A 53,299-nucleotide genomic window follows, 5' to 3' on the forward strand; every position below is an offset into this window, starting at 1 on the left:
TATTTTAAATTTTAATTCTAAAATTGTTAAATTTGAAAAATAATTCCAATCCTTATATTTTTTACTTAGGTCAAATTTAACGTTACTCCAGTGTTTCCTAATATACAACGAAATAAAACTGCATAAATATTTTTTTTGTAACAATCTAACAGGATGTCTGTCAATAAGTTTTATTGGTGTGTCATCACACTTAACCCAAGTAAAACTAACAAATTTAGTATACTAAATTACTTTCTGATATGTTACGTTAGATTTAGATATAAAGTATACACGAGAGGCTCTCTTAACAAACTAATATACATTTCTTGTTTCGATATTCTGCCTATATTAGAGCGCATCATTGTTTTCGAGGACATTAAAAATGATCGACTTCACATCACATCACTTAATTTTCTCTTTCTTTCTCTTTATTTTTTAATAATTATTTTTTTTTTGCAATACAACACTAGCAATTAGCAAAACGAAATCTGGCTTCTGAACATTTCAACGGCGTCACGTAAGCATGGCAACGGGTCGAGAACGGATATACATACGTACGAAAAACCAATCGCGAACAACGATTATTGTCGAGGAAGAAGCTCGGAAATTATTGTCGAACAGCGGATTTACGTAACGACGTCGAGATCTTCGTGAATCAATTGCAATTACGCTGCAACGTGGAAACGATCGTTCGCTCTTCCCGCCAGATACAAAAAAAAATACACTCACACACGAGAATTGTAAGGGACGACAGCAAAACAATGGACGAATCATGGACACGAAACACATGTATATCAGAAAAAAAATAATAACATACACGCAACCAATCACATAACATCATTTCAGATCATCAAAAACAAAAGTTTATACACGCGATGATACGTAGATGGTTCGAAAGCTCTGTCACAAAATAAACAATGTACATATTTATATATATAATCATATGTCATAATAACATAAACATCGACAATAGTAAATGCCTTTACAAATAAAAACAGTATTTACACTAGGAGTTTAGTATTTTACACAGACGAAAATTTTTCTTTGGCTTCTTCTTTCTTGAAGGAAAAACTAAAATTTATATTTTAAAAAAAAATGCGCAATCGTTTATAAAAACAAAAGATAAATAAGTCGCGCAGGGCCTCGAATGTATCTACTCAACAACATCCGACGACGATGATGATTCAGCAACCGGCTTTAAACATATATAAAATCATAATCGTAAGACGTTGACTGACTAACTACCTCTTAATATTCGAGCAGCAGTTTGTGCAGTCGAAACAACATTGCTATCTCTTACTAGACCACTGCCTGCTCTTATCACTCAATAACCGATCCTGCAAATTCTTAATCTCATCCAGTAAATTTCGCTTCTCGTCCAGAAGCCTGCTGACCTCCTCCTGCGACGAAGTAAGGCACGACCTCAGCACGTCCGTCTCTTCTTTTGATTTACGCAACAATCTGTTCTCCTCAGAAACACGTTCAAACGCCAACAGTCTTCTCCTCAGCTCGTCGTTATCCAATTTCAGCTGTTTGCTGACTTGCTGATTCAAACTATCGTTTTCTTGAACTGAAAAAGATAAGTGTAAAGTATAATGAATCGATAAATTATAAAGTGACCCACCTGATAAACTGGAGAACGAATTGGAAACCGACGTTTCCTTATTGGGGTATATCTGAAAAACGCCGTCATCTCCTCTGCAAATAAACAACTTTGACAGCTTCAGATCTAAAGGTATAGGGCCCGGAGATGTTATGTTAACGGGAGGTCTATCCTCGTTTAAGTGCAGCTGAATATTGATCAAATTAATCTGTAATTATTTAAAGACTTGTTAATATTAACAGCTAGAATCAAATTATTGATGTTCACCTCCATCGGCAACGGAATCGGTATAATCTCATCCTCGGCCAAATCCGCCAAACCGATCACAGAACTCATCGACATGGTCATATCCAGATCGCTAACTTGCATATCCACGAAATTCCTGAATATCTTCTTCAAGTTGTCTTTATCGCTGAAGTCCATTTCCATTAAGGATTTCGACGAAGGAAGAACTAAATCGTGGTCCATCCTGAGCTTAACTCGAGTCGTCGTGCAACTGGTGCTGGGATTCTCTGACCAGGCCCTCGATCTCGAACTGAACTTGCTCTAAACAGACAACACGCTCGTTAAGAAAAAACCCCATTCAGTCATAACTACTCGTTTCACACATACTAAAAAACCATTATCGAAACAATAACGAACAACAGTAAGTAAGACGTATCATCCCCTTACCTCAATATCTACCTAAATATGTAATAAAACATGCAAACCTAACTAAAAAATAAAAACTAGAAATTTCGCTAAGCTTCTACGCTTTTCCTATCTCTTGAAGAGGCAAACAAGATGCAAACTAAACTTGATAACCTTTATATTATTCAATACCTTGATTTTGGCCTGTACCACAAAAACACATTCAGAGGCATGCACAAAGAAAAATAAAATACAAGAAAATCGCCCTTCTTTTATAAATAATAAATATCGTAGTTTGAGTCGCCTCTCGAACACCAAAAAACGACAAAAAAACCAAAGACTCAAAAGAAAAAACAAAATTAAAAACAAAATGAAATATTCATAGTACAAATCATTCTGCTTAATAACAAAAATTACAACCAAAATAAATTAAAAAAAAAAAGTATATTGAGATTCTTCAAAAATTTTCTGTGCGTATTTCTCGTTTGGCATGTTCATGTTAAGTGCAATAATAAATATGTCGTTTAAAGAGAGTAAAGAATCGTTGTAGTTGCGACTTGGCACTAACCTGGAACTCATCCCAAGGGATGGAATTGCAGTCGTCGTTGACTATGTTGCAGACTTGCAACTTTATCGATGAAGAATATCCCACTGATTGCTGAAGAAATTCGACCTTGTTCAATTTGAACGTAGTAATGGACACCTGAAGATGATTCACATTGATTTTAATACCTTCTTCCAATCAAATTCAATTAAACGTACGATATCTTTTCTTCTGCAGCTGCTTGTGAGCGAATGATTGCTGGAAGATGTAACGGTGCAATCGTCTTCCAAAGCTTCATTGGCTGTTTCCACTGACCGCTTGGTGTTGGCTTCAAAATCCATCACGTTGAACATGCTATCTAAGAAGTTCTCTCTTTCATTAGAATCCTTCGAGATAATCACGTACTTTTCCGATTCGCTGGATGCGTCGCTCTGTATCGAAATGCTATCGCTGATGTCGTCTACGTTGGTCTTCAATGCGCTGTCTATTGAAGTCATCAGCGAATTGAAACCCTTCTTCATGGAAAATAATCCTGCAAAGCAATAGTTCTTAGATATCGTTGAAAACGTAATGCGAATTGTCAATCTCACCTGCGTTAAAATTATTGGGTATATTAGAGAAGGTTTGATTGTTCATTTTCGCTACGGCTTTGTTTTCTACAGTTTGCGGAACGAAGTTCATCGAACAACTGGAAGACATTTCGGGCATCGCATTTCTAGATCCGTTCGGCAGGATCTTTCTGCTCCCATCTCCGACAGACTGAATCGAATGCGACATCGAGAAAGTACTATGCTGCCATACCGTTGCAGTGGAACCTACAAATTATAAAAAAAAATACTTAACTTGTACTTATAACTTCATTTTTTAATTTACCTCCTATGAGTATATCATCTCCAATGCTAGAAGAATCTGGTACAAAAGACTCGACGTCTCCGCCGGAAGATTCTTTACCGGGGTATTGAGATGGCATAACAAAAGTAGCTTCCAATTGTGGAATCAACGCCCCGAAGATCAATGATCCATTGTTATCAACCTGAAGAAGAACATTTCAGTTTATTACTAAGTAATTTACGAAGCGAAATTGAACCTTCATGATCCTGTTGGCATCCATTGAGAGGAAACTGGCCAATTCTCCAGCGTCCTCCGCAAGTCTGAGCAAGAACAGATACTGGTAATGATTGAGTTGAACACTAACGAGGTTGGAGATGTGCGCGAGGGCGTGTATATCCGCATTCCTGTTCTCCTCCTTTTTGATTGTCGAATTGGGATCCATGTTCATGTGCACCCACACCGTAATCGGAACGGCATCCAGGAACGGTATAGGCTTAGTGGAAGCCCTTGCTCCATGGAAATCACCCCACACCGGATCCAAACTAATGCACCACACGTCCTTGGCTTCGGTCCAAAGCAGTTCTCGGCTTATCTGACAAAGCTAAAGCCAAAGACCGTCAGATTCTCAATATATACATAATAATTGAAAATCTCTTACGAAGTTGTTCATGTTATTCGCGTCGAGTTCCGTCGGAGTATCTCTGATATTATCTTTGGCCGCGATATGATCCAAGAATTTCTGCGTGACGATATTGAAATCGTTGGGTCTGGATGGAAAGTCCGAACCGAAAAACAGCGAACCCATGTGGAAGGAATCCACGCACTTGGCCAAATCAGCTCTAGAAGACTGCTCCAAACTGCGTACGTTTGTGATGGTAGCTCGTGTTACTTGGAAAGTTAAAGATTTCGGACGATCCCGTTGCGCGTGATACTCCTTACTGCTCTCGAAAACAACCTAATAAACATATCAAGTTAAATTATTCAATTATTTTTTAAAAAACTTTAATAAATCAATCACCCACCCTAGGTAGGATAGCTTCGATTTTAACATCGATGTAGGTCAAATCTGAATTGGGCATATCCTGCTTGGAATCTAGCAGAGATTGATGTAAGTTCAGCACGAAGGAGTTGAACCACAAGCAACTATCGACGTCGAAGTAAATCTGTATAGGATTCACTTGCACGTAGAACTTTGGAGGTGGAACTATGAAAAACTACTTTCAGATACGACAAATCAAAATTATAGAAAAAATACTTACGTGGAAACGGTGTATCATCAGGATAATAGAAGTACGAAAATTCCGCGTGGATAATTTTCGCGTCCTCTGGCAGTTGCATATGCTCTCTGTCTCCTATAAAATTAAACAATTAGATTTTCATTTTAAAGCAACAAATATTACATCAACGTCATTATGTAATTAACTAATTTCAAATAAACTAAATAATGATTTCTACTTATTTAACCAACTCCAATAAATACCCGCACTTACAACCTCATTGAACAAAATCAAATATTAGGTCTTAAAAGTGGATGTCTAAGTAAATATTTTTTGAGCTAACGATAAAAGTGTAATCTTTTGTGATGATACCAAAAATACGAGCAAATCAACAAATCGGCAAACGTTCTCTACTCTACCAACTCTTATTAAAAATCTCAGTAGAGGTACCTTTGAAATCTTTCCTTTTCGTTTGTGCTAATTGATCAATTAAAATTTGTTTGTTAGTAAGCGTTAAGTTGGCGTTCGGTGTGTCTCGTTTTACCTGAAATGAACTCCTTCAGCATCAGTTTCCTCTTGGATGTTGTCACTCGGTAAATCGTAAAGTCTTCGATACGCATGATGACGCACGTCGTCATCAGCTTAGCGAATTGATTCACGGCGAACGACTTTACATTGGCCTGATGCGCGTTCGACATCCGCCTGTTCTCTGCACCAGGTGAGGTAACGTCGTTCTCCATTTTGGCACCCTGCACAAATGTATAAACCTTAATCACAACTTCAACAAAAGTAATTTATATGAATTAATGTATTACCTTATTGGCTCGGCTCAAAGGCGCGTGATGTGTTATATTCTTGTCCAGCAAATCCAAAAACTTTGTCTTAAACGAATTCAGCGCTTGGTCTTGCCAAAGAACGATCGGTATATCGGCCTCCGTATACTTGGGCCAATGTTTCCTATCTAGCTTCGCCAAATGGTAAGGATAGTAATCCACTTGGAACTTTTCCAGGCAGATCTGCAGAGCGCCGCCATCCTTCAAATTTGGATGCGTCGATCGTCCAGCTGAAGAAATCAATTGTTACATGCATTCAATATTCAATCAATTTCTACGTACGTCCACAATCGTCGCTGAGATGCAGCACGATTTTATGCGATAGGAAATGGTAAGATGTTTCAACCACATCGCACATGGCGAATATCTTGGATATCTCCGATTCCCGATCTTTGACACGAGCCTGCTGCGCTAATTGCGCTCTATACTCTGGCAGTTCTTCTAATTTCCTAGCAGCCTTAGCTTTCCTTGTTACTTCAGTCGCCTTCTCCACTAATCCAGAGAGTGAATCCAGAAAATGCAAGGCCGCCTTCAGCTGCGAATCCGTCAACACCCAAAGCAAATCGTCCAAGATGATAGTGATTCTTGAACCCATCACAAAGCAATCTGAAAATTAATTAACAATATTAATTCACGCCTCAAGTAATCCGTGTTTAATTCTTAGTTTTATTAGAAATCACTCTTGCATACACGTCGAATTTATTTCTGAATGATTTTTTTGAATCTGTTGGTTTAATTAAATGTTTATCTCATTCTACTTTTATTGATGCTCTTTCTAAGTATAGACTTACCCGACAGTCGTTTTTTGATGACTATCCGACATCTCGCCTGATTAGTCAATAACTTCAGTGGCGTAAGATTCTTGTCCACCGTAGATTTCGCCTCGATCCTCACCGTCTGCCATTCCAGCTCCTTGAAAATTAATATCTGACCCTTTTCGGGTTCCTTCAATCGCGTCATCGGCAATTCGGCCTTCTTCCATCGCGGATTCTTCGAATCTACCAAAATCCTTGATATCTGTAAAACAAATAAAAATACAATTCCCAGACAAGTTACAGCACTACATTCCAATCGATCGTAACCTAATACCTGAAAACTTAGAAAAGCTTGTGTGTCCACGAATTAGTAATAATACTAGATGCATGTTAAATGTCGCTTCTTCAGCGTATTTTCATCTATTTATATTACAATGAATTAAATAATTTGAATTCTATTCATTGACAAACTACAGTCGAAAAAAGAAAAGCAAGAGTAGACAAAATGAATGTTTGTTTTCAATACAATGAATGTTGCAATAAAGTTACGAAACAAATGTTTGAAGCAATTACGTCGAAGCAAGAGCACCTTTAAGGAATGACGTGCATTTATCAATCGATACGACAACATTCCGCATCACGCAATTATGTGCATACGCACATACTAGAACAAGAAAAAAAAAGGAGGGTTAATCGATTCTTTCCAAGCGCATCCACCATAAACACCGAACTCCTCCAGAATATAAACTTCTTACAATTTACTTTAAAAAAAATCAACTTCTTAAGATATTTCACCTTGAAACTAGTTACATCTCGTTCGTGCATGCAGCTAAAGCTCATCGCAAGGAGTTGTGAAAAGTAATTTTCAAAAGTTACAATCACGCAATCGATCGAGAATTTCCGCTTGGGAATTGAAAACTTATTTATTATGTTACACAAGATGTATGATTTTTTCACGAAACACGATGCTAAAAGAAATATGAACATATTGATAAACTAAGAACACTTCCGATAATCTGACGGTTCGCAAAAAGTTGTAATTGAATTGTGTAACAATCAAGGTTTCGATTATATAAAAATATCCTAAATTTGATGAAGATAAAACGTGCATTCTTACCTCGATGTTGGCTGTGAACGCTGGACTCTTGAATATAACTATCACTTTGTTAACGTTAATCGTTATTCCATCTATGATTTTATGGATAAAACTATATTTTCCAGGAACTGGGGCTGCAGCGGCACTCGGTGTATTAGTTCGTAATTCTTCGCAAGTTTCAACAATTATTTTAACTTCGTCCAAACTCTGAAAATAAAAATAAAATATATACAATGTAGTAAAGTACATTAAAAAATGAAATATGAACTGACGTAGTTTCTATATACTCTACACAATAGATAAACAAGGCGATTATGTCAAAATACTGCAAATTACACTTCAATATTAGCACTTAATTAACCAGTAAATTGTATTTGAAAATTTAATGAAATAAACTGAATTTTCAAGAACTGTTATGAAAAATACTATCAATAATCACTACAGTCCGATTTGAAAAATTCTAAAATTCTAGTATACAAATACGGCTTTAAAATCTTCGATCAGTCCGGTTTCCAAACAGTTATCCGGCCTATGCGAGGTAAAGTTGTACTCTCAATTTGTTGCTCTCAATGTTATAAACATTGCATATAAATTCTTTATCCACTGATACATTTAAAATCACTGAATTTTAAGTTCAAATTAATGTTTTTTTTTAAATTTTAATCACATAAAAATTACAAAATTTATTACTTCTTTTAAAGGGTCGAAAGAAGTAATAAAATACACAAAATATTAATTCTGGTTTGATACAAATTTTAATTTCGTTAAACATTAATTTCATGAATAAATTTAATTAATCCCTGAACTCGCCGTACGCTTCCCACCATAAATTGTACTTCATAATTCACACCTAATCTACACTCAACAAGCATCGTCCTGCGATAATCCAATTAATATTTCATTATTATCAAAAATGTGTATGTTAAAAAAAAGATAATAAAATAACATAATTATTTATATAATTTGAAATGTTAAACAGTAATTAAAAAAAAAATGAAGGTATATTAAATATTTTGGTAGAATTATTGCGAATTGAGCTTTCCTTAAGACAATATACATTAAATATAATATTTCAAGTCGTCCTGTATTCAAGTTATTATGATAACTGGGCTAATTTAGTTATCAGAACGTGTCTATTTTAAGCGAACGATAAAACAAACATTTATTACTACTGTATGTTTTCTTATGTTCTTATTTCACTCTTTCTTTATTTCTATTATTCTCAATATCACAAAGAAAAAGTAAACAATTTCAACAATCTACAAACGTTATCAATATTGCGGTTTATTTTAATATTATTTACAAAAATAAATTCATGTTTGAAATTCCAATTATTAAGAAAACATTCCTTAGGTCAGTGTTTCCCAACGTGGGGTCAACGCAATTCGAAAATGGACATATCTAGAGTTTAACCGTATCGAGTATTATGTATATGTTACATAAGGAACATGAGAATTTTCGAAAGGCTTTGATGGGGCATGGCACAAAAAAAATGGTTAAAAACCACTGACTTGGGTCGATTGCCCATGTGTAAATAAATAAAATAAAAAATTATTGACAATAGATTCTTAATATTTATTTCAAAATATTCTTAGAATTCAGAAGCTTGAGTAAATTATTTCGCCGGAATTCTCAACCAAAATATATCTATTTATATTTCAAAGTTTCCGCAATCTGTTTGTTTTGAGTGGAGTATCTAAAGATAAGTTCGTTTTAGCTGCAAATGCTTAATTTCAATTCAATTGAATTGAATACCTTTTTTATGTACAGTAAAAGCAGCTGCTGATATGCAAATAAACAGTAACGGAAATTTAAATTTATAATACAAGCAAAAACAATGATAAGTGATAAAACTAATTTAATTAATTGGATAATAATTAATGAATTCCGAATTTTAATTAATGTTATTATTTTTTACATATAAATTTTGTTTGAACATAATGAAAATATTCTTCTTGTTTATAATTGGTGTAATTATATATTTAAATACAATTTAATTCTGATTTCTCTAGTTCATTCAGGAAAAGAAAAACTGAACATTACTAGTTTCTCCATTTGTTTCTTTGAATGGTTTTAGCAGTATTACATTCATGAATAAATCTATTCAATGATAATGTTAATTGCATAACAGAAAATATTCAATTTGATGCATTGGAATTCACATTTGTTGGAAAAAAAAACCTTCTGACATTTAGCAATGCATGAAGGTCAAATAAACAGAATTTAAAGGAATGTTCAATGGCAATAGTCTTGTCTTACCAGGACTATAGGAACCTTCTTCAGCTGTGTCCACTGTATGCGAAAGGACACTCTGTTGCACCATGCATTTGTGAGCCTAAGCCAAGTGGGCAGCTCTAGCAATTCCGTAAGCACAATCTCATTCAATTCCAGATCTGACAGTTCCCCTTCACCCTTGAAGGTGCTCAAGTTTATCTTCTCTGCAGATAAGTTCTTAGTAAACCTGCAAAAAAAAAAAAAGATATGGAATGCAATAATTGGGTGTGTTTCTGTTTTGATATTTTGGATGAGTGATGACTGCACACCAACAAAAATAAGTAAACAATTTAATTGCAGAAGCAACAACTCAGAAGCTATAATTAGTAACTTCAGTTTTGTTGTTTACCAATGGGAACGGTGTGTTGTTTTGGAGGCATAAGCGTCAATTGGCGATGATTGTTAGAAACTAATTGGGAGTTGTAAATACCTGGATAGGTGTTTCAACAGTTGGTTTTTTATTATTGAAACCATTGCGGTGCGTTCACTAAACTACTGGTGATGAATTACACTTCCGAATTGATTTTTCACATGCTTTGTTGTGGAAGACGTGACGGAAGGAAGGATGAATGAATCGCAATGTAAAGATTTCTGACCGGACCCACAGATGATTCCACTCGCCCGCTGCTTGTATTTATTCCACTACTACTAGATTCCTATTTGAACAGGGCGCAAGCGTCAGCTGATATCTTTCAAAAACGTCATCAATATGGATTCACCAAGGATTTTATACAGGGCCATACAGGGCTCCCCAGACAGATACATTCAACGGATTCAACGCTCATCGCATTGTCATCCCTTTGAAATTCAAGACAATAAGAATCGTTACTTTGTTATCCACACACGAATCATCTCTACATTTGTTAAACGCATATAAAGAACAGCATTTGTAAAATGTATACAACATATTTTCAATCATATACACATATCAGAGCTTCCCAACATGTTCTAATCCTCAATTAAGTTATTGGTATCAAATTGGTAATATATGGTCGCCTGTATCACAAAAATCTGATACGAAAGGTCGTTGGTTCAATTCCGAAAATCAACAAAAATTTGTGGTGGCTGTTAAACCCGAAAGGGGTAGAAATAGGGCCGGAGAGATTTATATCAATAAATAAATTGATATAAATCTCTTTAAAAAAAAAAAAAAAAAAAAAAATTGGTAATAGCATAGCGTATTCAAAATAAGCTTTAGTATGTTTACAAAAACATACCCGAATAATACAAACCATTTAACATTTTCATCCTGAACTATTTCTACAACTTTATTTATGATAATGCCTAAAGACAAAAGATCCTTTCGTAATTAGATGCCTTTATATAAGAGGTTTCCAACATTTTCTCATATACCTTAAAATATTGAAAATACATGATAAGAACAACTCGATTCTGGACAACTTACAAAACTTTGTGTATAAAGGTACATTGGCTTTAAAGGTGTATGCAGTCTTCTGATATGGAATAAATAAAAACCCTGTTGGTTGTATTGTAGTTACTAGCAACAATAATATCGTAACATTAATTATAACTTTACTACCTCAATTAATGTTGCTTTTTATATAGATCAGAGCATTTTGCAACTAGAATTTGAAAATACTGTTTGTTAATTTAGAATTTTTATTTAAATATTTAGCGCCAACTTCATGTCACAAGGTTGACATTTAAATGGCTTTCTGACAGCGTTTGACAGTTTCCTATTGCAGTTCCATGCGTTTTGTATATTTAGTAGTATTTTATGGTTACTGTTACAAGAAATTTAATTTTAATTTAGATTTATATAAAACATGACTAAGTAAGTTTCGTGCGTCGATCTACGTGAGAAACGTGCGGCGCGAATACATCGCATTGAACGTTTTACCACAATTTATCCAATTTTCTCTTCCACAGGGCAAACATTGAATTAGGGAATGTTACACCACACAACATTAAGCAACTGAAGAGGTTAAACAGTGTGGTTTTCCCGGTATCATATAATGATAAATTTTACAAAGATGTTCTGGAGGCAGGGGAACTGGCCAAGCTAGCATACTACAATGACATAGTTGTTGGGGCTGTGTGTTGCAGGATCGACACTTCAGAGAAGAGTCGAAGATTGTACATTATGACCTTAGGCTGTTTGTACCCCTACCGCAGACTTGGCATCGGCACACTGATGGTTGAGCATGTCCTGAACTTTGTGGAACAAGATGGAAACTTTGACAGTATATTTTTGTAAGTTTCCTGCTTGGCGTTTTTCTGCTATAAATAATTAACTCTCTTTTTTTTTGTTGTTGTTGATACAGGCATGTTCAAGTGAGTAATGAAGGTGCAATTGACTTTTACAAGAAGTTTGGTTTCGAGGTTGTGGAAACTAAGCAGCATTACTACAAACGGATTGAACCTGCTGATGCTCATGTTCTGCAAAAGAGCTTAAGGAAACCTCAAACCAATGGGATGCACGAATAATTTCTTACAGATTTCGGAGCGGACTCCTCTCGTCCATTGGAGACAGATACCAAAATTTCACCATCATTTATTATTATAACGTTCCTTTTATTTTTTTAATTTTGTTTCGGCGAGAGAGGGCCGACTTTTCAAATTATCTTCGTTTTTTTTTCCTTTCTCTCTCTCTCTCTTCTTAATACATCTCATTATCAACTGTGTGCTGTAACATGTGAATTTATTATTTTATGTTTCGGTCATTGTATATAATTACCTAAATAAATGTTTGTCACTTTTAGTACAATTCTTTCTTCATTTCAAATTATATTTGTACTCTGTATGATTCAAATAAAAAACATAAATTAAGCAGTTCTTTCTTCATTTCTTTCAAAATTAATTAATTTTTCAGATTTTCCATTAGAGAATTTGTTTTAACCAATCGGATTCGACTATCACGAGTTATTCCACATTTTAATTGGTTAAAACAATATGATATAACGTTTCAATTAAATTCATGACTAAATTTTCTAATTCAAGTAATGAAACCAAAGCATAAAACTTAAATTTTCTATTAATCTATGCAAGAATATAAATTATAGCAACGTTGCTTTTATATACTATAAAATGATTTAAGAAACAAAGCACACTTTTAGAGTTCTTTCAATTTTTATTTAAAATAAATATAAATACAAAAAATGAAAATTAAACTAAATTTAATAGATCAATCTCTAAAAAAAAATATATCTTTGATTCAACAAATTAATTAAATAAATTTGCACGATTTCCGTGTTCCCAAAAATCGTATTCTATCAAGATCATTATTAACACAGTTCTCCGCACAATTTAAAAAATATGTAGTAAATAGGTTATCATAATATACGTATATATATTTATATATAGATTCAAGATGTCTAGTCTATAGACACGTGTCCGTGTAAATTTATTTGGAGGAAAGGAAAACAAAACGATTATCCTTAAGAAAAAAAACAAAATCTTAGCATCGGAAATATTAGTCTAATGGCCTTCTCTAATACTGTCATAATTTATTCTATGAACAAGTATATACAGATATTGATATAATATTATTAAATATAGTCTATTATTTTTAAGTCTGTCGTTAAAAAGTATTATTATTTAACATGCATCATTGAATGAAATACAGAAAAAAGCGTACTTTTATGATTTTTTTTTGTTGTTGGGTGAGTGTAGATTTTAAACGAAACGAAAGGCCATCAGAAGACGAACAGTTGTAACAAAAATAAGCTTAACCATAAAGTGAGATTCAAATAATCAACAAACAGTATAGATAACAAATATATCTCATTATGTTTTGGTATTAAGTTGGACTAGAAAAATCGTGATGCTCTTCTTGATACAGTTAAACGGAATCGTTTATCTTGGACAGATTATTGATGTTACTATTATTGTCGAACATTACTGCTTTTTTTTTAAATATATAAATTATAATTTCTCCTATAAAACAAAACAAAATTAATTAATAACGCGTCTGTTGTTTCCAGTTTGTATAGGCACTAAAATTTCTTAATAAATGTACAAATAAATTAAATAAAATTAATTTAAATAAAAACAACTGATATAGATATATATGATTTCTAGAAATTGAAATTAATAATTGACTACAATCATTGTTTTTTTTTCGCTTGAATTGTATAAAAATATATGTGTGATACATCCATTCATCAATCTCTCTTTTTCTTTACTTTCACGATCGATATTATTTAATTGAAATAAGAAACGAACGCCCTTTTTGTACACAAGTAAGTGATCGCGGTTTCCAACAAAAGCCGCATTAAAGGTAGGTAAATACGAGAAAATGAGCAAACTTTGCTGCATTCAGTGGGAACGTTTATGTCTGAGGTGATAGACTATCCAAGTCGAAGAGGTCGGAGATTTGGTGGGCGCATTGTTTGGCCGCGTCGTACGCTTCTTTGCAAACCTGAATAGGAAAAACAAACAATGTATTAAACATTTCAAGTGGAATTGGAAAAGGATTTACCAATGAAAAGTTCAGAAATCCGTGCGGAAGTCCATCCAGAATGGTCAAATTAACGTCGTTACCCAAATTTTTCACTCGCTTCGCGAAACTTACGCAATCGTCCAAGCATGGGTCTAAATGTACAGTCTGTAAATAATCAATACAGAGATTAGTTTCATACAAAATCTATATACATTTTTAGCTACAACAAACATATGATAAAGTAACAAAATATGAATAAATCATAGTAAATGAACTATTGAACATCGGTAATATTTTTCTTTGTTCTCAGTTTTAATAATAGAAAGTTCAATTTACCCCACATGGGGTAAAAGTATAAATTAAAATTTTATATCCATGAATAAATATTGGAATTATTGGGTAATCTCGGCGTACACCGACTAATTATTATATTAGGTACAATAAAATGATAAAGCCAAAAACTAAAGTAAAAATAAATTGAACTTATATCATTCAACTTCGCATCTATTTCTCTATAAAGATACAACTCATCAATAATGCAAAGGCCGTTCATTATTGTCAATAAGAATCAACATTGAAGGCGTCAAATTGGTAATTACAAAATTTTCCGAGCTATCTAATTGAATCCACATCAACAATTCAATTATATCCACAATTCTCGGAATCGCGTTAATTATGAAATTTTAATTAGTTGAATTTATCAAAATAAGAAGCGAACAAATCATCGATCGTAATTAGTGAACGTATCATAAACACCATCTGTTAATGATACAATATTAGACTTAAAGACTAGACATAAATGATTGAATATCTAGACTTTGGATGCACTGCATGACCCGAGGCTATTTTTTTCTCGTAAAGGTTAAGGCATGATTCACATTTGCACACATTATAATTGCGTTTCTAGGAAATACAGTAATGAACGAATCACATCTTATTTTATTAACTACCATTATTTTCTGCTACCATTATATACTGCTAGCTCAGTAAATAATATTTTTTGGTGTGCAGAGTTTTAAAATTTAAAGTTTTATATTAATTGAATTATTTAATTATATAGAATAAAAAAATAATTATACATACGAATATTTTCATAGGAGGCAACTGCTTCAGGAGCTCATCTGAAGCGCAATAAGGACTAATGTAGGGATCGGTCGGTTTCATGGCGTAGACTTCGGGTTCGATGGGATTCTGAGGAACGTCTAAGTACATGGAAGCGCTGCTGGAGGATTTCATCTGAACGAGGTTTGACATGCGACCCCGCAACTTCGAGACGAAACTCGTGACCTTCCCTTGAAGCGAGAACTCGAACTGAGAGGAGGCGGCAGGTGCTGCGGTTGCTGGTACGGATTCCTGCTTGAGGACGGCTATCTTCGTGCCATCCGTGTCTGTATCCGAGTCTAATTTTACATCAGTTATTATCGTTCATGAATGCGAATTCACGCATTTGATAACTTACCCAATACGAATTTATCTAGAAGATCGAACTTCTGGCTGGTATCGGAACCAGTGAAGTCGGGCTCCTTGATGGTGCTGAGGTCGCGCGTGTCGTCCGTTTGAGAGGTGAGAGAACCGTAAGTCAATGTGTCCGACATCTCCGAGGTGGGCGACTTGTGCGCCTGCAGCTCCAGCAGATCGGACTCGGAGATCTCCTCGAAGCTCTCCGTGGTATCCGGCGAGATGGCGCCATTCGCACTGCCGTTTTGCTTTTCATTTAACCTGGATCCAAATACATAAGCTGAAAATAATAAAGAAAATATTTGTCAAAATCCAATCAAGCGTTGATCAAAAGTCTAAATAATGAAATTAGCACTGAATGTAACTATCGAGTTAATACTTTTAATAAGAACTTACCTTTGAGGCAGCGTGTTAAAAAACCGAAAGGCAGTAGAGGATCCAATTTACATAACAACCGCGCGGGTGATGGTATAAATCCTATGTATGTTGGCATGTAAGCCAAGAACAGACCATGGGGAGTCGGAACTCCGATTTCTATACACTTGAGAGACATTGCTGTTAACAAATTGGCTCCGGCAGAGTCTCCAGCACCGATGATCCTCTCACCTATACAAAAATATATGCAAATAAATTAAATGGTATTCATGATAAATTTCGAGTATAATTACCAGTACTTCCCAACAATTGACAATTCTTTAAAGCCCAAGCGTACGCGTACATAATTTCCTCGAGGGCTCTCGGATACGGCGCTGACGGTGCCAGACTGTAGTCAATGCTCAGAATCGGAATCCTAAGCTCTTTGGCCCATTGCCTCAAGTACACTTCGTGCGATTTCGAGGACTGCGACACGAAACCTCCGCCGTGGCAATGGATCAGAAGACCTCTGCTCGGCGGCTCCATCTTCGTGTTTTTCCCTTCGCCGACCATACCTTCGCGAGCCTCGTAACTGATCAATCTCACGTGCACCGATTTGCTACCGATGTGCGACATAGGTATCGGAATATCAATCTCTTTGCCGTTCACGTTCAACGTGATCGGTTCCGTCGGGATATTGATCGTCTTACAGATGGCAGCGCTCGGGGCGACGATGGATGGTAGATATTGCATAAGCTCACTCTCGGACAGAAACCAAAAAGCTTTGCAGAAATCGACGTCGGCGTTGTTACCAATGTTCACCACCCTTTTCGCCCTTTGCTCCGGATCGGACACGTACTTGGTGGTGGTCATGACGGAGTTGGTCGCCTTTGAGAGCATCGAACCTGCGGATTCATGCGTTTTGATTACACAATCGATATAAAAGACCTATTTTACAACACCTACCATCGCTATAGTATGCTTCCGAAAATATCGCCATGGACAAGGATATAAACCTCAGAGGTCCACGTATCGATTCTGTAAACTATACAAGAAAACATACATTATTTCAAAATCTGAAATGTGTCCTGGCATACCACGCCAGATATTACATCGTAAATATCTTTTAAAATGAAATATCGCAGTGTAACACATCAAACTTCTTATACAAATAATCATAATTTATGTAAATCATCTCATATTATTTTAAATTAAAGAAAAATATTTACCAAAGACTATTGTAAATATTTGTATTATTCTTTTAAATTTAAATATCGCATCAATCTGAAGGTGACATAATGAATGTAACACATCAAAGTACTTATAATTATCCAAATAAGCATAATTTATGTAAATCATCTCATATTATTGCAAATTATTGAAAAATATTTACAACAGACTATTGAAAATATTTGTCGAAATAACAGAATTATAATTGCTCATAACATATGAAATGAAATATATTTGGAAGATTCGCCATCACTGTACTACATAAAAAAGAGAAAAATATAGTTTTGAAACCGAAGTTTAAGCACATCTGCTATAATGAAAACATTGCGCTTGAAAGATTAATGACCCGTAGGTTAACAGCAAATCCAACAAAAAAAATTTAAACTACGTAAAAAAATCTGAACCCACTTGAAAACTTTAAAACAAGTTGTTAACTGCGATGATGCAAATTACCATGAGCTAATCCATCTAGTGTAATGAGAGAGCAATTAAAATTTTACCTGAAAACCGAGCGGTCGTCCGTAAAAACAATATTGATTAATATCGTCGGTCAAACGGATGAGATCTTGCGGCGTCGAGTGTTCCATTGCGAACAATTCATTCTTCGCACTATGCTTCCTGAGCACCTGCAGATGCTTCAGACAGGTGTGGACGCTGGACATCAATTGAGCACAGGCTTCCACTTCTCTGAAACAATTAAATTGAAAAAATCTCAATTAGATCTCCTTAAATTTCTTCATACACATATATTGATTATAATATTCAATAGTTTTATAAATAAAGTAATAAGATTTGTCGATTCTTAAAACCCGATTTTTTAAAACCCATTTATCTTAGGAAATTTTATATAATTCTAAAACCGGTTTTTAAGTCTAGACTTAAAATATAATAACACATTAATTAATTTAATTATTTCATTAAGACGATTAAAGATTTTTTTTTCCATTTATAGATATTCTGTATGCAAAATAAGAACTTGTTTATTTTGATATAATTTTTAATTTTGCATATATTAAATAAAAAGAAAATAAGTTGTAAATCCTTTCTCTCTATTTTTTTAGTGTGAAGATTCGAAAACCGGTTAAAACCGATTTGTAAAAAAATGAGATTAGAAAACCGGTTTAATTTTTAAAACGGTTAAACCCGCCAATATCCCAGACTGTTTGAAATCAGACAAAACGAGAAATTAAATACTTAGAAAAAAAATGAGAAGACTGTATTTAGGAAAATTGTATGGTATTTATTATACATAGCTGTTCATATGTAAATAATAATTAAAAATAGAACTAGGCAATTATTTCATTTTAATTATTCACGCATGAACTTGACATGCATATGCCAACAGAATAATAAATACAAGCTTCCTATTGATGACTGCAATGAATTGCTAGTACAAATTCATATAAATATGACCGTGAATCAAGTGGAATTACTTGAAGAAGCGATGATAGTTGTTTTACAAAAAATAATCAAAATAAATGTATTATATATAAAAATAACAATATTAATAGTTTTGTAGGTACTTAAAATATAAATTATAGATGTTATTCTGTAATAGAAGTTTTTAAATACAAGAAAATAGGATCATATTGGATTGAGAAAAAGAGTAAAGTGATGTATTAAGACAAAGCTTTTAAAAGAAACAGTACTGAAATAGGCTTAAATTCCATACATTAGCTACAAATCTACTCAATCTTGTTCGTTAAGAATTCAATGATTCCACAAATGATTTCCAAATATAATCTATATAGAAAGTAATTTAGTTTTAATAAATTACAAAAGATCATTCATTAAAATTGTATGTAAACACTAATCACAATACATAAAGAAATGTAGTATTTAATAATTGTTCCATTTTGCTAATTTTAAGATAATGGAAGCAAATATGTATTTATGATGTGTTAAATAATTTGCATGCGACCAATAAAGATAACAACGTTTTACCGTATCGCTAATTAATTTGCAAAATTGAACCTGAAATTCGTTATTTCTTGCCTTGCGATCAATAATATTTTATAAATTGTCTCATAATTAGTAATTATAAACAGGTCTTAAATTTGCATATAAATTATAGTCAATCTTAAAACTACATAATTTCGAACGTTTCAGTGTTTAGTCAAGTATATTTAGAGATTTAGAAATGTGGTACTTTCTTAGCCTTTCTTAGAGTCTTCCTGTACTATTTATATCTTGAGATAATTGAGTATCTCATTTACATCAACGTTACTCAACTATTTTTGCCGTGTTGTCCAACATTTGCAATTTCTAATTGTTTATAATATACATTTAAATGGGAAAGTACGTCAAATGTGACAGCGCTGTTATATCGTGACCTATCAAAAATTTGACGCAATCCATAGGTTAAAAAACGCTGATTTTCATGATATAGATCAAAATCAATTTAAAAATATATCATTCCATAGTTACTTGCTTTTTCAGTTATTTTTATAGTGTAGAGCTCTTTTAGACCATAAAAAAAAATCGTTCAAAGTTTATATTTATCATAAAACTAATACTAGTCATTGAATTAACTTAATGATTTAAAATAATAATTCATACAGACGTATGAAACAAATTCAACTAAACTAATTATGCAATAAAAAAGCAGCAATGCATCAGTTATTACATAAAAACAACAAAAAAAATAGTGGAATGATTAAATAGTGGTTTTGTTATTTTAATGTCGCAGTATAACAAAAAAAAAACGCTCGTTACACGGCAATTGTTGCAGGATGTACGTGCGGTCATTAGAAATCACCCGGATGAAGCAGATGTAACATTTCTTGTTTGTTTAGCAATGCGAATGGAATTGTGGAAATAACGAGCTTTTGAAAACTTGCCATACCACGCACAATACCCGTGTTAAAACAAATACATTTTCGCAGATAACATAACATAATTTTTGCAAAACGTTACTTTTAAACAATTAATAACTGTGGAAACGTGGAACCTCGCATAACGAGAAAAATTAACTGTAAGAAAAATTACTCGCTTAACGAGCGACGTTTCGCATAACGAGTGACGATGAGAAGTACCGGATACATATTATGTGTATTTTTGAATATGTTTCACTATACGAGTAAAAATCCGAAAATTTTGGAACGAATTAAACTTATTAAGCGAGGTTCCACTTTATATGATTTCATATTACGTGTCGAAAGATGTAAGATTACCATCTTATATATAAATTTGAATTTCTAGTGTAAATAATTACTTAATGCACATTTACACAAATGATATCATTAAAAGAAGTTATTTTCTCACATGAAATAACAAATGACGAAACGCACTAATCTGCAGAAAAAGCCCAAAATAATCTTTAAATTGAAAACGATACTAATATATTGGAGAAGAAATTCATGAGATAATCAAAACAAATATATATAAGCAAACATATTATAAGGAAAACAGCATTAGAAGACACAATAATAGTATATCAAAAACAATTCTAGAAACGTTTAACAGTAAAAGTATAATAGAATCAAAAGTTATAAAAAAGTTTTTACACAAATTAAAAGTATTTTATAAGATAATAAATAAAACATTTATAGGATTACTATATCGTTATAATATACTTCCTTCTAACATTTATATATCTTTGGACATAATCCAGATCAGATTAGCTCTAGTGTTACATAAAAAAATCGAAATAACATGCAATGCAAAATCTACTAGCTTCCTACCAAGTGTTATTTGTATCAATTGAATATTTACACAGTTTGAATTTGAACATATTTTTAAAGATTTTTATAATTGTTATAAGCTAATTATTATTGAAAAACATAATTAAGCTCTAACTGATATATTGAAATCTTGACCCATTTTCATCATCCCGGATAACCTTTTGACTTTTATTGTTGCATTATACAAAAAAATATTGAAATTCCTCCTATATCACGCAAAATAACTTCGATTACGTCATATTGACATTGATAAAAAAATAAGTAAACAAAGTTACTTATGTACAATTTAGGAAAAACAAAATAACTGTTTATAAATAATAAGTTAACGTTTTTATTAATTCCGAGATAAATGTGATTTTTTTTATTTGTTGCTAATGTATAATTGTTTGATCAGTTATTGCAGGCTTCTTTTATCTTTCCACTAACATTAATCAATAAGGCTTGCATATGGCTTTAGAAATTCGCAGCTGCACAGTTTCTTGCACTTAGCACTACCAGAAATGTATTTATTTCGTTAAAAAAATAAGCTCATATCTTGACTAAATAAACTATTTTATGTTTGAAATGAAACAACAGATATATGGATTCTTACTGCACTGCGGAGTAAATGTTGCAATTTGCTGATAGGAGCAACGTTAGCCTATTATGCAGCTTAAACTACTAATCCTATAATTATTTAGCAGAACGGATCAGTAATTAAACGTGCATACATCGAAACAATAGTAATTCTAAATGTACAAATGTAATATGTGCAAATAAATTTTCCATTAGAAACACTGTCATAATCAATAGAAATATGTAAACAGCTATAAAATAATAGTAATTAAAATATGTTATAATTATATGTTTATATTACGACAAAATAATTACGATCCGTGAAAAAAACGCTAATTTTTGACGAGTTGTTTTTGTACAATTGCTGTTTGACTAAATTTTAAAAATAAGATTATTTCCTTATGTTAGATCACAGACTACTTATCCATGATCTACTAAGAATGTTTGGCCCCATTCCACCGTAGAAAAGGTCGTCAACCTTTTTTAAGTTGTTCTCGATCTTTAATTTTAATAGTATAACAGAGAAGAACGTATTTTAAATTATACGTACTATAAATAATACGATATTATGTATGTATAGTTCACTGCAAACAATGCACATGCCATTTCCGCTCTACTTTAGGAAGTATTTTTTAAATCAATAATAAACTTATTATGACCATTTTAGATTCGGAATTGCAGATTGAAAAGGGAAGAATTTTATGCTACAGTTGTACGTGATAATATGCTTATATTTTTTTAATGGATAGAAAAGAATTTAAGAAATAATTTCTATACAAATTCATAAATTTTAATTAATTCCTTACTTTGAAATAAATTATTTAATAATTTATATTATTTAGTTGAAAAGATTTTGCTGTTTCCAAGTATTAATAAAATTGCAACATATTTGAATGTATTAACTTAATATTAATATGAAATAATAAAAAATAGATTCATACTTGTTTTAAATTGGTATTTCCAAAAATCCATTCCAAATATTTTTAATTTGTTTACATCTGCGCTTTGAGGTCTGTAATATCATTTGTAATCATCTTAACAAACAATGATATACATATTCATATCAGCTTTCCTAAATTTAGAATGTACTGTATTTGTAGAACAACAGATAACTGCATAAAGTTCTTAGTTTTGAATCACTTAACATCTGCTCTGCAATGTGTTTGAAGCAAATGAACAATTGTTAAATGTAAAATGATGGTGAGGTGATACAACAGAAGCAGTGGAGCTAGAAAAAGAGAAAATCTAACTGTTGTTACCTACGAAAAAAGTTGCTACCTACTTTGTTATAGAAGACTTTCTAAAGAGTACACTGTCCCTTTTCAGGCAAACTTTCTTGTTGACTTGTATACCGTGGACAATAGCCGAGTCGAGGATTTTCAGGAAACTCCTGTAGCCGTTCCCCGGGGTGGCTTCATCGTAGTCGTACTGATGCACCACCGATTCGATGCTATCTCTTAGTGGAAGCACCAAATCGATGTCGTCTTTCATGGACATGAAAGACAGATACAACCTCTGCCCGTTCTCGGTGGTGTCTTTACAAAAGTACTCTGCATTGTTGCTGCAAAGATCTCTGAAAGCTGCATAGTTCACGTTCTCTTCCGGCACATCGACGCTGCTCTCCGTCTCAGTCATCATCGTTCGAAACCAAATTTACAATAAACAAAGCACAGAGGAAAGAAACACGTTCACATCATACGCGTCTCGAGCGCTCACTGAATTCGCGATTCACTCGAATATATCAAACACCTTCTCACTTGCCAATTTAATTTATAAAACAAGACGTCAAGATTCACTTCTACCAACAAAATATAAACCGGTGCAAGTTGACCAACCTAAACTTTGAAAACATTTACAAATTCAAATATTCAATAATCTTCAGTTAACACCATGATTTACATAATTCATAAGGTTATGATCGTTATTATTAATAAAAAGAATCACACAGATGTGCTCATTCTTATTTGTGACTGTATATGCTCATACATATTTATAATTACTTGCAGAATTTGCAAGCACAATAAATTAATTTAAAATGTTATTGATAAAATCGAATTATCGTTTCTAAACGAACAAAACAACATTTATTATTGTAACATAATATAAAAATTGAAACACAAATTCAACTTACATTATAAGGTAGTAGTTATAATACGTATATATTTTTTTTAAATTACTTTCAACAAAATATATGAGTGGTTTATATCCACCTAGGATGAGTTACCTTTGTGAATTGTATATTAATATATAAAATTACTTGGACAATAAAGATAGATACTGATTGAGGAAATCCTCTTCCCTCTCTAGCGTTAAATCTAAATGGTCATCGTCGACCATAGATATGTCCTGACTGAGGCGGTTCCAAGCCGCTTCCTTCTTGAGACGCTCGTCTTCATCTTCGGTCCTCGGCTTCTTGATGCTAGAAGGAATATCTGGCAAATCCAGATCTGTTTCGTCGACAATTCCGTTGTTGTTTAGCAGCTCCTCAGCGGCCGATATCAAATCACCGTTGTGCTTTTGCAGAGCCTTTATCGCCATAGTCAGTTCGAAACCAGCGGAGGTTAGCTGAAGAATATATTTATTTTGCTTATATAAAAAAAAATAACATTATAATGAGTATAATTACCTCTGGAGCTAATTCTTCGAGCCACAAAAAGAATTCCTCGCTTCTCGTGTTGCTCGGCCCAGCCTGTGGGTGTTCTTGGATGTACTGTATACTATCCGAAATGATGTTGTTGGTTTTCTGAAGAGCCACCTTCGCCGCTTGCTTGCTGTATCCCATGTTAATCAGCATTCGGACAAATAAAGGATTCACATACTGCTTTCCATCAACGCATTTTCCCAATTGCTTTCTCTCCCTAAAATAATCGAACAAAATAAATTTAAGGATTAGCAAAACATTACTATATGTATTACTTTTTCAATAATTTCTCCGTCAAAGCTTTCTTCCTACTGTCAATACGCTTGTTCCTGTTGTCATTGATATAATTTGCAGCCAAATTAACATCGCCGTGTGTCGATCTCAAGCCCAACCTTGCTTCGGGCACTGTGTATCCTGACAAAACATATAACTATATAAAACTTTTCATTCTTAAAACAATTCAATCTTACCTAATTCCACTAGAGCTAGCATTTTATTTTCATCCACTTTGAGTTCGGATAACTCTTCTCTGCATTTCTCGAACATCTTCAAGGCTGCTTCCCTGTCATTCTGATGATACAAAACGATGGCCTGCAGTAAATGCAAACGCGTGAAAAGCGCTGCCTCGTTTCCTGAAACGCCCAAAAATCAATAAATCGCGAAATTTTACAAATATATTCTCTATACCCGTTGATCCTTTCACAGCTATTAATCTCTCCAGATTAGGTCCGTAGCTTCTGTGAAACATATCCTCGCATCGTTTCAACCTGCTGTATGCTTCCGGCAAATGCACGAAACTTTGCAGACAAAGAAAGCACCAGGCTATGTCCAAGTCTAGGAGGGCGTAGTTGTCCACGGAATTCAACAACGCCGAGTTGCAACGACTATAATATACACTCATAATCAACGTTGTATTATCAAGAAACAAAGTGTTCTAAATTTAAGCAAGCTGTTACAATACCTTCAAGAATTACCTTAGACGTGCATGTAATAATTGACAACATTAATTGAACTTTTTTTAATAATCTGATCGAAATTACCTAAACTCCTTGTCAGCGTCCAGAAGAAACACTAAAGCGCGAGCGTAATCCTCTTTTTTCAGCGCACTACGACCTTTCTCGTGAAGCGCCATAGCAATCATCAAAGCCTTTTTCTCTGAATCCGGAATTTGGATGGCATTACCATGCTGATCTTCAAGCTGCAAATTAATATACGTTTAAGTAAATAACAAATAATTGTTTTATTAATCAATTAACCTGCATGTATGAAACGTCAGAGGCCAACAAAGAAGTATCTTCTTTGGTTTTCTCAATGTCTTTAACCCTGGCTTCATTTTCATGGATCTCAGTTAAACTTTCCTTCAGGACAATAGCCAAGACCAGGGAACCATTCTTTATACCCTGCTGTGATAGCATTTCAGTTTCCTTAATAACAATCCCATTGGCAATCAGCTTAAGTCTAAAAATATTTATAAATAAATTTTCCTAAAAATAAACAATAAAGGACAAACCTATCAATGGGGATGTTGACTTCATCTGATATTAATACTTTAAAGTTCATTCCCACAGTCGACAACAATATCTCCTTGCTGATTAACTTGGGCGGATTCTGGTTCAAAATTTTGATCTTGATAGTTGCAACTCCGCTCTCCTTAAATCTGTCCCTCTGCTTCAGCTTCTCGATGGCATTGGTTTGTAACTCTGATATAGCTGCATGGCATGCATCAAAATCCATGTTCAGAGACTTGCAGTAATCTTTTGCTAAACTCTATAAAGAATAAATAATAAACTTGTTGATAATTCCAATAATTCAAAACAAACCTCTATATCCTCTTGGGAAGGCCCAATCGGATCGTTGAAATACGGCGACAACCACAATTTAATACCATCCCGTTGCAATTTATCACGAACTTGTATAAACACATCTTCGATTTTCAAAGAGCCCATCATTTTTAAATTTTCGTATCACAAGAAATATCCCGTCACTGAGCTCCGACAGCTGAGCGAAAACAATTGATTTTGATATGTCACCCAAGGAAAATAAATAATTCTTTCCTTCTCTTGTACAAAACTTGTGTATAGCTCCTTCACTCTTGAGTGATATTAGCTATGTTTATATATGTAAAATAATTGCAAACTCAAATCGAAATAAGCAACTTATTGAAATAACAGGAACTTATTCTACAAATAGAAGATATTTGTAAATATTTGGACGTTGTAGGTTATTTTCAAAGAAATTTCATATATCTTCAATGGTACCAACAACAGCTAATTTCAGTTATGTTTTAAATATTGTCTCTAAGTGGTCCCCCTGGTGTTAACTGTTGTTTGTCACAAAAATTTGAATTTTGTTTTTATGTTGCAATAAAAAGGAAATATAAGATGTCGATGACTCCCACGACACTTTTAGCAAAATTAGATGAACTCAAGAGATGGCAACAGACCCAGCAGGAGAGGCTTCTGAAGCAACACCATCATAGACTCGATGAAGTGAGTAGGCAAGGTTCTTCTTATTCTGAAAATGATACAATCAAAGGTCTCTCTGCTTTTGATTCCTTTGATAAAAATGAATCCAAAGAGGTGGTCAATGTTAGTATACATGCAAAGCCCAAGAGACCCTACCTCAAGAGAGGTTCTGGTTTGAGTAAATTTGGTATGAAACCAGGGGATCAGCAGAAGCCGTTCAATAAAATGAAACCAGGAAAAACTATTTTTCACAAAAGACTGGAAATGCAAAGGAAAATGGAAAAAAGTAGGAATGAGGAACATGTGGAACAAGTAATAACACCTCTGAAAGTACCAGAATTTAAAATACTCCCCAAAGCTAAATGGTCTACTGTGGAGGAGTACTCAAGAGAAAATCCATTGCCTGTAATTGTGCATGAAGAACCTTCCCAATTACAAGAAGAAGAGAGTGAAATTCTGGATACTCCAGATAAAAGCATGTTGATTACTATTAAGAAGCTTGCAGCTGAAAGGTTTGGTCAATGTGGAGAACCCAATGTTGTCAATGAAGACTTGCTAAAATATTTAGAAGGTTTAGTTGTAAACAATGATGATATTCTAAATGGGTCAGGTGTGTCAGCATATGAGAAGAAACTTGAAAAGGAATTGCACATTTTTGAGGAACTCGAGCAGAAAGTACAGAACAGCAGTTTCTGTTCAACAAATTCCAGTGTATTGCAGTTACTGTCAAGCACACCAAATAAAATTGAACCTTATTTAGAGAAAAAGACTGTGCACTTTAGTATTACCGAACCCGTGAGACAATGCAACGTTAAGAAATCCTTGGATTTTCAAGAAACCGTTTTATCTGAAAACAGTTCCATAACATCAGAAGATTTGGAAAATAGAACAATGCAAGCCGATGACACTAGATGCGACGCTTATGGTATAATTTCATAAAAATTTAAATAATATTTAATCAATAAATGTGTCTTATGTGTTTTAGAAAATAAAGAAGAGGAATACACATCTGATACAACAAGCTGTTGTTCACTTCCCTCTTCATCCGGATCTCAACGAATTATTACGAAGCAGAACGCTTGTGTCATGACAGATTTTCCAGATCCGCAGGACAGAAAACTGCAAGATGAAGCATTAATAAAAGCAAAAGTGGCAGAATTAGAGCTGGAAATTGCAACTTTTAGAACTGAAAATAAAAAATTAATTATGCAAAGAAACGATTTTGAAGCGGAGAAGAAGGAGTTTCAGAAAGCAAAGAAGGTTTTAGAGATAGAATTACAAGAGGAGAGGATCAAATTAGAAATAGAGTTTGAGGAGGAGAAGAAGAAATTGACAAAGGAAAAGATGGTTTTTGAAAAGTCTGTTTCCAGTTTTTCTATATTATTTGTCTTGTTACTTATATGATCTGTTATATTGTAGATATGTTAAAGATTTACAAAACAAGCCGAATCGAAAGGAACGCGAGGAGATTTCCAATCTAAAGATTGAATTGGCCAATACAAAGGAGACTTTGAAGTTGAAGGAAACTCGAAATGGAACGACGCAGGCCAGGCTTCGGACGCAAATCAAATCTCTGGAAAAGGATAATGGGAATCTGAAGGATGAAGTGGAGAAGTTACAGAAGCAGAATGCCAAATTGGTAGCTGCCCAGAAAGTTGCGCGAAAACCTTCGGAGACGAAGATGTTACACGAAATCAATAAGAACCTAACAAAATTATCGCAGGATGTTAAAGTCAACAAATCGATACACAAAATGGAGAAGAGCATAGAAAAGAACGCAGATATGGATAATAGTCTGATCATTTTAGCAGATAGCAGGAAGAGTCGAAGTAAGAGGAAAAGTGGAAACTACGAAAGCGAGTACCAGAGTAGCTTCAACAGAAGTAGCGACAGTTTGAAAGAAAATCGAAAGTCATTGGAGCGTAAGAAATCCAGTGATGAGGAGAGCGAAGAAGAAGCAGTATTCTGTAGAACGGCAAAAAGCAATAACGACATCGAATGTAATCTACGCTTATCAAATCATAAAGGTACAGAAGAAACTAATAGCTTTGAAAAGGTTTCGAATACAACAAATTTCGATATAACCAGTTTTGGAAATTTGACGGAAATCGTCAATAAATACGATAGGGTTTTCGGAAGCGATAGTTGCAAAACAAGGAATAGCAGCTTAAATGATACCCAAGTTGGTAAGCATACAATGTGACATGTTTAGGTTTTCCTGTTAATGAACTAAACGTTATTTCCAGCTGGAAAACTTGAAACTATTTTGGAAGACGGTTCTAAAGAAACGAAGTATCCCAATGGAAATGTAAAGATAACATCTGCTGACGGTAATCTCATTCGTTTAAAATATTTCAATAACGATATAAAGGAGACGAACTTGTTGGATGGATCTATCAAGTATTTCTATGCAGAGAATGGTGTATGGCAAACGACTTTGGTTAATGGGAACGAAATCTTTGAATATTCCAGGTGAGTGATTAAAGTTCGTAGCAATGAAATTGGTTAAATCTATGCATTGTTTACAGTGGACAAATCGAAAAGCATTTCAGCGATGGCTCTTCGGAAATATCTTTTCCCGATGGTTCAATAAAGCATACAAAAAGTGATGGCACCGAAAATGTCGTGTATCCAGATGGATCGGTGGTTACTGTGAACGCGAATAAAGAAAAAGTGTTGCTTTTACCAAACGGGCAAAAGGAAATACACACGAAAGAACATAAGGTAAATTACATTATCTTTCACAACTATTATCCATTACAAGTTTTGTAATTGCAGCGAAGAGAATATCCTGATGGTACTGTAAAGATTTTGTACCCGGATGGATTGCAAGAAACGAGGTACTCGAACGGTAGGATTAGGATGAAAGATAAAGATGGTAATCTGTTGATGGATTCGCATTGCAATGATGCGTGATAGCTTTAAAATAGTTCTTTAAGCAGAAGCAACTCTATAATATTATTTTGTATAATTTTTAATCTATTTATTTAAATAAAAAAAAATAACTATTTGATATTGTATATCTTCTGAATTACGTTTAGCGCCGCCATGTCCTTGGCAACGTCGACGGACTCACCCCAACCTAATCCTAGCAATTGTTTATTAGAGTAAATGCCTACTTGGTAATTGGCGAGGATGGTCTTGGCAGCTGACTGGTTGCACAACCTAGGCTCGATGTCAGATTTGATGCCTTTCAGGTACTTGTAGGGTTGTTCCGGTTCCCAAATATCGAAGACTTCTTTACCATTCAGTTGCGCCAAAACGAAATCTTTAACGAATTTCTCGCAATTCTCCAAGCTACTCGATTCTTCTAACGCAGCGACAACAGCTTTAAACGTGTTAGCGATGGTTGCAGTTTCAGGTGGGTATTCCTAATGAAATTCAAATTTCGTAATCTACATTTAATGAGGTACAGGTAAACCCTTACTGGTGTGAGAATGATGTCTTTCAAACCAATGTGAACTCCAACATGGCTCAGCATGTTGTCATCTGTTAGATAATTGTGTATCGCCTGGACAATAACATCTGGATATTTCTTTGACAATTCTAATTGGATGTATTTAGAAATAATGTCTTCACCTTTCTTTATTAAATCAGTATTTCCATCTGATTGAACAGCTACAAACAAAAATAGATAATAACCCTGGAAAAGTAATAATAACAATAAATACCATTTCCTTGCAATTCTTGTAAATTAACATAGGATTTGTGCATCAAGGCTTTCCTGAGCAGATCCTGATTGAACTCTTCACCCAACCTTTTGCCAAATGCAAACACTTCAGCATCATAATTCCATTCTAGGAAGCTGGATCTTGGTGTTGGTTTAACTTCTCCAGTATCACCAATCTTCTTTGTCCTAATATTTAACTCCTTTAGAGTTGGAGCAACCCATCTTTTGTAACTCCTTACATCTAAATATTCTCTTTTAAATGAAGGATAATTTATCAGACATGTTTATTTACCTGTTCTGTTTGTGAACGTCGTGCCATGAATTGATATTCTACGTAATAAGTTAAGTCCTTGTCTCTGCAATGCCATTATTTCTAAAAAAAAATTGATGAAAATTATTTAATTTTACATAAATATAAGGTTATGTTTCAATTATTTTGTAAAGGTTAGAAAATATGGTATTATTAAGTTGCATATATAATTTTCAATATATGCAACTTTATATACAATAAAACTATAAAGATTTTCAAATATAACTATTTTTGTTGATATACATACATTTATCATAACTCATTTGCTTTATATGTATTAGATACATTATTTTTGTGCTAAAAATAAGAGGACAATTATTAAATATGTTCTTTTTAGATTTGTTTCATATACAATCAAAGAAAAATGTATTAGTATAAAATGATTATAGAAATTAAAATTCGAAGTTTATGTAATCAAAAGTTGAGAAAAGTTGAAGTAGTTACAAATGTTATTATTATAAAATATAGTTAAACGGAAATTTTATTTAATTGAATGAAAGGAGAAGAAAGGAGTTATGAAAACACATTAGATTAAATTTTCTTAATTGCAAGCGCTTTATTATTTTTTATTGTGTGGCTGCAAGTGGGGAAAAATTAAAATAATAATGATAATAATAACGAAACAATGCTAAAATAGTGGAAATGAAAAAAATGGTATGCACAAAACAAATACAGAATTAAAACACACCTCCCATCCCGAAATTTAGTATTCGTTTTCCATGTATGAACCCTCTTCGTCGCCACCGGAATCGGTGCCGACTTCCTCGTAGTCCTTCTCCAACGCCGCCAAATCTTCGCGAGCCTCGGAAAATTCGCCCTCCTCCATGCCCTCACCGACGTACCAATGGACGAAAGCCCTTTTCGAGTACATCAAATCGAACTTGTGGTTGAGCCTCGCCCATGCGTCGGCTATGGCCGTGGTATTGGACAGCATGCAGACGGCTCTTTGAACCTGCAGATAAATTACAAATTTCAACTCTTGCATTTGCAATTTGTGAGTTGGTATTTTTTTTACTTTAGACAAATCTCCTCCTGGTACCACGGTCGGTGGTTGGTAGTTGATTCCAACTTTGAAACCAGTGGGACACCAGTCCACGAATTGAATGTTTTTTCGGGTTTTGATGGTAGCAATTGCAGCATTAACGTCTTTAGGAACGACGTCTCCTCTGTAGAGCATGCAGCACGCCATGTACTTGCCACGACGTGGATCGCATTTAACCATCTGAAGTAATTAAAATTGTAGCAAATGGTTTTTGTATTGAATTGATAATCAATCACCTGGTTGTTTGGTTCAAAGCATGCGTTTGTTATCTCGGCTACGGAGATTTGCTCGTGGTAGGCTTTGGCTGCTGATACGATTGGCGCATAAGTTACCAGAGGAAAGTGAATTCGTGGATAGGGCACCAAATTGGTTTGGAATTCGGTCAGATCTACGTTCATTGCTCCATCGAATCTGCGGGAAATGTTGCGTTTGGTTTAACCTTTTTTTTGTTGTTGTTGAAGGATTTTGCATTACCTGAGAGAAGCTGTTGTTGAAGATACGATTTGTCCGATGAGCCTGTTTAAATTGGTGTAACCCGGTCTGGGTATATCTAGATTCTTCTTGCAGATATCGTAGATGGCTTCGTTATCTACCATGAAAGCGCAATCGGAGTGCTCGAGGGTAGTGTGGGTGGTGAGAATAGAGTTGTACGGCTCGACGACGGCTGTGGAGACCTGAGGGGCAGGATAGACGGCGAACTCCAGTTTGCTCTTTTTACCATAATCTACAGAGAGACTTTCCATCAAAAGCGATGTGAATCCCGAGCCGGTTCCTCCACCGAACGAGTGGAAGATCAGGAATCCCTGTAGCCCGTGGCACTGATCAGACAATTTGCGGATCCTATCGCACACCTGATCAATGAGCTCTTTGCCAATGGTGTAATGACCGCGAGCGTAATTATTAGCGGCATCCTCTTTGCCCGTTATCAGTTGCTCCGGATGATATAGTTCACGGTAAGCGCCCAACCTTACGGAATCTGCATAACAGCATCAGCGATAATTGAAAAAATAAAAGATTTGAATCATCGTTTGTTGCTCGTACCTACGACCGTCGGCTCCAGATCTACGAAAACGGATCTGGGCACGTGCTTTCCTGAGCCGGTGGACGAGAAGAATGTGCTGAAGCTGTCATCCTCACCCTTTTTGTTTTTCAGATACTCTTCATTGAAATAGCCATCCTTCATCAGGCCATGCTCCAAGCAGTACAACTCCCAGCATGCGTTTCCAATTTGGACACCGGCTTGTCCGACATGAATCGAAATTACCTCACGCTACAAATTCAAAAACTACAAATCTATAATATCTATAAGATTTGCAATAAAAATTTCGAAAAAAAAAATAAGATTTTTAATATTTTCTTCTACTACTTTTCAACGTAAATCATAAATAATTGTAGATACTCGTAATCGATTATCAGTATTAATTGTATCTTACCATTTAAACGGAGATGTCGTTGATGGATTTTGATTTAATTTAACGCACGCTTCAATGCGCGTACAGATAACTTCGGCTTGCCTGCACAAAAGAACCATTCGAAGCGATGAAACTATCTTCGTGCATCTTATTTTTTGTTCCTTCAAAAATCAGAAAGGAGGAAAGGTTAAAGATATTTTTTTTCCATTCCCGGACGTCTCCATGAATTTGCAAATGATAACAACTGGGCTGTGAAACATCCAAACTTTCTTTCGCGAATCATTATTTCAGTTAGCTTTCGTCGATTAATTTCACGATGCATGAAATGCAATTAAATAGAAACATCGAATTACGATTTATTTATGTACATTCCTTAGGTGCAACTAAATAACATACAAACATATTTGAAGTTCGAAAGCTTATAAAATTTAATCATCATTACATAGGTGATTTATATCAATTAACACCTACAGAGTTTATATAATCAATACGATTTCATTAATACTATTAAAATAGAATTCAACTTTAGGAGATTCTTACTATTATCAATGACTTTATATAAATAAACATATAAAGAAATCAATTGTAATTTAAATTAACAAATATATATTTTGGTGTGATTTATATTAAGATATAAAATAACAAAACATTACTAAGTATCAATTCATATTTTCTATTTAATTTTTTTTTAATAGTTTCATTAATAATACTTTACTAAAACAAATCGCTACTTAACAGATGCCAATTTACGCGATATTTGTCAAGTAACTTGTGATAACTTGCATTATTTCATATAAAACAAATACTCGACTTGATTAATATGCAGAATGTTATAATGTAAAAGTTTATTTAAAGGTTTAGTTATATTTGTTTATTTATACAGAAATGTAATGGGAAATATGGGTGTGGGATTAAGAAAATGTGTAGAACGATAAGGTTAGAATAAACTGTATTTCTCTATTTATATACAACAAATAAATATTTAGTAGTTAATTTTATTATTTATACAAAAGACGCAAAATAACAATTCACAAATTTTGTTTGCTGTTGCATTTCTTTTTTTTTTCATTTCATATAAGATATTTCATTAATCAATCAGTCGACAATAATCACTTTCACGTTGAAAGTTATTTGACTAAATTTCCTCCTAAAACAGACACAGGTAAGTAATATGTTCATTAATATAGTACAAATTATTATAGCGTGATTAGAGACAGAAGATCGAGTAAATACTATTTTGTACCCTATTAACAGTAGTTATAAACGTAGATAATATTTAAATATATCACAAAAAAAAAACAATAAAAAAACGAGAGAAATAAAGAGAACTTTCTGCTAAAGGAAAAGGATTGAAAATAGATTCACTCACTTTTTTTTATGAGACATTAATAATATTAATCTAAATTTAAAATTCACATCACACATCCTTCCTCCCACGCACAAACACACACACACTAAACAACGCGACATCGTCCGTTTTACTTTATAACATTGGAATGATGGTTTGCCTACTAATCGCCATCCAGGTCACCTACAAAGAAAGATTTTGGAATAGGTAAATGGGAACTGTATAACTCTAGACGCTAGAGCCGGTGCCCGAAGAGCTGTTGCTCGGTCTTCTACGATCTGGAGGTGGAGGAGGCGCTGGCCTGAAGAGCATCGGCGAAGGAGCGTAGAACTCATCCGCTTCGCCTTCGTCGGAGGAAGGCGTGGGCGAGGGCGACGGCGGTGAAAGGATGCTCCTCTCGTCCTGCTCCTGCAGAATCACCCTGAAATCCTGGATGGACTCGTTCAGAGACCACAGTTGGGATAGCAGCGATAGGTCCAGCTGCCTGAGGCTGTACTGTAAACGAGAGAAACAAAAAAAAACGAAAATAAGTTTAAGATTCTTTCAACCACTCTTATACATCCTCTCTCGACATCATCAGCGGCTAATTGAAACGTGCATTTCTGTTACAACAGGTTGAAATGTCATTCGCATTATTTACTTTCACTATTCTCGCGCGCCGTTGCTGCACTCACCGTTCCCTATTTTAAATAGCAAAAACGCCAGGCGTTTCGCAATTATCCACGGCGAGCGCAACATTACGAATTCGAATTTGCATGCCTCTCTACATATCTACTCCACTTGTTTCCATTTCACATACAATTTTTTTTTTGTAACTCGATTCAAACGTTTCCTTCTTCATCTTCAACGTCAATCCGTGTGTGGGCAGAATACTTTCTGATTTTTTTTTAAAATTAAATGTAAGCAATAAAAAATCAGTTTTCCATAATCAAGGAAAATCGTTCTAATTAATACATAAATGTCGTCATCAAATTCCTACTCACAAACTACTACTTGTAGAAAATATAAGAATATTTAATATATTGTATTTATAAATGTTGAACTTTTCTGACTCCAAAATCAAAATAGAATTAGATAGAATTTATCTACTTACAAATATTTTGCTAATTAAAGATGCGTCAGTGCGCAATTAATCAAAAAACAAATTGGAATTATCAATGTTTAGACATGCTTAAATATGATACAGAAAATTGTTGTGGGTAGTTTCTTGGAATATAGATTCATCATTTCTAAAGATTAAACAATCGTCAAAACAGTGTACATAACACAGTGAATCAGTTCCTAAGAGAAAATAGTATATTTCATAAGTTGGAATGATTACGGTGATAAAAACAAACAATAATAGACCGTTAGATCATTTGAACGACCGGGTCTATATCGCAAGTCCGACAACAGTCGGGATTACAATAGACGGTCTCTATTGAAATCCCGACGTTCGAAATCCCGGCAGTATTAAAATCCCGACGCTTGAAATCCCGAGAATGAAAATCCCGACTATATCGAAATCCCGACTACCATAAAAATGTTGTTGTAGAAAATTATATTAATAAAAGACACTGTCGGGATTTCGATATAGTCGGGATTTCGATACACTCGGGATTTCGAACGTCGGGATTTCGAACATCGGCTTGCAATTGCCACCGGAACGACCACATCAAAACCAAATTTACATATACTTCTATCATTCGTATTTTTCTTAGTCGTAGATTTATAAAAAAATAAAACAATTTCTTTATGGATTACAAAATACGTGTATATGAATTATATTATTTAAATCTATCTAGTATTGTTATTTATATCTAATTATATGATTTAAGTTATGAATATTTAAACGATAGTTTTAAATGAGACCTGTATAACTCATGTTAAAACTTACTAAAGATTCATTTCGATAAATTTTGATAGCATTGAATAAAGTTTAGGATTAATAATATCCTTTTCTTTTAACCCTTTGTCGTCTGACGGTACTTATAAGTACTGGCACATTTATGTCATTATTTAAATTATAAAGAGACGTGAAACAAACCTAAATACTTGTTGGTACTTCAAATTGTATACAAAAATGATTGTTTTGCAATTGGAAACACAAAGTGAGTATAAACCTACATTCAAGTAACACTTGTTACTTGTATATAGGTTATTTTTTGTATGTGGTAATGAAAAGAAAAATTATAGCAGAATACCATGAAATAAGTTTATAAAATAATATTGTTACTAAATATATATATATGAAAATTTTTGTAATCTAAATCACTATAATTCATTTATTATACGAATTAAGCTTAAAATTGCTTGACTTTGCCAGAAAGTAGTACATATTTTTTTTCATTGAAAATATTTCTGAAATTTAATAAAAATGTATAGGTAATTTAATTTTAATGTGTTTTATAATAAATACAAAGAAAAAATATATATTTTTTCTTTTAACTGTGTTCAGGTAATAAAGGATTAAACATTTGGTCTTAATGTATTTAATCCTATTAGAACGTAAAAGGCAATTAGATCGCATGTTGTGAGAACGAGATATGTATAAGGTATCTTTGTAAATTTGCATTTGGGGACATCGCGTTTGTTCCCAGAAGTGAAAAAAAAAAGAGAAGAAAAGAATAAGTCGAAAGTGGTTGAGGGCGCTAATTTCCTTTCGTTGCCGTTGCGACATTACAGTCATCGTCGTGTTATTAGAGATACAGATTTCACCGAATGCGCGATAAATATGTAATTATTTCCATCCGCCGCCGCCGCCGTTACTGCTGCTGCTGACTGCCACCGCCTCCATTCGAAGATGAATGTTTTCCAAACTTTCGAACCGTAACACACATTTCGCTTGAAAAACACCATCGGAACGATATCGCGTGTTATTTGTTTACTCGACTGCGAAATCGGCACATTTCCGATCATTTTTAATCTACTCTTTGTGCTTTTGTTTCTCGTCATCACTGACCTACGACTCTCTCTCTCTCTCACCCTTTCTTTCTCAATCTTTCATTCATTCTCTCCATCTAACTTATTATCATTATACACGAGAGCGAGAGTCGATCATCATCATCAACGTTTCGACCTCTCACCTCATCACGCCAGAGGCGACAACGTTACGCAACAATCCCATAAACCCATCCATGATTTCTCCCAACACGCGTTTATAATAATAACATTTTGTGGAGTTGCCACACACACGATTCAAGCGAATGCCATTCGAAGGTTTTTCCATTGTTAAAATGCAATTGGATCAATTTTCGCATGCGACCACCAAACGTTTATTTTAATAGGGTCGTCCTCAATTTACCGAATCAGTATCGTACAAAAAAAAAAGACATGAACTATAACGTCCTTATTTACAGCAATCCTATAATGAATTGATAGTTCTCGGTCATTTAGCCAATTCAACCAAAACGCATCTGGTTAATTGAGAACTGACGCAGTTAATTCTGCTACACCTTATGAAAAAAAACTATAGTAATTTAAAACAGATTCACATGATTTCCTCTTCAAATTTTCACTTCGGGACATGTATAAAAATGCACGTTTTATGGCTTTTTCGGGTGCCGAAAACTACACATCATCGGCCGAAATAAAGCAAAAGAAACCAAATGACGTTTGTGTTTATATGGAGAAAACGCACCTGCATACTAAATGGCTACTCGGCAGAATGTAAATTACACAAAATCTACACGTTTCAGTTCGTTTTTTTTCACATCCAGAAAAAGTTTGCTTCAATGGAAATATACTTTATTCTGATGAATTTTATTATTCAAGTTTTGAATCGATTTTAAGTTATAATAAAAATTGATGCTTACACACGTGAATTAGCTAATTGATTCAAATAACAACTAGTTAATATGCATGGGAAAACGAACACCGTTAGAAACTTTGCTATACGCAAATATTCTCCACTGAAAAAAATAAAACAAGAAATGGAATTGCAAATATCTCACGGTCTCAAAATCACCCACGTATTGATTAATAACGGTAATTTAGAATATATAAATGTTTAGTAAAATCAATGCTAATGACAATTAGAATGTTACAATTAAATTAAAATCGAATATTGAAGAATACTAAAGAAAAACGTGATTCTTTGTAACAAGTTGTGTAAGTCCTTCAATTTGAGTCGATTCGAGAAAGTAGTTATTATAGAAAATAATTGTATTTATTGTTACATCATCAAATTTGTTGGGAGTTTGTGTGGAGATTCTCTAATTTCTGATTGAAAATGTGAAATTATCCTTCTATACGTGCAAACAGTTACAGTCATATTCTTCACTATCATTGTTAAGGTTGTTGGTCGATCGGCGTTAAAAATGTTGCATAAACTTCTACATATGAAAGTGTTTTCAGATATTATTGCTTTCTTCCTCTTAACTTTCATGCCACTCCATTTCTGGAACGAATATTGTTGATATTCCGCGTGGAAAGCCATTAGGAAAATAAACTTCGCTCAAATAAACTTTGAATCATACCTATACTATTAATAATTCATAAAGAAGATTGCATTTACATCGTCATTAATGCGTCAATATGCGATTAACATATTTATTCGAAATATCTTACTTTTACTTAAAAAAATATTTCTAACACATTTGAGAATTGCCAAAGTGGAAAATCAAATATTGTAAATGACTTACAAACCAGTCTACAAGTTAAAGATGTCACGATTATTTAAGCTTTTAGGCTTCAAAGCTAAATTAGTTTTAGATGAAAAGTCAAGAAACTCTTGAAGGGGTCGACGGTAAAAGAAGTTTGGCGACCCCTGATTTAAGTCCTCTATAAACTAAGATAAGAGTGTTTATTTTTTCTAAAGTCCATTAGAACCAAATTTGTATATAATGTATTCTTATCGAAAGAACAGAAACTTATGATAAAAAAAATAATATGTGGAATAACCAAAACCATATTTGAGGATTCTAATCAAAAAGATAAGTTTTCCATTCATTGCCATGAAGTTCAAGGACATACATATTTTAATTGTACATCTATAGTTTATTACAGCTGAAGAAACCAATGATTTTATTTAACATTTAGAACCACTAGATTTATCTTTTTATTAAAACCTACATTGTTTATACTATTTGCAATGAAATTCTGATGACTTAAGGAAATTAATCTTATTCTAATTAGAAACGTTTAGAAAATCAATACATATATGCAACAGACCTCAAAAAAAAAGTGTATGTGTTACGCAAGTTATTTCCTTTAACAAGGTAATAACAGTCCGTTACGCGGAAAACATCACCGGTTTCCTTATTCAGGTTCATTTCATCGCAAACGCATGCCTACTTTATTCTCTTCTTACCGAGGAATATTTTACGAGTGCAGACAAATAACACACGTACATATAGCAACAAAAATAAAATAAAAATATATAGTACGATTGCGTTTCTTCGATTTCGATTAGATAATGCGGCATCAATTTCTCCTGGAACGCCAAAAAGAGACTTGCGAAAGAAGGAAATCGGTTTCGCTTCATTCGTTTTATTTATTGCCTTCTTTGGGATAAATATGTTATTTGCAGTTTGTTTTTTTTATATATATATATATACTTGTGTATGAGAGGAATTCGTTGACGTTGAAGAAAGCTGATCATTGAAGAACAATTGTTTCGCAGAAACGATGATTACCAAAACAGATGTCTTGATTTATAATCGAAAGTTTGCAGTTTTGAAAATTACGTGTAATTATGTTTAGAATTGAATATATGATCTGTTAAATAATAAAAGTATTATGAAATATACATTTTCAATGGTTACGTAAAGTTAAACAACGAGAAGCACGGATATTGCTTGAATTGGTGATTTTTATTAAATCATTCCATGGTATTCAACGGATATGATTCGTAGAAGTAACAAATCCAAAATAATTCACTGAAAATAAAAATTAAAATAACTAAAATTTAAGGCAGAAACATTGTAACATGAGTATGCAGGATCGCAGCTTGGGGGACTTTATATTTACTTTATATAATTTAAGAAAAGTCGTCAACATAATAAACTATGATATTCGTTGTAATTTACTTCATGTAATGTGATAACATTGTATTTGTACGCTTAAAATTGGGTAAAAGGATGAAAATTTGTTGTCCTTTTTGTGTAAGACGGGCGCAAGTAAGACATTTGCCACAGTATAAAATATGATTCCTCGCTGAGTTTAGGCTTTAAAATTTAAATCTAAATTTACATAATTGTATTTCAAATGCAGCAAGGTCAAAGCGAAGTCATTAACTTACTTAATTATATATAAAAACTGCATTCATAGTTATATATCAGACTTAATTTCAAACCCACATTAGTTAAGTGTCATCTATAAATATTGCTTTAGTAGAAGAAGCTCAGTCAGTCAGCGATAATGTCGAAAGTAGAGCAAAAGAAAGAAACTAAAAAGTACAAGTGGGACATCGTCTGGTTGAACGTGGTGCTACTGGGGGTGTTACACATTTTAGCAGTTTATGGATACACGCAGCGATTCAAATCGAAATTGCAAACATTGATTTTTAGTAAGATATTTAAGGCAGCCGAATGATTGGTTGAGTAAATCTTGTTGTTTCAGTCAAGACTTTTCGATTCTTGGCAAATTTAGGGGTGACGGCAGGTGCTCACAGACTATGGAGCCACAGAAGCTACAAAGCCAGCTTACCGTTCCAAGCTTTACTCGCAACAATGATGACTTTCACATACCAAAACAGCATCTACATCTGGTGCAGAGATCACAGATTGCATCATAAGTACAGCGAAACGGACGCCGATCCGCACAACGCGAAAAGAGGGTTCTTTTTCAGTCACGTCGGATGGTTATTGGTGAGGAAACATCCAGACATTATCGAGAAGGGAAAAACCATCGACATGTCGGATTTGAAAGCGAACCCCGTGGTCATGTTCCAACACAAGTAAACACAATAATTGCGTCGCGATGAACGCTCCAGTATACGAGAGTATTTTCAGGTACTATCTCTTTCTGGTTACGCTTTTGGCGTTCGTCTTTCCAGCTTTCGTCCCTTGGTACTTTTGGAACGAAGATGGATGGAATTCGATATTGGGTTCCGTCGCGTCGTATGTCGTCAGCGTGAACTTGACGTGGTGCATCAACAGTTTGGCTCATTTGTACGGGGAAAAACCGTACGACAAGTAAGAAACATTTACATACGCACATAAGTTTTTGGGCATTCCTCTTGGGAAAAGTCGGCTTCTGACACACTTGGCTATACGTGACGAGTGTACCAGACCAGAAGCGAATTCGATATTGAATCAATTAGTTTTCAAGTGGTAAAAGCATCGGCCTCGACAGACAATCAGGCTAATGGCAAAACGAATACGAATTACGTGAAGACTAGATTTCGATTTTCTTTTGCAGAACCATAGGTCCGACGGAGAATACGTTAATGAGATACATCGGAATCGGTGAAGGCTTCCACAATTACCATCACACGTTCCCATCGGATTACAGGGCTTCAGAATTCGGATTCGAAACTAGGAACATCACGGCGGGATTCATTGATCTGATGGCCGCATTAGGGCAAGTCACCGATCGCAAGACTACGCCGAAGGATATGATCGAGAAACGCGCAACGAGAACCGGAGACGGTAGATTTGGTACACAATTTTATAACAATCTCAAATCCATGGCGTATTTCATAATATTTTTATTAGTCATCTAAAAAAAATGAAATTGTTAGCTAAAACAGTAAAGGCAAAACGAATCTTCCATTTAATTATTAAAAAATAAGTTGCAATTTATCAGCCTAGTCCATTAATAAACCATAAAATACAAATTAGTAAAAAAAATAGATTACATGACAATTATCATAAAAAATGTAGAAAGTAAATATAATTAACAAAATGCAAGGGATTTCCCACTCAACAGAGATTACAAAAATATATAGAAAAAAGGGATTTTGATATATTTGTATCTTTAATTTTAGTGATTTTTATTAAGAATCAAATCGCATTACTTATTTAATTCAATATATTATTTAAACATCTCCATACATGCTGGATATATTATTATGATACATTGTTGTAATACAAATAATAAATCACGTGTGCGCCGTTAAAATGACAAAACATTATGTTTTATTACAATGTATTCTATTCATTGCGGTCGGATATAAATTTGATTTTCGATATGCTCGATGCCATTTAGATATGGTTTCTACAACAAACTTAAAGGCCAAAAGTGGTGGTTTCGATCCCACCCAAGCGTATAGATTGGTAACGACCTTTTCTATATAATCTCACACTTGGTTTGCTCTATTAATTCCAAAAATCAAATCATGCAATTATATTTTCATTTCCTATAAAAGATAACTGATTACAATGTAATCAAAAAGCGGTCGGGGAACCGGGGTAAATTACCCAAAATGGGGTAAAATTGGGTAATAGGGAAATTTTTCTAATTTCATCTTACCAAACTCAGAGAGCAGTTCTCTGACTACTTTTCAGATCTTGATGTACAAACTGTGAATTGGGTTGTAGATCCTTTTAAATGTGAAATTACTAACATACCAGCAGTATCTCCAGGTTTGGCAGAGGCAATTCTTGAACTTCGATCCAATACTGAAGCACGTATTCAATTTGAGACCAGAGCAAATCTGTCGTCTTTTTGGTTGTCAAAGGCTACAAAGACTGAGGAGGCGGTAAAAAAATTGCTGCCATTTGCAACATCCTACCTTTGTGAACAAGGCTTTTCCACTCTAATGAACATAAAAACGAAAAACAGAAATCGATTAAACGCCGAAGACTGTATTCAAATTGCTCTTACATCAAAAAGTCCCAATTTTAAAGTAATTATATCAAACATGAAGCAACATCATTTTTCCAAAACCTGAAGGGGGAAAGTTTTCAATTAATTTTTGTTTGTTCCAATTTAAGAATTTTTTTTTATAAATATATAAATGTAAATTAATTCAATAAATAATGTTTATTTAAAATTTACATTGATTGTTTTCTTTTCAGTATGGGGGGGGTAATATCGACTTACCCAATAATATTTTGGGGTAATGGTTAAAAAAGTTCCCCGACCGCTGGATTACATTTACAATAAACTTTTGTTATATTTCAAGATTTGTCTCTATGTACACATTTATCATCAATATTGGGATGATGAAAAGTATAATGTGATCTACATCTACAGCTTCGGTCTTCAAACTTTATCAGACACGTGGTCTACAACAACGTTTCCCAAACTTTGACGCGCAATCTAACATGTACAGCTAAGAGTATTTCACCGGTTTCTCGTTTTGACACAAGGTGACATTATCCATAAATTGAAATACGCTGGTCTACAGTAAGTTTAACACGGAACATAAATATCTATTTAATTGATATATGTAATTGTATCAACTTCTACATTACTATCGTTAGGGGAATTATGTTTCTTAGATATACGCATACACACTGTGTAGGAAGATATTTATGTATAATGTTTGTTGTAGTGCGAATGTAACATTAGAGAAAATACTTTCAGCGAAGTAAACCCTTGACACACATTCCAATTATAAATAATTAAAAAAATTGTCTCATTAGCGAGAGAGGCAATATTGAAACTCAATTCATAATATTATAGTATATAATACCAAGTTTTAAAGGATAGGATTTTTTATAAACAAAATATTAGCAGGAAATATATTGGCATAAATTTAAAAAGTTGATAGATTTTGTCTTACCTAATTAGATACAATAGTTTTTATATCCTATAGAATTGTTTGATATCATTGTTGTATAATATTTAAAATAATTATGCTAAACCACGTGCATTAAACATATCTGATAGGTAAATCTAATAAACCTCAAATGCTATGCGAACATTAATCACGAGTATAACGATCATATTTTGATGTAAACGAGGAATGCACGAAGGCAATATATTTCATTGAATTACATAAGTAGGAACTATTACAACTATTGTTTATGTCCATGTACACTGGGAAAACGCTGTAAATGTCCGTGGCGCGAGTAATAACCGAAGAAAACAATTTATTTGCATCGTAGAATCTTGTATAAATAATATCGTCCTAAATATAAACACTTATTCTGCTCTCCATCTCGCTTTTACTAAAATCGTCCTACGTTCGTTTTACCGTTAACCGTATTTAATGGCAATATCGTACAATTGTTATTTCCTACGTGTTTGTGAGTGTTTCTGTGTGTACGTACGCTTCACGATACCAGAGACCTAATAAATTCCAGTTTAAGGAAGGCGTGAATCGCATTCTGATTTCGTTGAACAGAAAGGAGGAACACGCACACGACGATCAAAGCAGACCACGAGCGAGCTTCAAGAAAACCGATGTGCAATTGGTTTGTTTAGATTTGCCGATGAAGAATAATAGCGTTTGATTGGTCTCGTCCATCGAGGCCGTTGCAAAACCGTCGGAGGCGACAATTGTTGAAGAGCACAGAGGAGACGCAGACCGGAGGACTACAGTTAGGATTCCGCTATGCTACGATACAGATTCTTCATGGTATTATTTATTATTGAAAAAAATCGATCGGTCGAGTTTTGCCAAGAGGAAAATCGAAAACAACTTTCGACTGTGCAGCCATCTGGAAACATCCTGATTTTCTATTACTATTGTTGTGTTTGTTACTCTGTTGTTTTGCGAGTAAAGTTTGAAGAAGATCCGAGCTTGCGAAATAACCCAGTGCCCGAGGCAGGGAATGCAATCCGATAGGGGGAATTACGTTTTGTTTTACCAATGCAAACATGTTTCGGTGCGACACACGCAATTCATGCAACAAGAGATACCGAACGACCTTGACACTCTGTCGTTGTCTGAATGCTCGATACAAAAACGAACCCAACTCTTTTATATTAATGTTTCTTTCTCTCTGTACTTTGCAGTTCTATCTATTTGCTTCTCTCTTAACTGTAATTTAATGCCGACATACCGAAACACGAAATTATATGAACGTTTGCTCTTTAAACGCACCTCGTCATGAATTCCTTTCGAGGTGTAAATAAACCCACCGCAGAACTCGCGGAGAGCAAACATTCGGAATTACTTATTTGTTGCGGTACACATGTTACGTGCCTTCCAATTACGGACAAATACATCGGCCAATTAGTTTCTAATTCTGCGCGATGCAGTTACTTCATCAAAATTGGAAAGAAGCCCTCTGTGCTGATGATTAGCTTACATCAGGGATTCATCATCATAACCATATTCTCCTTATGAAGTTGTATTTTACCTATTAAGATTATGTGCAATAAAATAAAAAAAATATCATTAAAGTTACTAATAAGAAACAAATTTTGCTTGTGTGAAGTTTTAAATTCGTATCTCACCTAAAAGATGTCAAAATTGAAGAAGCTCTGTTGAACTTTCTCGATCTCGTTTTGTATTTGTATAAAAAAAATGCACACAAATAATTAATTCAATAATTTCATTAATTCTTAATTTCAAAACATCATCTTCAAATTGTGCAAATCTAAGAAAATCTTTTCTTTTAACAAGAAGTAGGTTTATTGTTGCTGCAGTTACAGAATTTGCGACATCAACCAAAGTGAGATATTTGGGTATGCTCTTATATAGAATGTTAACTTGGAAAGACCATATACAGATAAAACGTGAACAACTGGAAATTAAATTATAAAAGCTACAGAGACGAGAATTGTTGTCACTTGCGAAAACTCATAACTTTCGACAACAAAGAATCAATTGCAATAATACCTGGATATTGTATCATACTTCTTACAGAAAATATAAAGATAGACTTGATTCAAATTCAACTGTTATTCTATTAGATTAACAACGCAAAAGTTTGAAACGACTCAAACTTCAGAACTTAAAATTTAATCATAATTATACATTAGTATAATGTGGTTATATAATACAAATTTTGAATAATTGGATGAAATATCAATGATCAATAGTTGCTTTCAATGAATGGTTAATGTAATTGTATTGTAATATAATTCTAAAACCAAATGTACTAAGTGTTATTTAACAGTATTAATTTATAAATATATTTTCTTCTAATTGAAACAGTCGTAATTACATTTTCAGCGTTAATTCATCATTATTATTTCCATTTAAACGAAACGTCAATTATCGTAAACCTTATTCCTTATAAAACATTATGACGTGAATCGCGGTAATTCGAATCAAACATGCAGCAAATTGCTTCTCCTTTTTCTTTTTTTCGGGAACAAAGAAAAAAAAACAACAACAACTACAACGAAGAAACACGCGAGTCTGAACTTCCACAGCATGCTACTCTATAAGAAATAATTGGTTGGAAGTTTTGAGAGGAGAAACAACTCTATTGTGGCGTAAACTCAGCACGACTAACAGGCGATCCCTTTACAAATACCATCAACTCTTGCCTCGAGGATAAGCTACAATCTATTGCTTAGGATATATGAACGTAAGGTATTATGGTATGGTTGCAATTGATTTTCGAAGTTCTATCACTGCACGTTATTTATAGCAAGTTGTTGACTCTACATTTAACATTTAATCGTCAATTTATCAAATATTTATAACGCAAATTAATCATTATTTATACAAAACAACTTTGAAATTAAACATCAAATTTATTGATGAATACTTTCTTTTAAATGTGGGCAAAACGTATTAGTTCGATAGTTTTTGACTCATATTAGTTCCTTTGTAAATAAATACAGCAACCTCTCATAATTCGGTTTCGATCAGTCCGGATTCTCTATAACCCTGTTTTAAAATTTCGAAACTAATTGATGAAAATAAGAATAAACAAATCAGTACACAAAATTATTATTGTATACATAAATGATTATTTCTTCCCCTTTATACAGTGAAATCTCTCTTTGTGCGGTTTATTTTTGGCATGTATTTAGTTCCTCGATTAGTCCGGCTTTAGTTGTAATATTAAAAAATATCTATATTTTTCAAAAGTTAAAAAAATATCTTTATGTTCTAATTAAATAACTTAAGTTAAGTTACTTTATGTAATACATCATTTTAATTAGTTATCATCGACGGTGACCTGCTTTCATTCATGATTCATCTGTTTCGTGTATTTATATTTACGTTTGCGTTTAATTGAAGCCAGTTTCACTTTATTACAATGAAACAAACTATTTAAAGTGCAATTCTAATATTATTAGTTAATAACAAGTTGAACGACCTCATTGAATCATCCATGCAGCATGAATGAATATTCAATTACGAAACAAATTTTCAGTTCACATAATCAATATCAAATGTCTATCAAATATTAAGATTTATTTGTAATTAGTGTCTATGATTTACTTTGAAAAATGCTTATTATACAGCAACATCAGCAAATAACTTCATTATTAGCTTTAGAAAATTAAAGAAAAACAAACATAATTAATAGATGTTATTGTATCATTAAAAAAATTAGAAAAAGCTTCAAGAAGGGCAGAAATACCTTGGTTTAAGTAAACCAGATTGTGGTCAATAAAAATGATTAATAATAATTTGAACTTGAATATATTGTGAGGAAGAGCATTAAATAAAGAAATTATTTGAGAATTTACGAAACATACTGAAAGTTTCGATTTATAATTTGATAGTTAATTATTAATTGAAAGTATAACAAAAATCTAGTTCATTGGAATCAAATTGGATTAATTATAATTAATAAAAAATCTTTATAGTCCAGTATGTAAATTTTAAAACAAACTAAATTTTAATTTATTATACATAAACAATCGTTTCTTTCTTCCAGTTTTTATACATTCAGGTCTCATTTAGTGCAATTTATTTTTATGCAAGTAAAGTCATCAATTAGTCCGGTTACATTTCGATGTATTGGCGGAAACAATGCATTATTACATTACATTATTAAGAAAATTAACATAATTGAACTACATTAGCTCTAATTCAAACAACAAATAATATAACACATTTAAAATACTAAACTTTTATGTATAGTATACAGATGTTTACTACCTTTTTAGTAGTATTATTGAACGACTAGGTCACAATTAATGAAATCAAACAAACAAACAAAAATCATTACTGTTGTTATTGGACATATTCGATTCATCATTTTTATAGGACATAAATAAACTAAATAATAATTACTTCAATTTTAGAAACTTTTTATTTATAAAATAACCATCATTTGTCCTGTAATTCGAAATGCAATAAACCTAAAGTTGAATTACTAAAATGTATTGTAGAATTTCATTTGAGTTATTGTTCACGAAGATATTTCAAGATTTAGATAATATAATACCAGTATTTTTGATGCGTTTCTTAGAAGTATTCGAGGATTCATTCATGGATTATATGAAAGTAAATAATGTCTACGATATAGTAAACAAACAATATTTTTAATATCTGAAGATAATCCATTATCTGATAAAATATCGTAGAAATTACAGAGGAGAAAACTAAAGTAAACAAAAGCGGTCTTGGTATTAAATACATTAAATTTCATTTTTTTTAAAACGAAACGTTTCTTGCTTTCACTGGTCGAAAACAACAAGATGATGACAATATATATACACGAAAAAAATAAATATGCATGTACAAGAGGATCTTTCCTTTTTCCATTGTACTGGTAACATTAATTACGGCCGCACGGAAACGGAACGAAAACTTCAAAACTGGTTGACATTGATGTGCATGGTTGTTAGCTAAATTTCCATTTTCTAAACCGTCATTATTATTATTATTTGAGGAATCCCGAGGTAAAACGCGCAGTGCGGAGGAAAAAGGCCATCTGCTCCAATGCAATGTCCATAATCAATAAATAGAACAGATTTAGTAGATGCTGTGCGAAATCAAACAAAATTAGAGTGCAATAATAAACTGGAATGGAGCAGGCAGGCAAAGATCTCTCGGTGCAGAGTTGTGGCCTGAATCCTCAACCTCCCACTAACATTACCGTTAAGCCACAAGACGCGCACACACACACATAAATCATACCACATGAATCTAAATTTACACGCATACATACAACAGATTTTATTATTTTGAAAAATCAGAACAAGATCTGTTATTAATTACACTGATTCATTAACGCCCAACAAATTGCACGTGTAAAATGCTGCTGCAGAAATATAATGTAATTATTCAATCGTTTTATATATATACAAAATGGTTTTTCGCTCGAGTATAAAGGAAAGGCTCGTTGCAGTCGTGATAAGATAAGAATGCACCTGCTCTAAATATAGCTGTAATTAACAATACTTTAGCCGCGCGCCGCAATTATTAACCGGTGAACGTCGCGCAAAGAAGTGTTACGAATGCGATTACATAACAATATTGGCAGGAAGAAGAAAGCATTTTCAGAAAGCTTCGTATCAACCGTTTTCCATCGCATTACCACCGAATGCGACTGCACAAACATTTATTTTTTGTTATCTATGTACATTTTATCGAAATTTTCTGTTTATCACTAAATACACAACGTCTGAATACTAGATATTTCGAAAAAAAAAAAGCAATTACTGAATGCTTAGTTTAAATTATTTGAAACGCATAAAATATATGGACAAAATTAGAAATTTGGTTAGCTCTAAAGACTGTGTGTTTCTGTGTCAATTGTTAAATTATTTATATTCGATATGCAACAGCGCGTCACGTTTACAATGATAAAAGGCTAAATGTTTGGAATTGGAGATAGAAAGATTAACATGAAATGGTCACGTATGTAAAGAGAGGATAGCATGAAATCAACTGTTACCTGAAAACTATCAACAATCGTCGAGTAAAACAAGCTGATAGTGTATATATAAAGTCACATAATTATGTGGGGGAACAACAAACATTTCCAATGTAGAGATTACTCAAAGGTTCGAAAGCCTTGGAAATTTATTGGTGCTGCTGCATGAGGATGAAAAAGTATCAGATACCAAGATATACTTGAATGCCACTCGAATATTATAGCTATAAATCTACCTGACAATAGCTTTTAAAAAGCCATCGACTACAAAGTTTATAATTGGATGATTCTTTACGATATTCCAATATGACAGAATTTACTCTTGTGTACATGCAATACCTCGCATAGTGCGGTAATCGCATTCGCCAAAGTCCTGATTAAAAGAGGACTAAGCGAGAACCGTATAAAAACAAACTACACAAAAAGAGACTTGACTGAATAAAGGGAAAAACGATCATTTTTGCAATATTTTTGTATACTAATTTTTATTTTGTTTAATTTAAATACCGTACTATATAGTGAATCCGCACTGATCGGAGCAGAATTATTCATTATCAAGATTATTATGACGTTATTATTGCATTTCTATTATTTCAATTCAATATTTTCTTTAAACATTCTGAATAATCATAATGTCTTAATGTTATTTACAACAGAATTTGATTCCTAATATGACTTTGAGAAATGATTCATTAAGAAAATATATTAATTTTACACTTATATGATAAATTTTGAAAATATTATTGAAGCAATTATTTAATCACAAAAATAATCAGTACAAATACAAACATATTTACTCCAAATACAGTATCAAATAAGTATTGGTAAAAACAGAAGTAAAAATAATATGATTATTGCATATCTATTATTTACATTCAATATTATCATACTTAACACACATTTAATATTTCAACATACTTTGATAATTCTCCTCGTAAATACATTCTCTTTGTTTCTTAAATGCTATGCAGATTACTACACAATTTAAGATGTATTAATTTAATAAATGTATAAAGATTTTAAATTACATAAGATCAATTTAAGTAATGATAAAATAATTATTTATAAATTGAAACCGACGAGTGAATATCAACAATTTGATAGACTCATTAATTAGATATTATTGAAGTAGATATTTAATTAATAAGATAATGTAAGTATAATTAGTAATAAAAAAAGAGCGATAATAGTTTGAAACTATATAGTATATAAATTATATAGATAATTGAATCAAAAAATAATGTCAACCGCGATCTTAAATTTACTCAATGTTCACATTGATGAACAGATTGAATAAAAATTACACGACATAAAGAAAAAATAGAATTAATGAAAATGTAAACAAATTTTGTAAAAAAAAGTAATTTTCAATGGAAAAAATAATATGGAGAATAATTGATTTCTGCGTATGAATTCAATTTCAGCCAGGGGATATTGCTGTTTCAATCCGGACTAATCGAGGAACTAAGTAGATACCAAAAATAAACCGCATAAAGAGAAACCTGCAGTCAAGTAAAAACGATCCTATATGTATAAAAACAAATGTTGAATGTTTTAAAATTTGTTTTCATTTTGTTTAATTTAAATTTAGTTTGTTTTGAAATTTTCAAACTGGACTATATAGTGAATCATGACTGTTCAAAAGCGGACTATGGGAGGTAAATAAATAAATCGAAAAAATAAAATACAGAAAGTTAAAATACTACGAGGATTGAAAACAAAAATTTTAGCCAATATAAAAATAATATTTGAAACCTTGAATTATTTTTAATACACGCTCTGCTATACTGCATAATATTCTAAAAATATTTATTTTCAAGTTCGTACGTATATCATTGGTGCATGAGCAGAAAAGCAAAGGAATCATCGAGCCGCGGATGCGGTTTCTCGGATGGCGTCATATTTCCACACCGGACTACTGCATTTATTTAGAATCATTACAATTATTTCGCGCTGCGTTCGCACCGCACCGTGAACCAAGAATAAATCTCACACAGTTTGCAAACACGTTGCGGTTCCACGAAATGTGTCATTTGGAAGTATGTAACCTTGATGTTCTTGCGTTTCAATTCACCGTACGTAAACAGAAATCAAATACCAATAGCGATGGACGTGTTCATAAAAAAAAGCATTACACGAATCAACATAATATTATGAATGTCCAGTATAGATACACACGAAAACAAACAAAAAGAAAACAGTTCTTTGTCTGTAATGCAACTTACTTAATCGATGATTTAAAAAAAAGTAACAATTATTTATATAAAAAATTGATTCATACTTATTTACTTCATGAAATTATGTTTAAAATTTATGAATCAATTTACAAATTATAAAGTTTTGGATCATTTCATATGAATTTCCACTCTACGTACACACGAAAACAAACAAAAAAAAACAGTTGTTTGTCTGTAACGCAACTTACGTAATCGATGATTTAAAAAAAAGTAACAATTATTTATATAAAAAATTGATTCATACTTATTTACATCATTGAATTATGTTTAAAATTTATGAATCAATTTAAAAATTATAAAGTTTTGGATCATTTCATATGAATGTCCACTCTACGTACACACGAAAACAAAAAAAAAAACAGTTGTTTGTCTGTAACGCAACTTACGTAACCGAAGATTAAAAAAAAGTAACAATTATTTATATAAAAAATTGATTTATACTTATTTACTTCATGAAATTATGTTTAAAATTTATTAATCAATTTACAAATTATAAAGTTTTGGATCATTTCATATGAATGTCCACTCTACGTACACACGAAAACAAACAAAAAAAAACAGTTGTTTGTCTGTAACGCAACTTACGTAATCGATGATTTAAAAAAAAGTAACAATTATTTATATAAAAAATTGATTCATACTTATTTACATCATTGAATTATGTTTAAAATTTATGAATCAATTTAAAAATTATAATGTTTTGGATCATTTCATATGAATGTCCACTCTACGTACACACGAAAACAAAAAAAAAACAGTTGTTTGTCTGTAACGCAACTTACGTAACCGAAGATTAAAAAAAAAGTAACAATTATTTATATAAAAAATTGATTTATACTTATTTACTTCATGAAATTATGTTTAAAATTTATGAATCAATTTACAAATTATAAAGTTTTGATCATATCATATGAATGTCCACTCTACTTTTAATTGAGCAAAATGATATATGATCTATTTTTCCCTTCATACAGTCTCTTTTTGTGAGGTTTTAAAGTATTAATATTTAAATTGATTCATAAATTTTAAACATAATTCCATGATTTAAATAAGTATGAATCATTACGTAAGTTGCATTATAGACAAACAACTGTTTTTTTTGTTTGTTTTCGTGTGTAC

General features: G+C 33.0%; 9 protein-coding genes across 12 annotated transcripts; 3 read left to right on the forward strand and 6 right to left on the reverse strand.

Moving 5' to 3' along the window:
- Positions 1-626: 626 nt before the first annotated feature.
- LOC108569773 (UHRF1-binding protein 1-like) lies at positions 627-10,444 on the reverse strand. 3 transcript variants are annotated; one of them, XM_017931455.1, is made up of 20 exons: positions 10,193-10,444; positions 9,748-9,949; positions 7,510-7,695; positions 6,429-6,654; positions 5,920-6,243; positions 5,620-5,867; positions 5,349-5,553; positions 5,255-5,281; positions 4,847-4,939; positions 4,610-4,791; positions 4,246-4,542; positions 3,844-4,188; positions 3,630-3,789; positions 3,347-3,571; positions 2,975-3,288; positions 2,781-2,915; positions 2,405-2,416; positions 1,850-2,128; positions 1,604-1,790; positions 627-1,549 (listed from the first exon to the last, which is right to left on the reverse strand). In XM_017931455.1, the coding sequence occupies exons 1-20, from the start codon at positions 10,234-10,236 to the stop codon at positions 1,269-1,271; spliced, it is 3,972 nt and encodes a 1,323-aa protein (XP_017786944.1). In that variant the 5' UTR covers positions 10,237-10,444; the 3' UTR covers positions 627-1,268. The 3 variants fall into 3 exon arrangements, with proteins under 3 accessions (XP_017786944.1, XP_017786942.1, XP_017786945.1); XM_017931453.1 differs by having other exon boundaries at positions 5,349-5,571; XM_017931456.1 differs by lacking the exon at positions 5,255-5,281 and having other exon boundaries at positions 5,349-5,571.
- A 997-nt stretch (positions 10,445-11,441) lies between these two features.
- LOC108569774 (probable N-acetyltransferase san) lies at positions 11,442-12,484 on the forward strand. The gene is made up of 3 exons (XM_017931457.1): positions 11,442-11,557; positions 11,653-11,976; positions 12,048-12,484. Exons 1-3 carry the CDS (start codon positions 11,550-11,552, stop codon positions 12,208-12,210), a joined length of 495 nt encoding a protein of 164 aa, XP_017786946.1. The 5' UTR covers positions 11,442-11,549; the 3' UTR covers positions 12,211-12,484.
- A 1,390-nt stretch (positions 12,485-13,874) lies between these two features.
- LOC108569775 (hormone-sensitive lipase) lies at positions 13,875-23,218 on the reverse strand. Of its 2 annotated transcripts, none has more exons than XM_017931459.1 (9): positions 22,727-23,218; positions 17,707-17,893; positions 16,943-17,021; positions 16,291-16,881; positions 16,019-16,228; positions 15,624-15,902; positions 15,248-15,552; positions 14,204-14,329; positions 13,875-14,143 (listed from the first exon to the last, which is right to left on the reverse strand). In XM_017931459.1, the coding sequence occupies exons 1-9, from the start codon at positions 23,080-23,082 to the stop codon at positions 14,054-14,056; spliced, it is 2,223 nt and encodes a 740-aa protein (XP_017786948.1). In that variant the 5' UTR covers positions 23,083-23,218; the 3' UTR covers positions 13,875-14,053. The 2 variants fall into 2 exon arrangements, with proteins under 2 accessions (XP_017786948.1, XP_017786947.1); XM_017931458.1 differs by having other exon boundaries at positions 15,248-15,564.
- Positions 23,219-23,593: 375 nt separating this feature from the next.
- On the reverse strand, positions 23,594-26,127 carry LOC108569770 (NEDD8 ultimate buster 1-like). The gene is made up of 9 exons (XM_017931450.1): positions 25,906-26,127; positions 25,596-25,852; positions 25,342-25,543; positions 25,126-25,283; positions 24,773-24,969; positions 24,556-24,717; positions 24,361-24,499; positions 24,071-24,302; positions 23,594-24,009 (listed from the first exon to the last, which is right to left on the reverse strand). The coding sequence occupies exons 1-9, from the start codon at positions 26,032-26,034 to the stop codon at positions 23,698-23,700; spliced, it is 1,788 nt and encodes a 595-aa protein (XP_017786939.1). The 5' UTR covers positions 26,035-26,127; the 3' UTR covers positions 23,594-23,697.
- Positions 26,128-26,362: 235 nt separating this feature from the next.
- On the forward strand, positions 26,363-29,563 carry LOC108569769 (RING finger protein PFF0165c). Its single transcript, XM_017931449.1, has 6 exons — positions 26,363-27,475; positions 27,536-27,908; positions 27,970-28,736; positions 28,797-29,022; positions 29,079-29,274; positions 29,329-29,563. The coding sequence occupies exons 1-6, from the start codon at positions 26,467-26,469 to the stop codon at positions 29,464-29,466; spliced, it is 2,709 nt and encodes a 902-aa protein (XP_017786938.1). The 5' UTR covers positions 26,363-26,466; the 3' UTR covers positions 29,467-29,563.
- Positions 29,541-30,651, reverse strand: LOC108569772 (39S ribosomal protein L44, mitochondrial). The gene is made up of 4 exons (XM_017931452.1): positions 30,513-30,651; positions 30,222-30,461; positions 29,978-30,168; positions 29,541-29,921 (listed from the first exon to the last, which is right to left on the reverse strand). The coding sequence occupies exons 1-4, from the start codon at positions 30,586-30,588 to the stop codon at positions 29,556-29,558; spliced, it is 873 nt and encodes a 290-aa protein (XP_017786941.1). The 5' UTR covers positions 30,589-30,651; the 3' UTR covers positions 29,541-29,555.
- Positions 30,652-31,063: 412 nt separating this feature from the next.
- Positions 31,064-33,105, reverse strand: LOC108569771 (tubulin alpha-8 chain-like). The gene is made up of 6 exons (XM_017931451.1): positions 33,006-33,105; positions 32,614-32,842; positions 32,047-32,548; positions 31,809-31,983; positions 31,546-31,752; positions 31,064-31,482 (listed from the first exon to the last, which is right to left on the reverse strand). The coding sequence occupies exons 1-6, from the start codon at positions 33,006-33,008 to the stop codon at positions 31,234-31,236; spliced, it is 1,365 nt and encodes a 454-aa protein (XP_017786940.1). The 5' UTR covers positions 33,009-33,105; the 3' UTR covers positions 31,064-31,233.
- A 924-nt stretch (positions 33,106-34,029) lies between these two features.
- LOC108569767 (protein FAM89B-like) lies at positions 34,030-34,959 on the reverse strand. Its single transcript, XM_017931447.1, has 2 exons — positions 34,942-34,959; positions 34,030-34,872 (listed from the first exon to the last, which is right to left on the reverse strand). The coding sequence occupies exons 1-2, from the start codon at positions 34,957-34,959 to the stop codon at positions 34,561-34,563; spliced, it is 330 nt and encodes a 109-aa protein (XP_017786936.1). The 3' UTR covers positions 34,030-34,560.
- A 5,700-nt stretch (positions 34,960-40,659) lies between these two features.
- On the forward strand, positions 40,660-41,946 carry LOC108569768 (stearoyl-CoA desaturase 5-like; the record flags this gene model as incomplete). Its single annotated transcript, XM_017931448.1, has 4 exons — positions 40,660-40,819; positions 40,873-41,209; positions 41,265-41,447; positions 41,674-41,946. Coding segments are annotated over exons 1-4 (941 nt in total), but the record flags the coding sequence as incomplete, so codon positions are not given.
- Positions 41,947-53,299: the final 11,353 nt, after the last annotated feature.

This window comes from Nicrophorus vespilloides, unplaced genomic scaffold (genome assembly GCF_001412225.1).
Source record: "Nicrophorus vespilloides isolate i.1.1-1 unplaced genomic scaffold, Nicve_v1.0, whole genome shotgun sequence".
Classification (NCBI taxonomy): domain Eukaryota; kingdom Metazoa; phylum Arthropoda; class Insecta; order Coleoptera; family Silphidae; genus Nicrophorus; species Nicrophorus vespilloides.

Bases quoted from the DNA above. Each gene is read 5' to 3' on its own strand.
- LOC108569773 (XM_017931453.1), bottom strand. From the start codon at position 10,236: ATGGTTTCAATAATAAAAAACCAACTGTTGAAACACCTATCCAG. The intron at 6,244-6,428 runs GTAAGTCTATAC...ATTAATTTTCAG, and splicing joins CATCAAAAAACGACTGTCGG to ATTGCTTTGTGATGGGTTCA. The intron at 4,792-4,846 runs GTAAGTATTTTT...AGTTTTTCATAG, and splicing joins TGATGATACACCGTTTCCAC to TTCCACCTCCAAAGTTCTAC.
- LOC108569774 (XM_017931457.1), top strand. The intron at 11,977-12,047 runs GTAAGTTTCCTG...TTGTTGATACAG, and splicing joins AACTTTGACAGTATATTTTT to GCATGTTCAAGTGAGTAATG.
- LOC108569775 (XM_017931458.1), bottom strand. From the start codon at position 23,082: ATGATGACTGAGACGGAGAGCAGCGTCGATGTGCCGGAAGAGAACGTG. The intron at 16,882-16,942 runs GTAGGTGTTGTA...ATGAATCCGCAG, and splicing joins GGAAGCATACTATAGCGATG to GTTCGATGCTCTCAAAGGCG. The intron at 14,330-15,247 runs GTATGTATAATT...GATTATTTACAG, and splicing joins TGCCTCCTATGAAAATATTC to ACTGTACATTTAGACCCATG.
- LOC108569770 (XM_017931450.1), bottom strand. From the start codon at position 26,034: ATGATGGGCTCTTTGAAAATCGAAGATGTGTTTATACAAGTTCGTGAT. The intron at 24,718-24,772 runs GTATAGAGAATA...TGGGCGTTTCAG, and splicing joins AGCTGTGAAAGGATCAACGG to GAAACGAGGCAGCGCTTTTC. The intron at 24,303-24,360 runs GTAATACATATA...CGATTATTTTAG, and splicing joins ACGGAGAAATTATTGAAAAA to GGAGAGAAAGCAATTGGGAA.
- LOC108569769 (XM_017931449.1), top strand. From the start codon at position 26,467: ATGTCGATGACTCCCACGACACTTTTAGCAAAATTAGATGAACTCAAG. The intron at 27,909-27,969 runs GTCTGTTTCCAG...GTTATATTGTAG, and splicing joins GAAAAGATGGTTTTTGAAAA to ATATGTTAAAGATTTACAAA. The intron at 29,023-29,078 runs GTGAGTGATTAA...CATTGTTTACAG, and splicing joins GAAATCTTTGAATATTCCAG to TGGACAAATCGAAAAGCATT.
- LOC108569772 (XM_017931452.1), bottom strand. From the start codon at position 30,588: ATGGCATTGCAGAGACAAGGACTTAACTTATTACGTAGAATATCAATT. The intron at 30,462-30,512 runs GTAAATAAACAT...GAGAATATTTAG, and splicing joins GACGTTCACAAACAGAACAG to ATGTAAGGAGTTACAAAAGA. The intron at 30,169-30,221 runs GTATTTATTGTT...TTTTGTTTGTAG, and splicing joins ACAAGAATTGCAAGGAAATG to CTGTTCAATCAGATGGAAAT.
- LOC108569771 (XM_017931451.1), bottom strand. The intron at 32,549-32,613 runs GTACGAGCAACA...GCTGTTATGCAG, and splicing joins TCTGGAGCCGACGGTCGTAG to ATTCCGTAAGGTTGGGCGCT. The intron at 31,483-31,545 runs GTAAAAAAAATA...ATTTATCTGCAG, and splicing joins CAGGAGGAGATTTGTCTAAA to GTTCAAAGAGCCGTCTGCAT.